This window comes from Rhipicephalus microplus, chromosome 5 (assembly GCF_043290135.1).
Source record: "Rhipicephalus microplus isolate Deutch F79 chromosome 5, USDA_Rmic, whole genome shotgun sequence".
NCBI classification, from domain to species: Eukaryota; Metazoa; Arthropoda; class Arachnida; order Ixodida; family Ixodidae; genus Rhipicephalus; species Rhipicephalus microplus.
The window spans coordinates 96,250,248-96,322,336 of record NC_134704.1 but is presented as its reverse complement, the minus strand read 5'-3'; the positions used below and the strand labels follow the sequence as shown (position 1 = coordinate 96,322,336).

The following is a 72,089-nucleotide window of genomic DNA, read 5'->3' as shown; positions in this document are numbered from 1 at the left end:
TGGGAAAAGAAGGAAACAGAAGATATTGATGATAATGATGAGAAAGGTGGCGATGAAGCAAAACCAGCGGAGTTCAAATCAATTTAGAGTCTTTTAATGAGTTCTGTTTCGCCCAAAAAGGGGGTACGAAAAAACTGATGGAATAACAGGACCAATAAATCCAATCGGTTCATTTCTTCCCTGTAGACTTCTCTACGCAGAAAACAAAAAAAGTCTAATTCAGACCACATCCCTTTTCATTCGCTGGCAGGTGCAGTCAATGCGTCTCAAACCCAGGCGTGTTCTCGCACAGAAAGCTTTGCAGGCACGCACCCTTTCTCACCGGCCTCTACACAGACTCCCAAATGGTCGCCAAACGTGCGTGCGGGTACCCAGGTAAATCAACGCGCAAACGTACAATGACCGGCACGAGTTGTTTCGATTATACTTTTTTATTATACGTTTATACGTTTGGAGAAAAGTTACGCTCTACCACCCTGTCTGTATTGGCATTCGCAAACAACGTTATGACCACCCACAGAACTTGCGCAAAACTTCCGAGTTAGAGCACCGCACTCCGGAAGCGCTGCCAAATGTGCCTGTTATTACTATTACGAGGGGCGGGCAGGAAATGTTTTCATGAGCGCCGTCTGTGAGGGCCATAACCTTGCTTCAATAGAGAAGGCCACAAGGGGCGTTTGGCGCATTACCGCTAGCCTGGTCTTGTTATGACGAACTCGACGAAACGAGTGCTAGGTGTTTTTTTTATACTTCGCAGAACATGGAAAGGTAGGCTACGTTAGAGCCGGCTTTCTCAACATCATAACATTAATGTACAATATAAACACAAAAAAGAAAAATTAGCAATAAAATAAGACATATAATATTTTATGTTATTATTAATATCATTATTATTATTGTTGTTGTTGTTGTTGTTGTTGTGGTTGTTGGTGTTGTTGTTGTTGTTGTTGTTGTTGTTGTTGTTGTTGTTGTTGTTGTTGTTGTTGTTGTTGTTGTTGTTGTTGTTGTTGTTGTTGTTGTTGTTGTTGTTGTTGTTGTTGTTGTTGTTGTTTCGACTTTGCTACTCCTAATCTCTCGTCTATTAGTACCAGACGAACGAGCTTAGCTTCATCATGTGGAAAACACCGAAAGATAATACACATCATGAAGTAATGATTTCGACATCCACACTTTGTATTAACCTCCCCGAAAATGATTTTTGTATCCGCGAAGGAATACCACCGCCTAACACATTTTTTTCTATTTTTCTTGTTCCACGCACGAACTGATGTAAAAGCACCGAAAAATCGGTTTGTTGTTACTGATAAGCATGGGCGTTCCAATACGTGGAACCAACAATCAACAGGGCGACGTCTGCAGAGAAGAACATAAACTCTGAGCCAAAATTCATCCACGGTCAATTTTTTTTTTTATCTATCACATCAGAAGCTGTGCAAGCGCCGTGTCAACAAATAGTAATAAAGAAAAAAATGCCAGGCCTGCGCGCGAAGCGCACAACAATCTCAGCGAAAACTCGAAGCGCATCATTTCTAAAACTCGTTGCAAACTCTCTTGGGGCTGCTAACACAAGTACACTTGCAAGGTACCCACTGCTCCCATTATTGATTTGGTGGCAGATGAAAATAAAGAACTGTACGAAGACAAAGTGGAGAATCGAGATCACTGGGTGTGAGCTTCCTTGCGCTGCTGTTTTTCGCCATTTTTCTAGGCTTTCTTACTCGTCTTTCCTATCTTCCTGCCACAATTAGGCCCCCACCTTCACGGTGCACCAGGTGCCACGTCTCCTAGGCGCGGAAGCCTCATGTTAGGCTGCCACGACGTCCGAAAGCTTCGGCTACTGGTGGCGGCCATTCTTCTCAGCACGCATCAGATGAAGACGAAGTGATGAATACGTCCGAACAGCAAAATAATCCCGTGTTTCGCAGAGCCTAGGTGGACTGTGACGGCCCCTCGACGGCACCTAACGCCAACGATGAGTGTGTTACTTCGAAGAAGGCGCGAACTGATAAACAAGAGGATTACAGCGATGCAACGAACATCTACTCCACTGAAATTAACTGCGATATCGAAGCAGAAGACAGGCCTTTTACAACAGTCACGTACAAGGAAGCCCGACCAGCGGAGATACCCGTAATTTTCAAGCTGACGGATGCTAGCGCCTCGTTCTGGAAAGTCAATCTAAACAAACTGGCGAGTGAAGTAGTATCTGCTGCTAAAGAGGAAGTGCAGCCGTTCCGTGTCAACAGAGATGGCAACTTCTCCGTAAGTGTCTCTACATTTACTGCATCCTCCAGACTTCTTGTGTTAACACATGTTGCTGGTCTTAAAGTGGCACCTTATATACCGCAGTAATATGTGAAAACCTAGGAAAGGTTAGACAAGTACCAGTACAATAAAATGAAGATCAACTGCTTAAATATTTAAGAGACGGCGGTGTAATCTAAGTCAGGAGACAGACTAAATTGCTTCGTCGTGAAGATGGTTCAGCGGAGCCACATTTACTAGGCAGTGTACTTCTTGAGTTCTCCCCCGACAAGCCACTGCCACCTCGTATTCTCCTCGGCTTCACAAGTCATTCGGTGGAAGAGTACCCCCATCCCGCTACACAATGTTACAACTGTCAACGATATGGTCATGTTGCCAAATGACGCCATGGACAACTTCGTTTTAACATCTGTGCCGGAGCACATGATTACAAAGACTGCACATCGAGGAACCATCCCAAGTGTGCCGATTGCAATGGAAACCACGTAGCGTCGTATGCTGGTTGTACAAAACACCAGGCGGCTACTCGACTAAAGCGACAAGAAATTTTGCTTTGAAGAGCTCCAAAAAAAGGGATCGCCTTGTCGGAATCTCGAAACAATACATCCACTCCCTATGAGTTCAATGTCACAGAAGTGTACATCACCACTATCTTATGCGAGAGTAGCCAAGCGTGCTTCAGCTCAAAAAAGAAAGGACAACCAAAACGAGCCGTAGAGGACGATCACCAAACGTTCAAAAGCAGACAAGTGATAGCAGGACACCGAAACCGTCAGCAACTCAGAATAACCAAAAATCTACACCTTTCATTACGTCAAACCAAAGGCACAAGAGCAAATGCCAATAGTTTTAGGTCCAAAAGCGCAGACTTTAGGAAGCTGGTTGCTCGGTATGGCCTCCCCGTTCTGTGTCTAAATGAAAACAACGTTGGCCCTGACTTTAGGCTTTCTAATTGTGTCACATATGCATCAAGAAGGAATCCAGGCTTGAGCAGGGCACTGTTATGCGTACGGCGCAACATACCCTCTTTTCTTTTATACTCGTTGGACTTGGACGTGCCAGAATTCGTAGGGTGCAAAATTTAATTCCAGAAACTTACCATCACCGTAATTTGTGTTTAATTGCAACAATCGACACGCATCTTCGAATCATCTTTGGTTCATTTATTATGTAAAGCCCAGGGACCTGCCCTCATCTGTGGAGACTTGAATGCGCATAATACCACGTGGGGCAGTACTCATACCGATTCACGTGGGAGAACAGTTGAAAAAGCAATTGATAGATGTGGTCTTGTTGTACTGAATGATGGATCAGTAACAATTTCAAGAGTTTATAATTATGCCAGCTCTTTAGAATTGGCTATAGCCTCCCCTAGTATTACACGAGATATGAACTGGTGTACAGACCTCGAAACACGAGGGAGTGACCATTACTCAGTTCTCATGCAACACCCAAGAATGCAAGTGCAAACGACAACATTGATTTCAAAGCTGACTGGAAACTATTTCGTGAACATACTGGACGTAACTTGATGGGAGGTAATGAACTGGATGCGTTTATGTCCTACTTTAAAAGCAGTTACTCCCGTGCGAAAAGGTTTACAGCTGTCCCAGCAGGCCACTCCAGTGTAGATGCAGACTATGAGCGCCTACGAGCAATTAGAATACGAGGAGAACGTCGCTATCGCCGCACTGGGAGGCTAGAACATTAAAAGAAGAGACAGGCCACACACATCCAATCTAACCGACACATCCAAAAGCTAGGTAAAAAAATGGCACGATTTGTGCAATTCATTGACCCGATTTGCTCCACTTCTGGAAATCTGGCAAACAACCACTGATTTAAGTCTTCCAGTATCCCAGCGAAACCTATTCAGAGCATTGGCCATATCTATTGGATTATCCGAACGGGATGTTTCTAATAAGTTTTGCACAATGCTGACTGTAACAGGGCAATTTGTTCACAACACTACTGCTCTGCCTAATTCTGAAGAACGGCAAATCCAAGATGCACACGATTTATCACATGCTCAACTAGATAACACGTATTCTGTACTAGTGTTGCGTACTGCTCTATCACTAACCCGCGTAATAACGGCAACCAGTTCTGACAACGTACCGTACAGTGTTCTGAAAAATCTAGGACTCAACGGCATGCCAGTTCTTCTACGGATATATAACGACATGTGGATGAAGGCGTACTTTCCAGTGTGTTGAAAGGTCACGAGAATCGTTCCACTGCTAAAGCCCGGTAAATCACCGCTTTCTCTTGACTTCCGATTAGTCAGCCTCACTAGCTTTGTAACTGAAGTCATGGAAAAATAGTTGACAGAAGAATACAGTGGTGGATTGAAGCTATCAACTCTCTTCCAGAACAGATGGCTGGCTTCAGACGACGGCGATGCACCATGGACTGCGTCTTCGACCTCGTAACATTTGTAGAACATGAGACAAGCTGTGGAAACATGGCTGATGTGGCGTTCATAAATATTGAGAAGGCGTTCGACTCGGTGAACCACCTTTCTGTGCTGTACGGGCTTACCTCACTAGGCTCTCTTGGTCGTATCCTTCAATAGATCGCTAACTTCCTGCGTAACAGACAAATATGCATTTACACCAATAACGGAGACAGTGATCGCTTCAACATGAGCAGAGGTGTACCCCAAGGAAGCATTCTAAGTCTGCTTCTTTTCAATGCTGCAATGGCAGGTCTTACAAAAGTGCTGCCCGAAGCCTTGAATATATCCATGTATGCAGACGACATATGCATATGGGTGTCCCACAAATCACTGGAAGTACTCGAACATCGGCTTCAACAATGACTAAATGCAATAAGTCATTGTGATTACCTCAAAGAGCGAGGCATGCAGATTTCTCACGCCAAATTGGTAGTTCTGCCGTTCACGAGAAAGACAGTGAAAAACTTTAAGCTCTTTGTGGAGTGCCAGAGAATCTACATCACTTGAAAGCGTCGTTTTCTTGGTGTTACCTTAGATAGCCAACTCAAATGGAGTCGGCATATTGCTGATCTAGAAAATCAAGTGAACTGCACCATAAATGTCATACGTCGCATCACGGGAACAAAACGGCGCGGTTCATCAGCATCTCTACTCGACATTCATTGTGCACTAATCTGACAGAAAATTGCCTATAGTCTGTGGCAGTTCTCCACAACATCTCTCAGACGTCTCTACACCGACTTCAGCTGTTACAAGCACGAAGCTTACGCATATGTCTGGGGGTTCCACAGGCAACATCAAGTTCTTTGACTCTGGCAGAGGCAGGAGAACCCAACTTCATAGTAATTAGAAATGTGGAGACATGTCGGCACCTCTTTCAACTAGTCACGCAACACCCTTCACATCCACTCATATCCAACATAGTCAGCCGTGCCGGAGCGCAAATACACCATGTGTACCAACAGTATACTTCCCGGCTTCCTGTGTCGACACATTGACCACTAGACCAAAACTGTATATTCTGCCATGGCTGCTTGAGCTACCAATTATTGAAGCTCCAATAGAAGGACTTAGGAGCAAACATGAAGTGCCAATCGTTGCCGCACAACAGTTGGCATCACATCATCTGTTTGACAGGTACCAAGGATACACTCACGTGTACACTGATGGCTCTGTCACCAAAGAGACAGCGACATCAGCATTTATAATTCTGGAATTCCACGAAGAATATGCATGTCGGTTAGGCCAATTCTCCTCTTCAACAACGTTGGAGCTCGTAGCGATTTTGCTGGCCATAAGCTTTATTAAACTGTTAACGACACAAAAACATTTGGTGGTAATTACAGACTCCCTGCTGGCACTTGCATGTGTGGAAAAAGCCACTTCAAGACACATTGATGTTCGTATAGTATGCGCTATACTAAAAGTGCTTTCGGAAGCTGCGAAGCCGAATCATCGAGTGGCATTTCAGTGGGTCCCCAGTCACTGCGGAATTAAGGGAAATGAAATGGCGGATGAGTTGGCGAAAACCGTTCATATTTCTACGCAAACGTGCCTCATTCCGGTATCTCAATATGATGTAAATTGAACTCTGAGAACAACAAAACGAGAATTATGCTTGTCTACCTGGTTTTCAGACAAAACAAATGAATCGATTCTATATTCTGTTGATCCTATTCTTGAATACCAATTAGACCATGACCTCCCAAGACGTATCAACACACTCATATATTGCCTACGGCTCGGAACTGCTAACACAAAACACTTTCTACTTCATATTCATCGTGCAACATCGTCAGCATGTTCATGCGGCTACGAGGACGAGAATATCTGTCACATTTTGCTCGTCTGTCCAAACACGACACACACCGAAGGTGACTAGAACAGGAACTCCGTAAGTTAGATTCATCGTGCAACATTGTCAGCATGTTCATGCGGCTACGAGGACGAGGATATCTGTCACATTTTGCTCGTCTGTCCAAACACGACACACACCGAAGGTGACTAGAACAGGAACTCCGTAAGTTAGATTCATCGTGCAACATTGTCAGCATGTTCATGCGGCTACGGGGACGAGGATATCTGTCACCTTTTGCTCGACTGTCCAAACACGACACACACCGACGGTGACTAGAACAGGAACTCCGTAAGTTAGATTCATCGTGCAACATTGTCAGCATGTTCATGCGGCTACGGGGACGAGGATATCTGTCACCTTTTGCTCGACTGTCCAAACACGACACACACCGAAGGTGACTAGAACAGGAACTCCGTAAGTTAGATTCATCGTGCAACATTGTCAGCATGTTCATGCGGCTACGGGGACGAGGATATCTGTCACCTTTTGCTCGACTGTCCAAACACGACACACACCGAAGGTGACTAGAACAGGAACTCCGTAAGTTAGATTCATCGTGCAACATTGTCAGCATGTTCATGCGGCTACGGGGACGAGGATATCTGTCACCTTTTGCTCGACTGTCCAAACACGACAGACACCGAAGGTGACTAGAACAGGAACTCCGTAAGTTAGATTCATCGTGCAACATTGTCAGCATGTTCATGCGGCTACGGGGACGAGGATAATATCTGTCACCTTTTGCTCGACTGTCCAAACACGACACACACCGAAGGTGACTAGAACAGGAACTCCGTAAGTTAGATTCATCGTGCAACATTGTCAGCATGTTCATGCGGCTACGGGGACGAGGATATCTGTCACCTTTTGCTCGACTGTCCAAACACGACACACACCGAAGGTGACTAGAACAGGAACTCCGTAAGTTAGATTCATCGTGCAACATTGTCAGCATGTTCATGCGGCTACGGGGACGAGGATATCTGTCACCTTTTGCTCGACTGTCCAAACACGACACACACCGAAGGTGACTAGAACAGGAACTCCGTAAGTTAGATTCATCGTGCAACATTGTCAGCATGTTCATGCGGCTACGGGTACGAGGATATCTGTCACCTTTTGCTCGACTGTCCAAACACGACACACACCGACGGTGACTAGAACAGGAACTCCGTAAGTTAGATTCATCGTGCAACATTGTCAGCATGTTCATGCGGCTACGGGGACGAGGATATCTGTCACCATTTGCTCGACTGTCCAAACACGACACACACCGAAGGTGACTAGAACAGGAACTCCGTAAGTTAGATTCATCGTGCAACATTGTCAGCATGTTCATGCGGCTACGGGGACGAGGATATCTGTCACCTTTTGCTCGACTGTCCAAACACGACACACACCGAAGGTGACTAGAACAGGAACTCCGTAAGTTAGATTCATCGTGCAACATTGTCAGCATGTTCATGCGGCTACGGGGACGAGGATATCTGTCACCTTTTGCTCGACTGTCCAAACACGACAAACACCGAAGGTGACTAGAACAGGAACTCCGTAAGTTAGATTCATCGTGCAACATTGTCAGCATGTTCATGCGGCTACGGGGACGAGGATATCTGTCACCTTTTGCTCGACTGTCCAAACACGACACACACCGAAGGTGACTAGAACAGGAACTCCGTAAGTTAGATTCATCGTGCAACATTGTCAGCATGTTCATGCGGCTACGGGGACGAGGATATCTGTCACCTTTTGCTCGACTGTCCAAACACGACACACACCGAAGGTGACTAGAACAGGAACTCCGTAAGTTAGATTCATCGTGCAACATTGTCAGCATGTTCATGCGGCTACGGGGACGAGGATATCTGTCACCTTTTGCTCGACTGTCCAAACACGACACACACCGAAGGTGACTAGAACAGGAACTCCGTAAGTTAGATTCATCGTGCAACATTGTCAGCATGTTCATGCGGCTACGGGGACGAGGATATCTGTCACCTTTTGCTCGACTGTCCAAACACGACACACACCGAAGGTGACTAGAACAGGAACTCCGTGAGTTAGGTCCCGAGCGGCCATTTGCGTTGAATAAAATACTATAGGTCCATGGCCATCCAAAACAAATGGCAAATCAATGAAGGTGCTGCAACACTTCGTCGAAGAAACGAAGATTTGTGACGACTACTGAGCGGAGAAAAGTTAAAAGTGAGCGTGACGTCTACGTGTTTGTTCTGTCCATATAGAAGAACTTTCGCTGTCACCCATGTAGGACTGTATATATGTGTATATGCTATTGTTTTTTAAATTATTTTTCTTTATTTGTACCAATCAAGTAAAAAGGGGTAGCCGTCACTAAGTAACGGCGACAAAAACTACTTCGTTTATTTTTTATTTCAATAAAAAAAACAACTACGGCTGAGCTAATTATGTGTGTGAAGCACTCAATTCCCTCGTAAGGCAATTCATATTGTGTAGCATCTGGTTGGACAATTAGCATTGCCACACATCTAGCGGTTATTTCACTCGTCTAGCACGCAAGATGACGTATTTTAACGCGGTTCCTCCATGACACAATGCTTGTGTAGGATCTTCTAGCGAAAAGGTTTGTGCGCTGCACTGGCTCTGTGGTAGAATAATCAGGACAACCGCAGTGGCGTCATACCCTACCAAACAAGGCACATCAACGCAGAGAGAACAGATCGTAAAAGTTCTTGCCTCACCTCCAGGGAATTTCAGTGTTGTTGCTCAATTTCATGCGTAATGTGGCAAATGACCTTACCCGCGCACTTACGCAAGACTCATTCATGTGCTGTTGCACAACTATCGTGACGACGGCACGGCCTTATTGCGCAAACCCCAAATTTCAAAGCCGTGCCGGTGTGGCGCTGTTACTTCGGACAAAAACGCAGATTTATTTTGTTTGCTTATTTGCACTGCAAGCCAAATAAATTAGAATGCCTCAGCCATTGAGGACTCTTTCATTGATTTTACGACATCACCCTTTTGTGGCGAACTCAATCTGAACGACTGCCATTACACGGTGGAGGACCAGCGAAATACTTCTTTTTTCTAGTTCTCCCCTTACACAATAGATATTTGACTCCACTTTCTTGTTTCGCCTCACTTTTTTTCTCTCTTTTTTATTTATTGAAATTATATATATGTATTAAGTACTAAACTAATTTAAATCACGAAGTGTGAGTGCAACCAATGTACAGTCGAAATATTTTCACGCTAAGAAAAAAACGTGAGTGGAAGCGATTTTGTGCACTCTTGATCTAAGCGTGCAATATGTTCTAAACGCACTCTTCATACTCAGAAATTTTACAGCAATACTGATAGCTGGGTGACATGGTATAAATTTGTTTCATGACACGTTTTAAATGCTTAAGAATGTTCGTGGAAACATATATATTGCATTAACAGGTCGGGGCATTAACACACGTCTAAAAAGCATGAACGATCTGTGGAGAGAAGTCTTTTTAACACTTGTCCAGTCATTGCAAATAGTATCAATCTAATGTTTTTTTTTTCTGTCATGAAGACATTGCTTTCTCATAATGATATACGTACAAGTGAAGTGATGAAAGCGTTTTATATAAGTAGGTGTGGAAACAAGGGTATCAGTGAACCATCGGTAACGCTTACTGATAAAAAAATATCTTTTTTTTTTTCATTTTGTTCAACTTGTTGCATTCTTACCATATGCCTCACGACTTGATTCGTGGATGTTTTGCGATTATTGTTCGTGGTAATATATTTGATTGGTTGATACACGTATGTGTGTTTTAGAATCCGAAAACCACCGTATGATTATAAAAGAGCGTCGTTGTGGAGGGCTACGGAAATTGCGACCACCTGGGGTTCTTTAACGTGTACCCAAATATGAGCACACGGACCACGTCAATTTCGCCTCCATCGATAATGCAGCCACCGCAGCCGGGATTTAATCCCACGACCTGCGCGTCAGCAGCCGAATAGCTTAGCCACTAGACCACAGCCGCTGGGCGTGGTGATATGCTCAGTCTCTTTTTTTTTAATATAAAATTGTCCCGACTTAGCATCCAATTGTACTTTCTTTGTGAATGCCCCCGTCTTTACGAAACGCTACAAAAAAAATTAACGCAGATTTTAGCGAGAAGAAGAATTATTCAGATTCCAGCAAATGCACTGAAACCTTGATGCGAATATACTGCATGCCTGCGTATAATTAATGCGGGAAATATATTAGCGTGGTGTTTTATTGCATTAATTTATGGCTCCTGATTGCACCATCAACTTTTATTTCTTTTGGCGCAACCAACCTTTCTGCCGTGAGCCTTACCAAAGCAAACTACTGTCCAGTATAAAACATTACTCAATTAACTGGCTACGTACATTACTTACCCTTAAATTAGAAAAACGCAATCATGTCGACGTCATGAGCACAGCACGTGTGCAAACAGGTAACCGTCTGAAGTAATAGTGCTGGTATATTTCGTGGTGCTGTCACGAACCGATTTGTCATCCACTGCAGAGTAGACTGCGTAGTATTTCTCTATCAGTATCTTTTTTTGTTTAATGTATCCACCTAAATGTGGCGAAAGCTATGACATGACAGATCAGTGGCAGCGACAGTTCATTTGACGGCTCACAAGCCCGTAAATAAATTCTTTTTCTCCTGCATTAGACCTTAGTAGTCCTGTTAGCGGCTGCTCCATACCTTCCGGAACTCCTTCACGTGTTGCGATGACACGCCGTTGAATCTTGGCAGGTAAAAGGTTGTTAAGATAGAAGACGCGGGTGTGGTTTCCAATTTTTTCGCCGCGTATCGATTGGCGCGAAATGTGTGAACACCCATATTCATTTTTAGGTTCACGCTGAAGAAGCCCATGTGACTGAAGCTGTCGTCTTTCGGAGAGCTACAACGGGATCGGGCACGTGAAATCGAGATGTGGATAGCCGTTGGCCGTCGGTGAACGTGGACAGAGGTTAGGTTCTGGTTGGTAAAGTGTTTGGCATTTGGTTAGACAAGTAGTTAAAACTGGAATAGTTTACTTTTCAAGGTTTAATGAGCTTCACGCGCTCCTTCCTTCCCTGTAGGGCAGAAATCAGTCCTTTTTTTTTGTTCTCTTATTTATAGATGCTTAATATCGTTTCGTTCGAGATTCCGTCGGCAGTGGCTCCTGTATACCTTTTTGTTGGCTGTTGTGCAATATCAACAAGTTACAAGTAAAGCACCCTTGCAGGCATTCTGAATTGTAGTGGTTTTATATCTAAATGACTGTATGACCCATGGTTTATTTAGAACTCTAATAAATGACCTACTTTGTTTTCAAGTTGTAAGGAAAGGTGCTTTGTTGAATATATTTGAAGCTTTCTGGGGTTGTGCAGACTACAGTCTCCACAATGCTCGCTATGGGTCTTTCGGTCGGCTTTCTGCGTTTTTTAACTCGTTAAAAAGAGAGAGCCTCTTATAGGTATTCTAAATTTTCGGCAGTTTGGTGTGAAGCTGACGGTGTACTCATGATTGGCAGTAAACATTTAGTTAGGTTCTTTTCAATATTCAGAGATGCAAACGGTGATAATATACAGCATCTTGACCTCAATCTCGCAATAAGCCCAACTCACTCCAAAGCTTTATTTTGAGCAGCAAAACAACTTGATTTCTGATCAACAAAATAACTCAAATAGATTCCATAAGACCACTTCGTCTTAATACACGTCACTTGCATTTTTTTGTTATTGTGTGTTCGTTTTGTACCTATGGTAACGGCAACATTGCGAAGTAACCGAGATATAATTTACGGTCGTTTCAAAAAGCCTTGCCGTAAAACAAAGTGAAAGCAAACTCCGTGTCCTTCACACGACCAATGAAGCGTCTGAACTCGTACAGCAGTGCAATCGCAATCCGCTTTTCTCCGCAAAAACTTTCTGCCATTTTTTAACATATTCATAATGTCCCGTGATTCGATGTTCTTTCCCAACCATATGAATATCTCAACTGCATGATATAACACAAACAGAAAAAGGTAGCACCATTAAATGGGCAGAAAACGCTGCTGATAGGTCTTTGAGGCTCTCTCAGAACACGGGAGCCAAAATTGTGTGTGTGTTTGTGTACGTGTGTGTGTGTGGGGGGGGGGGGGGGGGGGTATGCACGCGTATATTGCAGCAATGCAGGAAGTTTCCTTATAAAAGAAAGATTTCTTACATATGCCACAGAGCATTTCATTTGTGTCGCATCGTCTTAATATACATGGCTGCTCTACAGTCAACGAAGCCTCCAAGGAACTACTTGCATAGCACCGGATATGACAATATTTCAGGGAAATCACCATGTTACGCTGTCAGTGCGTTTGCACTAAACTCTTCCTCCTTTCCACATCGTTGTTTCCCGTTACTTCTCATTCCATTTCAGCCTTTCTTTCTTCATAGTACCAGCTGATAACGTACAAGCCAGGCGGACCTCTGTGCCCTTACATCAATAAGTTTGCCTTCCCCCTTTCTAGCACAATACGCTAAGGCAGCGCCTGTTTTGGTCGCCTCAATTCCACAAATCCAGGTAACAAAAAGCCTGCAATATTTTCGCTGTGATGTAGCGCTGACGTGCCATTGTTCTTCCTGAATAGTGTGCCGGAACTGAAAACAAATGGACTATTTAAATGGTATTTTTTCACAGATACCGCAGTTTGAACACAAATAAACGTGTGCGTACACAGCTCGCGTGGTTTCCGTCCCTGCCACCTTTCTTTAAGTCATGAATAATGGCAGGGTAATGCACATAATTAGATCAAACAAGGAATGCTATTGAGTAAGATCGCTTTCTGCATTTGGCCCTTCATTTTAATGTAAATGCCACGATTTCACAGTGTCTCTACAAAGGGACTCATTCTCACCCACTCCAAACAATTTAGGTACGTCGTTTTTTGTACAGATATAAGAACAAAAAAGCTGAAAAGTTACACTGTGTTGGGCGCGGCTATCCCATAATCGATATGCAAAACACGCACGTAAAAATAACGATAAATAAAAAATAATTAAGAAAGGAGAAAGTAACCAGAAGCACTATGTTGTCGTTCGATCTCTAGAGTGAAAAAAACGTTTAGAAGGACAGAGACCAATGCTTACAGGGTGGTGAGACTGGTGACACAGTGTCACGGATAAATATTGTCCAGATAGTTTGCATGCACTTACATGACTATTAGGTACGATAATTAACAACATAGTACGAAGAATAGCAGCAATAATGTCCATTACAAAACGTTCATAAAACGTACGCCCGTTTACACATTGCAAAGAGCATCCACTGTGCGTCTTTAGGGGTGTAGCCATGGTTCAAGAACGTATACCTAACGGTGATATAGTGAAAGTTGAAATAGTGTGTTTATATCTGAATGCATTTCACCAGTGACGACCAGCATGTGGATGAAGAAAGATTCACACATGACGTACCTTCTTCGTCTGAATACGTGCGTCACCCTTGTCTGTTTTTTTTAGTTTTCTCGCGCAGTTCTTCGTTCTCTGTATAAAAACCGCGTAGACCTTTAGCAAGCTTTAGATGTATGGCGTAATCCATTTGAATTCTTATAGTGGATGACATTTCCGCGAACGTGCTTCTTCTGAATATCACAGCTGGCATATATGCACCAAATGGGTCAGCTCTGATGGCGCTCGTCGTTTGTATTGTTTACATAGTTCAGCATGTAATACACATCACTGGAGGCACACACTCTGTGACTACTTGTACAGCAAAAGCTGTTTCTGGATCACACGAATCAATTTTGGCTCCGTAATTGTGCGCCCACCAGTGTCCGCGACCGCTATCACGTAAAATAAAAATAAATAAATAAAGAAACAGTATTAAAGAGAGATGCGAGTCGAGCCCGGGCCCTCAGTGTAACAGCCCACTATTCTACCACAGAGCCTACCCAGTGCTTGAAACTCCGTTGCAAAGTGACCCTAATCAGGCTTCATGTCGTCGAAATAATCTGGTTAACATGTGTGATAGAGCGTTTGAGATGGGTAAGGTGCAACCACGTGTCACAGAACGCGAATCGCGTAGCGAGTTGGTCGCTGAATGTTCCCAACCAATTACAAATGGCTGAGTTATATTTCTTCGTTGTCGTCAGCAAACTGCACATAATACCTTACAGCTGTGTAGCGGGTCCCAGCACGCTTTTCCGATGAATAGTGCACGTTTCCATACTTTACAAAAACTATGTTGATGCTTTGCATAGTGGTTACCATGCAAGTATGCGTCTTGTAGTAGTTGACCTAAAAGTGCCTAAAGAGGTAGGGAGAACAGATTTAGTAAAAATAAACCTATACCATAGTCCGAGTTCAATAATCCATCAGACGGACTTCGAAAGTTCAAATGGTAATTTCTAGGAAAGAGTCCGCCAGCCACTCCTCCAGGATCACAGGTCTTAGATTGGAAGGTATATCTCTGTTTGAGGCTCTCGTCCATAGCTGCACGGCCATCCGGACAATCCCGCAGAACTTGAGGAGGTTCTATAAAGGCCGTTCTTTCAGTTTTCGTTGTGACTTAGCTGCGCCTTCCACGCAGGCCTGGTGGTTCTTTTTTGTTTGTTTGTTTGTTTGTCTGTTTGTTTGTTTGTTTGTTTGTTTGTCTGTTTGTTTGTTTGTTTGTTTGTTTGTTTGTTTGTTATCCAGCAAAATGATCAATGGTCGTAACGGTGCAAAAGTATGCTTGAGAGCGACGGCAACGGTAAAGCAATTATCGCTTTCAGCGTTACTTGTCTCACTAAACTACACGTGTATACGCTTGCGTATATGCCAGAGGTACGAAACACCTGCAGTGAATGAAACAGCAACGCTGGGCCATAATTCTCTACAATGTTTTTCTCTCTCCTTACTGTACATCGCTTTCATCCTATATCGCAAGGTCATGGTACCACGTCAAATTACACGAGCAACGTAAGAGGATTACCGGCAAATTGCTTTTTGAAGAAGATCGACTAATCCTCTGTAATCATCGCACTGCTTAGAGACTGTTCACATCACAGCCCTACCAATGCCCCGCCAACGGTCTCTCCCTCCCGAGTTGTGCGAGAGGATTACCGGCACACTGCTTTTTGGCGAAGATCGACTAATCCTCGCTAATCATCACACTGCTCAGAGACTGTTGACATTACAGCCCTACCAATACCCCGCCAACGATCTCTCCGTCCCCCTCGCCTACATTTTCTCTTCCCACGGGAACCTTTAAGTTGCCATTATATTAAATATCCAGTATTTAAGCATGTGTGCATTGAAATCAATTCATGATTGATTGATTGATTGATTGATTGATTGATTTCATTTCACACATGCCTAAATACCTGATTTGATTGTCTGTACTTTATAGTCAATCTGGGAGACAATTTCAAGTGTCCGAAAGCCTCAGGGTGATTTTTATAAACCTGTCTGTTTATTCCTACAGCCTCAAAAATAGTGCTTTTTACGAACATTTTTCCAAGATCGGTCGCTACAAATGGCCGGCAGACTATCCGCGCAGGGATATTACGTTTTGCCCTAAACAGCATAACATACATACATACATACATACATACATACATACATACATACATACATACATACATACATACATACATACATACATACATACATACATACATACATACATACATACATACATACATACATACATACATACATACATACATACATACATACATACATACATACATACATACATACATACATACATACATACATACATACATACATACATACATACATACATACATACATACATACATACATACATACATACATACATACATACATACATACATACATACATACATACATACATACATACATACATACATACATACATACATACATACATACATACAACAGAAAAACCGCACACAACGACTAGTCCCGTCGTTATGTTTGCTGGCTCCAAACCTGAATATGCGGCGTATGTAAAAACTCACCCAAATGGCAGCTCTTGTACAGTTTCCGTATAGTCGGCGTGTCGTATACCGACAGTTACATGATGGTTCCTCAGCAGCAGCGAACTATAGAGTACTTTAGTGCATGTAGCCTTGCTTGTCTGTGCAGGCAGCAGCGGCAGAACAACTTTTCTCTCGTTTGGCACCACGCCACAATACACTAGAGAATTGTGCGATGAGTTTGATCGGCATGCTAAGACTTTGCACTTCCATAATGTAATGTACCGTATGTTCCACTGTTCCAATACTTTATTGTTCCACCTACTCAATACCAAAGAAGCTTGTGCACCAACATAAGATGACTTTACTTTTTTTAACTTTTTAACTTTCTTTTGATTTATATCATTCGTCTGCACACAAAACAGCTTTTCCTACGGTGACGTTCCTCATTTTAATAATGAAGAGAGAGCAAGCTTGGTCACGCAACTCGTTGCTCATGCTCGACCGCGTTGATCACTTCAATTTATTTTTATCAACTTTCAGTGGTCGCATTCGGTGAGGCCGCAATGTAAGGGCGTGTGCTTTTGTTTAGGTGCACATTATGCAAAATTCAAGAGGTGGCAAATAACGTTCTGCCTTTCGTCACCACTTCCGTCATATTAAATTACTGAGAGCTCACGACATAAGTCCCCATGATTAAATTTTCCACCCGTGTACAAGGTAAGTTGGAAAATGAATTCGGCAAGTAGGATTTGGTCGTCTTCACCGAAAGCGAAACCAATAAAAAAAAGAGGACCTAAAGAGATTTAAACTCCAAAACGATTTTTCACGTATTAGTAAAGCGCAATATCAGAACCCCGAAAATGCCATTCTTACCGCTACAGGACGCGAGGAAATACGCGAAAAGAAAATGTGGGTGGAGGCGCCACCTAGAGATTCCCGCACTAAACACCACTACGTCATGAATTTAGAAGGTGTCTACTTGGATCTGCGTAGCTTCTAATCGATAAATATGACGTATACGTTGACATCTGTGGGTTCCACAAACCAAGCATATGCAGTTTTGAAAATTTTATACTAGCCATTGTCGCGAAAGTACAAAAAGTACGTTTTGAAAACTTTGGCGCCGCAAGAAAAATATCGGCACAGGACTTGTTAACAAAACTTCAACCTTCACTTTATCCGCTAAATATGAACTTAGGATTATGAAACATACGGCATTAGAGTTATCAGAGTGCATTTTGTCAATCTAAACCATTGTTTCTTTTCAGTGTACCTTTAAATGCGAAGCTTGAGAGATGGGAGGAGAACGGCGTTGTTTGGCGCAATGTGCGGCTTCGTCTGTGACCGGCTCATATGTGAAAATCACAGTGTAAGAAATACACCGTGGTGAAAATGTATGGGACCGAGAGAACTGTCATCGTTTGCTACGGCAGGAGCCACAATGGGAATGCCACGCGTGAGCGCACGTGGCGTCTCACTTCCAATGCATCCCGTGGACAAAGTAGATACAGAGCGCGTGCGAGTGCTCTAACCAACTGGCGAGTGACAGACACGGGCGACAGCCAACGGCGTTCCTCTTTCGTGTGTCGTGCTTCAGTTCACAATCTTCTGGTCATCTGTTGTCATTATACCGGGCCTGGTGGCCTTCAGCACTGCAAGGTCAGTTACTTGTTTCTTTCACATAGAACCTAACGTTGCTGGTGTCGACAATCAGGCTCGCTATCCCGCGAATGTGTGACAACGGAGAGAAATGGCCTAGCGTTGCTTGTATGTTTTCTGTCCAACTCAGTGGGCCAGTGACCTGGCCCTAGGCAGTGGACCCAAAGGTCACGCGTTTGATTCCGGCCGTGACGATCGCATTTCAGTAAGGCGAAATGGTGTAGAGGCCCGTATAGTTTGCGATGTCAGTGCACATTAAAGAACACCAGGTGGTCCAATTTTTACCACCACCACCAATACGGCGTCTCTCACAATCCTGTCTTGGTTTTGGGATGTACCGCGCATATTAGTGTTCTATATTCTATTTTATACACCGAGGGCAATGAGGCACCGTTCAGTGGAGTTTTCCAGTCTGACTGCAGCGCCAGAATACATAGTCTAGCGGATGACAGAAGCACCCTTAAGACGGCGTCGGTGAAAATGGAACGCGAAGCGCGCGTCTCGCGCCCTGCATCTGTCGGCGGATTGTAGCCGGGATACATAAAGGACGCGCACACGCGTCTATTTTCAGCATGCTCCTAACGGCGAATGTCAAAGACTTTGAGACAGCGCAGAGTGAGCAAAGCTGCTCCCTCTGGTCAGTGCATTCATACCAACGAATAGTTCAAGCTTTTCACCTCTTCGACAGGGATCTGGTTTTCTTTCTTTAGGCCGAGTAATGCATGAATTGCATGAATATGTCCTTATACTTTCGAAATAAATACCGTGTTAAGGCTTTCAACTTGTTATTCTATGTGGCGTAGTTCTTTACAGCCGGTTGCCACTCCCCACGCGCGGGCTTGTGCTTGGCTCGCACGAGAATTTACAACAACAAAGGCCGGTCATGAGACTTGCAGTTACACATTTTGTTGACCGAACTCCTGCTAAGCTCGACTCTGTTGCGCCTGGTCTGTGAGACAGAACATATAGCATAAAGCACCATCTTTGCCACGTGTAACCCATCATTTAGTACGTAAATGATTCGTGCGCCGTAGTACAGTTATTGATTGATTGATATGTGGGGTTTAACGTCCCGAAACCACTATATGATTATGAGAGACGCCGTAGTGGAGGGCTCCGGAAATTTCGACCACCTGGGGTTCTTTAACGTGCACCCCGTAGTACAGTTATTCCCCTTGCTTACAGAATGCTGTTGACGTTCTCTCGAGCATGACGGAGACGCCGGATGTGACATTTCGGTGCGCCACCACGTATTTGTTTGAAACAGTTGCCACGTTTAACCGAGCGTGTCATTTGGAAACTTTAGAATAGCGTTTTCGGGCGTTGCGTTTGCGTATGATCGCCATATTTGATTTAGAATAGCTTTGGCCCCCCTCCGCCTCAAACCTAAACGCGCGATCGCAGATACCCCATAGCCTCGACCAGCACTTTGCGGGCCTTGCGACGGCAGGCACCGTTCACTGACCAGAGCGAGCTGCATTGCTCACACTGCCCCGTCTCAAAGTTTCTGACATTCGCCGTTAGGGGCACGCTGAGAATATACGTGTGCACGCGTTTCCCGTGTGTCCCGGCGACAATCCAACCCTTCATGCAGAGAGTGCGACGCGCGCACCGCGTTTCTATTTGACCAACCCCGTCTTAATGTTGCTTCATTCATCTGCTATTTTATGTATTCTGGCGCGGCAGTCATATTGGAAAACTCGACAGCACGGCGAGCATGAACGGGGGCTCACGTTACAACGCATGCGTAATAGCAGTGACCGCACCGCAAGGGCTTGCGGTGCGCTGCTCTAAATCTCCCTAGCGATAATAGTTGGTGCGCGTTGTCGAACGCTACATAGCTTGCTTAAACACTCAGTTGTTGCGAGCATTTTAACCCGAAAGTGTTTTAAGTGTGAATACACTTTATAGGCGACCCCAAACCATCCACCGCCGTCGGCGGCGTCCGCAGTCTTCTCTCTATCTTTAAAAGAAAGAGGACTTGGCGGGCCGCAGCGCGACGCTCTACCGAATAAGCCACGGACGCGACGCTGATATCGGTGTCAGTAACGCGCCTTATACCCCCTCCCCCTTCGCTCGCTCCTCCGCTCTCCTCGCTCGCTGCAGCTGCGCGCGCACCCCTCTCTCTCGCGCACCCGCCTTCTCTCTCAGTCTCCCGTCGAGAGCGGGTCGTGCGATGATGGATGTCCCGTAGGCAACGCTACCATCAACAACGAATGCAGTACAACCGAATGCCAGCACTGCACCCGTCGTTGGAGGTGACGGTACCGCGGTGGTTTCGCCGACGTTGGAAGACAAGGCGGCGCTGCGAAGGGCTCGTGAGACCGAACGTAAGCGGGCGAAGCGTGCAGCGGATGCCGAACTGCGTGCTCGCGAGGCCGAGTGCAAGCGGGCGAAGCGTGCAGCGGATGCCGAACTGCGTGCTCGCGAGGCCGAGGACAAGCGGGCGAAGCGTGCAGAGGATGCCGAACTTCGCCCTCGCGAGCCCGAGTGCAAGCGGGCAAAGCGTGCAGCGGATGCCGAACTGCGCGCTCGCGAGGCCGAGGACAAGCAGGCGAAGCGTGCAGCGGATGGTGAACTGCGCGCTCGCGAGGCCGAGATGAGGCGTCAGCATCGAGCCGCGAACGCGGCCCAAGAAGCGGAACGACAACGCAAGCGTCAGGCGGAGAAGGGCGATGAAGGCCGGCGTCAAGACGCCGCTCGCAATCGTCAACGGCGAGTGGACGTTCCCGAAGCCGTTCGAGCCAGTGAACGTGCTGCGCGGGAGAGGGTGCGAGCCCTGGACTTTGCTCGTCCGGACGCGTCCTGAAGTGTAAATAAATAATACTTGGTATATAATGTATCTGTGTACAAATTCTTCATGACAAACAACACTTAAATTCATTAATTACACTTTAATCATCATCACCAGTAATAAAACTCCCAAGCATTTCCCCGAGGGTGAACATGGTTAAGTGCGAATGCACGGGGTGATGCTATGAGGGGGAGTAAAGTTAAAATCCGTTGGCATTCGCCAGTGAGTTAACGTAAACTCCCCCGTGTGATCAAATTGCTATTCCCAGGAACCATTACACCATAAAGGCACCATAGTGTGAATAATAAATATAATAGTGCGAATTAATAAATACCCCTCATAGCATCACCCCGTGCATTCGCACTTAACCATGTTCACCCTCGGGGAAATGCTTGGGAATTTTTATGCCGGGTTTCGCAATAGCTCCGCTACGTAATTTTTTCGCGGATATGACGTAAAATATTTGCTAAACCATTGCAAAGAAAAGAAAACGAGAAGAAAATTTTCATGTGCGGGGCGTCGAACAAGTGACTTCGCGCTCCTCAACACGCGACGCTAACGACTATGCCACAAGCGTCTGAATGCGCTTTGCGTATCGCTCAAACGCTATCCTCGTACCATTGCTCATAAAGCCGACTGATCCTCCTGCATGAGGGGAGACGCGGGCGCTTCGCGAAGTGATCGGACGCGACGCTCATCGCCTCCGTCGATTTTCGGCTGGAACCGTGCTCTTTTCAGTGTGGCTGCTCTAAAACTTGTGTGACTGCATCTGCCAAGTTAGCAAGATTCTGGAGACACCGATCTTACCCAGGTACGCCCAATTTTCGGCCACTCCGAGCAACTTTGCATCACAACGTAGCGAACGAGCTAAGCCTCATGGCGGTGGCTCCGCCGCTGCTGGATGCGGAGACGCCGCTAAGTCAACTCCTCAACATGGCGCTGCCTGAACAACGTGGCTACGACCCTACGACTCTGTCGTGGTCGTATATCCCGACAAATCCATCAGACGACGGCCCATCCACCATTTCGGCAGAGCAAGCTCACATTTTTCAACTCGTCGAGGGTCGGCGTCGCCGCTAAAGAAACGCGGAAGGAGCGTCTGCACTGAAAACTCCTCTCAACAATTCAGCCACTGGAGACGCTCGCGCTCCATCTCCTAAAGCTCCACAAAAGACTTCACCAGTCTCCAAGTGGACGCCGAAACCAACGGTCAGGATGAATCCTGGCGACTACGTGATCGTGCTCAAGCCACGCATCACAGTAGCCCTCAAGGCAGCGTTTCAACAAGGTGAGCTCGGCGCTGCCATTTCCCAACTCATCGGAAGGCAGCACATGAATGACATCACCATTTCTCCCAATTGGGAGCAAAACATCATCATCTGTGCCACGCAGAATAACGAGGTGGTTCAGAAACTGCTGTCGGACTTTCAAATCAACACCAGCAAAGGACCACTGCCGCTTCGCGGTCACCTCAAGCTCACCGGTGATGTGTGTCGCGGCGTGATTTCTGTGCACAACCTCGAAACCAGTGCGTCTCTGAAACATAGTGTGCAGTGGCGTGGCGGTGAACTAGTCTATGCGCGCAAGCTGGGGAACTCCAACGTAGCTGTGTTGACTTTCGCGGGAAGGAACGTTCCGCTTTTCGTCCACTATAACGCAGAACTGACTCCCGTCAAGGAGTACAAGAAGAAAGTTCCAGCGTGCTACCGCTGTGGTGCACTGGGGCACCGGGCGGATATCTGTCCCAACCCGGTCACCGAAAGATGCAGCCTTTGTGGCCAAAACGTGGGCGCTGGTTCTGAGGGGATGGCCCCCCACGAATGCAACTCAACGTGCATAGTTTGCGGGGGTCCGCACCTCACCAGCTCCCGAAAATGCAATGAAAAATTCATCAGGCTTCAGCAACCAGGGTCCAGGACATCGGGGACCCCAACAAAACCAAAGCGCCAGTCAACTGGCAAAGCGCCAATTCCTGGCAAAGCAGCAACAGCAACGCTACCACCTGGCGCGGTGGAATCTCCAGCTTTCGGCGCTCCATCTGGCAACGCTGCACGCAACCAACCCAAGGTAGGCAGTTGGGTGGAGGTCGCCTCCTCTCCCTCCTCTCTCTCCTCTCCACCTTCTTCTGCCACAAGCACTACCGAAACACAAAAACTCAGGCATGAGCTCGCCCTTTTGCGATCTCAGAATAAAAAACTAGCCAGCGAACTTGACTCGCTCAGAACCAATCTCAGTACTAAGCCCTCGTTGAGCGACGAAGAGGAAAATATAACAGACAGGGAGATTCCTACTACTGTAGAGAGTCGCGTCGCGGCCCTGGAGACCCAGGTGAATGCAATAGAAACACAATTGGCCGACCTACCCAAAATTATCCACGACACCATCGCGCGTCATATGGAGACTGTCATCGCACAGGTGACACAAACAGTAACTCACATTATCCAAAAGTGGATACAAGACAATCCACGCGTCCTCAAGCGCGTAGGGCCAATTGGGGACGTTAATCGCCCCTCAAAATTTAACAGAGTGACTCCAGATGAGTCGGACTTTTCTAAAGACTCCAGTACGTCAGCACAGGGTGCTAGTGAACTGAGTAATCTTAACAACACAACCCCACCCTCTATCTCCGAACATGGCCTCCAACCCTAGGTCACGAGCCAGAGCAACTCAGCCGTTGTTACTAACACAGTGGAACTGCAGAGGTCTGAAGAACCACAAGAAGCGGGCTCATTTCCGCTTCTATCTTGAGACCTTTGAGTTCCTCGTTGCCGTGGTTGCCCTTTAGGAACCCGGCACGGACGTCAAACTCACAAATTACACTACATTTCAACACAACCCGGAGACATGTATACTTGTTCACAAGCAATATACTGCCCAGGAAGTCACACTCCCCACAACACCGCCTTTCCCATACACGATGGTGTCGGTGCTGCCTATAAGGCGATCTGACCCACCTGTTCATATTTTAAACATTTACTGTCCCCCAAAGCTTAAGAACGTCACGTTCAGCGCAACTTTCACACAAGCTATGCAGGTGGCAGGACGGGACCCCCTCCTGATCGTCGGCTACTTCAATGCCCCAAACAGGTTATGGGGTTACCCACGAGAGGACACGCGTGGAAGGAAGCTTGCGGAACTTCTTTCTACATTTGGACTCACCCTCCACACTGATCCCGCCAGCCCAACACGTGTAGGCAACTCTGTTCAACGAGATACTTGCCCGGATCTCACAATTACACGCAACATACGCCATGCCGACTGGCTGAACACACAGGACACTCTCGGTAGTGATCATTGTGTATTAAACACAACCCTGTACATGCGTCCCTTAAAACGCCCACTTACACAAGCTCGTATCCCAGACTGGACAACTTTCCGCACCACTCTACCTATTGTAGACCCTCTCCAGTCGGGATACGACACCTGGTCTAAATCACTGACGTCTACACTGAAACAACATGAAGAGCTGATACAGCTCACGGAAACTCAAACGGACGAGGACAACCACCTCCTCCATCTTTGGCAGGCCCGCCGCAGACTCACCAAACGATGGAAAAAACAGAAACATAACAGACGCCTCAAGAAACGCATCCTAGAACTCACGCAGCAAGCTGCGGAATATGCTGCTCAGCTAGCCGACACTAACTGGGTGGACAGGTGCAACACGGCTGCACGCCAGATGTCTGGTCGCAACACGTGGCGCCTGTTTCGCGCTCTCATCGATCCAACACAAACACGCACGGAAACTCAACGTCACTTACATAAGGTCATGCACAACTTTACAGGAACGACAACACAGCTGGCAAACACGCTCAGGGACCGATACCTGTGCACCACCAAGGACCCCCGGACGGCCGCATACTCATACGCAGGCAAAAAGAACACGCAGTTGGACACCCCGTTCCAGCTCCACGACCTCCAGGCGGCCTTACGCAAGATGAAGCGTGGCACTGCACCAGGGCGTGACCAGGTTACGGTCAAACTGTTGGCCAATCTTCCCGACGCAGCCTACGCCACGCTCCTCAAATACATCAATAGCATTTGGGACGGAGAAACTCCTCTCCCTCTTGAATGGAAATCAGCTCTCGTGACCTTCATCCCGAAGGCAGGTAAACCTATTGACGTGGAGAACCTTCGCCCCATCTCCCTCACGTCTTGTGTCGGCAAGCTTATGGAAACGATGGTGCGCGACAGACTCTCCGAGTTTCTAGAAACACAGCACACTTTTGCGGACACCATGTTTGGATTCCGCCGTCAGAAGTCAGCCCAGGATATACTTCTACAGCTCCACCATGACATATTAGATCCTCTTGAATACCCCCACAATGACAAGGTAGTCCTGGCCTTGGATCTTAAAGCGGCATTCGACAACGTGAAGCATGAGGTAATCCTTGACCACCTCAGTCAGACCAACTGTGGTTATAAAACATTCAATTATGTTAGACAGTTTCTTACAGACCGTCAAGCCTACATACGCATACAAGATGAGCAACATGGGCCTTACGTCATCGGCTCGAGGGGAACTCCTCAAGGCGCGGTCCTCTCTCCCCTCCTATTTAATATAGCCATGCTTCATCTTCCCCCCAAATTGGCTTCTTTACCAGGGATACTTCACGCTCTTTACGCGGATGATATCACGATCTGGGCCACGCAAGGTAACCTGGGTGTCACAGAACGAGCGCTAAAAAAGAGAGCGCGCCGCCAAATCCTTGCGATAACGGGCGGTAGAAACGCCGCGAGGTAAAAAGAAAAAAAAAGAAAGCAAACATCCAAGGCTCCCGGGCGCGCGCTCTCCCCGCAGAAGCACGGCTTCGCAGACGAACCTCCTCACCCCACAGCGGCGGCCGGGCAAGCGCTAGAAATTTCCAGAACGAGGGAGGCGTGGCTACGCCGAGCTGAGTCACCCGACGCGGAGGGCTGACAAACCGTCTCGCCTCTCTCCAGCCTTCGCTGCGTATCGCGCCGACGAAAGGACGAGAAAATTCTGGAAAGTGGCGCGGAAGGTATTTAATCGAGCGGCCGAGACGAGAAAGCAGGAGGTGACGGAAGTTAACGCCAGAGCGCGTAGGAATTCCGCCGTGTAGTCGGCGAAGGTTCTGCCCGTAGTGACAGAACAGGAGGTGACGGAAGTTAACGCCAGAGCGCGTAGGGATTCCGCCGTGTAGTCGGCGAAGTTTTGGTCCGTAGGGACGGCTCGAGCTACAGGCAAGAGCGTGAGTTTACCGCTATCGAGCGAAGACGCGGGCAACAGCTGCGTGTGTGAAGCCGACGGATTTCCGGCGAAGAAGTTGAAGTTTGAAGAGTGGCCAATTGAAGACGGGAGGTTTCCTGGAAGAGAAACTTCAGGGCTGCGGAACGACAACAACGCTGGACCTTGAGTGAGTGATTCTCGGAAGAGTATCATTCAGACTTTTGTTCCAAGGACTTTGGACTGAATAGGTTTACTATCTCTTTAGTCCTTAAGTGTCTTGGTTGTTCAATGCATGTGACTGCATTGTAGTGCGTATTGTTGTCTGTGTCCGTTGTTTCAAGTGTGGTTGATTGTACTGTGTAGTACATTGTCTGTTTGGTGACGTATTGTATGTAACTATTGTGGAGTGTGCATACGTGTGTATTGTTTTTGATCTGCCGTTAATGAGAATATAATCTTGTTTGTTTATCAACTCTCGGCTCTGTCTTGTTCTTTGGGCCACAGCCGGCGTCCGCTGGCGCACCAATAAGGACCACTTCTAAATTGTCCACGCTTTCGTGGTGCGGTTCGGGGGGCCGATACTTCGGCTCTTGGAATTAGCCCGGCGATCGCCTCCCTAATAAACGGGACAGGTGTGACAATTAATCTGGCGTCCGCGAAACAGGACCTTTTGGTGCACGGTGTGTCCAAAGTAGTGAGAAAGAGCCTCGAGTTGTTGATAGTGCTATCGGAACGATTTTGTGTGTTGTTCAGTGTTCTCGTTAACGAGTGCAGGGGAGTGTTCCGATAGACTGATTTAGGCAGATACTTTTTGCACGCGGCAAGGTTTTAGTTGCGAGTTGCGAGACACAATGGATCTCGAAAAGTTAGTTGCTCTTGGTGAAAAGATGGGTCTTTCTGGCGTCGAACTACGGAAGTGGGTCACCCAGAAGGAAAAAGAAGAAAAAGAGAGAGCCAAAGAAGAAAAAGCAGCCGAGCTGGAAAAAGAGAGGTTGGCGGTCGAAAGAGCCAAAGCGGAAAAAGAAGCTGAGGTGGAGAGAGAGAGGTTGGCGGCAGAGAGGGCCAAGGAAGAAAAGGCAGCTGAGTTGGAGAGAGAAAGGCTGGCCGCTGAAAGGGCGAAAGAAGAAAGAGAGGCAAAAGAGCGACAGCTGAAGGAAGAACGAGAGCAGCAATTGAAGTTGGAGCTGGAGCGAGAAAAGTTGGCAGCCGAAAGGGCGAGAGAAGAAAGAGAGGCAAAAGAGCGCCAGCTGAAAGAAGAAAGAGAGGAAAGGGAGCGGCAGCGGCAGCACGAGATGGAACTCGAGCGGCTCCGTTTGCAACAGCGAAGCGAAACTCCCGTCCAAGCTAGAGTTGAAAGCAGCGAACGGGAAGACCACGGCTTCCGCTTGAACCCAAGCAAGCTGCTCGTAGCGTTTGATGAAAGGAAGGACGACCTAGACGCGTACCTCCACAGATTTGAGACGATTGCGAGGAGCCAGAATTGGCCGGAACAGCAATGGGCAACTGCTTTGAGTACTTGCTTGAGTGGTGAAGCGCTCAGTGTGTACGGTAGGCTGACGCCGACCGATGCAGCCAACTACGCAAAGGTGAAAGCGGCTTTGTTGAAGCGATTTAGATTCACTGTGGAAGGGTTCCGGGACAGATTTCGGACAGGAAAGCCAGCTGATGGTGAGACGGCTACGCAGTATGCCGCCCGACTTTGCCATTATTTCGACAGATGGATTGAACTTTCAGGGACAGCACAGGAGTACGATGAGCTTAGAGAGCTGTTAATTAAAGAACAATTTCTTACTAGTTGCCACCCAAGCCTGTCGCTGTATTTGAAAGAGAGGAAGGCGGAGTCATTTGAAGGAATGCTTGAATTGGCTGATCAATTCTTAGAAGCGCAAGGAGGAACTAATTTGGCCAAGGTCAAGAAGGATTGTCCCGAGGATTCGAAGAAATTGGCTACTGAAGAAAAGAAGCGTGCACCAGAGAGCATGCAGCGATGTTTTCTGTGCAACCGAGTGGGTCATCGCGCGAAAAACTGTCGAACGATCTTTACGAGCCCTACGGTTGTAAAATGTTTTAAGTGTGGTCAGACTGGGCACAAAGCAGACGCTTGTCGGAACGGAGTGAGTCAAACTCACCAGGTATCTTGTGTGCAAGCGGCACCGAAATCTGATAATAATGCCGTCACCGATGGATTCGTAGAGTTGAAGAATGGGGAGAAAATTCCTATTGTGGGGGCTGTAATGTCAAAACAGCCAACCGGTGTTACGAAGGGAATGCCAACGCTTCCTGGAAAGATTGCAGGCAAGAAGATTACGGTTCTAAGAGACACCGGTAGCTCCACGGTTATCGTGAGAAGAAATTTGGTACGGGAAAGAGAGTTGACAGGCAGAACGAAACCGGTTTGCCTAATTGACCGTACGGTTCGGATGCTTCCCGAAGCAGAAATTGAGGTTGAAACCCCGTACTTCAGCGGGAAGGTTACTGCGTTATGCATGACGACCCCCCTGTATGACCTTGTCATCGGAAACATCGACGGGGCGCGAGGGCCAAGTGATCCAGAATGTTTGGGAGAAGACCCGAAAATAGAGCCCTCGCCAACACAGCGGCCGCGAGATACAGTGGAGGAACATCCCGTGACGGGTCTCACTAGAGCCCAAGGTGAAGCTGCGGCGCAAGAGACAGCGAAGGAGAAGACGATCGTGTCGAATCAGTTCACGGGCCGAGCAACCGGACTTACGTCGGCACGCCCTCAACCGACCGACAGTGTAAAGGAGACGGAGTTGGCCAGTCGGGAAAAATGTAGAAGTATGATCAAGCGGGTAAATAAACAGACAGGACCCGTCGAATGGAATGACGCGTTAACGGTGTCGGAAGAGACAACGATGGCTGAGACGACGCCTCAGATATCGTCGTTGGAAAGGGCTCGCCGAAAGGGAACGTGGAAAAACAAGAAGTCGAGCGAGCACCGCAAGAAAGGGCGCAAGCGCTGTTCGAAGTACTCAAGATAGGTGCTGAGGTGGAATCAGAATGTGTTCGGCAGGGCTGAGTGACATATGTTGTGTTAATATTCTTGTTATCCTGTGTCTCAAGTGTATGTCGAGTGAGTCAGTGTTCTGTGCGATGGTGTGATGTATAGTGTTATATAATTGTTGGATAGACAGAACTTTGTACGGTTGTATTGTTTAGAATGTGTGATGAAGTGTTGTCGGCATGTACCTGTGGCTATATTTCATGTGTTGTGGAATTGAACTACAATGTACGATTGTATTGAGTGATATATTGTGAATGTGAAGTGTCATGAGCGACGGATTGTGTTACAGTCTGTGAGAATGTGTGGTGACTGTTCGCGCTCGTTTGTGTGGTTTTGAATATTATGAGATAATATTCTTAAAGTGGGGGGCAGTGTCACAGAACGAGCGCTAAAAAAGAGAGCGCGCCGCCAAATCCTTGCGATAACGGGCGGTAGAAACGCCGCGAGGTAAAAAGAAAAAAAAAGAAAGCAAACATCCAAGGCTCCCGGGCGCGCGCTCTCCCCGCAGAAGCACGGCTTCGCAGACGAACCTCCTCACCCCACAGCGGCGGCCGGGCAAGCGCTAGAAATTTCCAGAACGAGGGAGGCGTGGCTACGCCGAGCTGAGTCACCCGACGCGGAGGGCTGACAAACCGTCTCGCCTCTCTCCAGCCTTCGCTGCGTATCGCGCCGACGAAAGGACGAGAAAATTCTGGAAAGTGGCGCGGAAGGTATTTAATCGAGCGGCCGAGACGAGAAAGCAGGAGGTGACGGAAGTTAACGCCAGAGCGCGTAGGAATTCCGCCGTGTAGTCGGCGAAGGTTCTGCCCGTAGTGACAGAACAGGAGGTGACGGAAGTTAACGCCAGAGCGCGTAGGGATTCCGCCGTGTAGTCGGCGAAGTTTTGGTCCGTAGGGACGGCTCGAGCTACAGGCAAGAGCGTGAGTTTACCGCTATCGAGCGAAGACGCGGGCAACAGCTGCGTGTGTGAAGCCGACGGATTTCCGGCGAAGAAGTTGAAGTTTGAAGAGTGGCCAATTGAAGACGGGAGGTTTCCTGGAAGAGAAACTTCAGGGCTGCGGAACGACAACAACGCTGGACCTTGAGTGAGTGATTCTCGGAAGAGTATCATTCAGACTTTTGTTCCAAGGACTTTGGACTGAATAGGTTTACTATCTCTTTAGTCCTTAAGTGTCTTGGTTGTTCAATGCATGTGACTGCATTGTAGTGCGTATTGTTGTCTGTGTCCGTTGTTTCAAGTGTGGTTGATTGTACTGTGTAGTACATTGTCTGTTTGGTGACGTATTGTATGTAACTATTGTGGAGTGTGCATACGTGTGTATTGTTTTTGATCTGCCGTTAATGAGAATATAATCTTGTTTGTTTATCAACTCTCGGCTCTGTCTTGTTCTTTGGGCCACAGCCGGCGTCCGCTGGCGCACCAATAAGGACCACTTCTAAATTGTCCACGCTTTCGTGGTGCGGTTCGGGGGGCCGATACTTCGGCTCTTGGAATTAGCCCGGCGATCGCCTCCCTAATAAACGGGACAGGTGTGACACTGGGTCACATGGAGTCATGCCTGCAAGCAGCAGCGACTGTAGTCGACGACTACGCAACCTACTGCGGACTCCAGTGTGCCCCGGCTAAGTCAGAATTTGTGCACGTACGTCCCTCCCCTCAGGCCACAACTCAGCTCCATATCAGTCTTCCCTCGGGAACGATCCGTGAGGCCAAGGAGATCCGCGTCCTTGGCCTCTTCATACACCACCAACGCAAGGCCGACACCACAATAGCCAAACTTCGCACGGTGGGAGACCAAGTGGGCTGTATGGTCCGCCGGGTCTCCAACAAGCGGGGCGGATTACGAAGTAGGGATGCAATGCGGCTTGCCCATGCTTTCGGAACGAGTAGAATACTCTACTCGACTCCCTACTTGCACCTACGCAAACACGAGGATGATCAACTCGAGGTCATCCACCGTAAAGTTATCAAGCGGGCTCTCGACCTCCCTATCACCACGTCCAACTAGAGACTTCTGGCCCTAGGCGTGGTGAATACCTACCGGGAACTTCGAGAAGCCCACCTCGTTAACCAATACACGCGCCTTGCGCAGACCCATTCCGGTCGCCACCTCTTGGACCGAATACACATCAAACATGATTACTATATTGAGGGAAGGGTGAGAGTGCCAGAACCTTGGAGACGCGCCCTCCGGGTCCGACCCCTTCCACGCAACATGTCCAAAGAAAACCACAGTGGTCGCCGCCAGGCGCGCACGGAAGCGTTGCAGCGACACTTTGGTCAAGAGGAACACGTGTGCTACGTGGACGTTGCCGGCCCGCACCATGGGGGGTGGTATACGGCCGCAGTCATACACAACACAAACACCGTAAACGGGCTCACTTTCAAAGCCTACAGCGCAACACATGCGGAGGAGATTGCCATCGCTCTGGCTCTCATCTATCCATCTTCTAAACATATCATCACCGACTCACGAGGGGGGGCCTGTCGGAACTATCAGCTAGGGTGGGCTTCACCGCTTGCTCAGCGCATACTGGAACCTAGCTGCCGATACGTTAATCCAACTCCGCGAAATCTGGTTTGGGCACCCGGTCACCAAGGACTCAGGGGTAACGAACAGGCCGATCAGGCCGCCCGCGCACTCTCTTCCCGGGCTATCTCCCTGTCTTTGGAAGCCTACTCGCAATCAGACAATTCGGCCCTTTCATTCAAAGATATTACCAATTACTACAAGGAGGAGCACCGGCGCTATCCAGACCCTTGTAAGGGACTGCATCGCGCTGACGAGCGCCTCCTTTTAAAGCTGTTTACCGATACTGTACTGTGCCCGGCGGTGCTAAAACATTTCAATTCATCCTTTGATGGCACGTGCCAGTTCTGTGGTGAGGTGGCTGACACCTTTCACATCGTCTGGGCGTGCCAGTCTAATCCATCTATCCCCCCCAACCCCAATCCACGAGAGAGGACTGGGAGGCGGCCCTGCTCGGCTGTCAAGACCTGAAGGCCCAAGAGGCTCTGGTTCAACGGGCGCGGGCGGCGTTGCTTGCCAATGGAGCCCCGGAATAGGGGTCCACCTAGTGCTGTGAGGGTAGGAGGCCAATAAGGCCCCAACGCAATCACCTCTCTGTAACCATTTAATGGTTATTAAATGTTTTCACCACCACCTGCATGAGGAGTAGACGCTAAAGCTGGCACCATGCCAAGGGACCGGATGAGATTTTGTCTTAAAAACTAGTGGTCCGGGTGTTGGTGTGATGTCAGTGCACGCAAAAAATGCCAGATGGTTAAAATTTCTGGAGCCCTCTATCTCAGGGCCTGATTGATTGATTGGTTTGTGTGGTTTAACGTTCCAAAACCCCGATCTGATTATGAGAGACGCCGTAGTGTAGGGCTCCGGAAATTTCGACCACCTGGGGTCCTTTAACGTTCACTCAAATCTGAGCACACGGGCCTACAACTTTTCCGGCTCCATCGGAAATGCAGACACCACAGCCGGGATTTGATCCCGCTACCTGCGGGTCAGCAGTTGAGTACCTTAGACACTAGACCACCACGGCGGGGCAATCTCAGGGCCTGGACTGTCACAGATGTTACCATAGTTGTTCTGGAATAGGGACCCTCTCCGTTTTCTTTGAATTTTCATAATAAAATGTTTTCATCATCATCAACTGCATTGGGTCTCGTTAACATGCCGTAGTATTGGCATGCATAAAACCTCATATATTGTCACGACCAGTGTTAAAATTTTACCATGATAATTGCGTGAAGCAACTGTAAATTTTATTTCGCTGTTACTAGGAAAGTGCCACAAGAGACTTGATTCATGACGACAATTAGGTTGTCACAGTTTTGACGGGGTATAACGCGTTCCACTTCATATTAGTACGCAGTACACGTTAGACATCCATACTGTTATGATTTGTTTTGCAACAAAATAAGCGCCGTTCATTGCTGGTATTTTTTGTCTTTCCATTAAAAGATATAACTTTTACACAAGTGGCACTTATATGCCTGCCCACTCAGCCCGGTAATCACGCTCACAATCCTCCAGTTATTTTTAACTCGTGTCTCCCCGTTTCAAGCGTGTTTGAGACGTTGAATTTACCATTTCCATGCAACCAAAAATGATCGACCATGCCGGCAGACAGTGCCTCGCGGCGTTTAGCAAACCGCACGAGCTTCTGTGTATCTTGGTAAGAAATGACGTAACAGGTAACGTCGCAAAAATGTTTCAGAGGCCACGGCCACAAATATATACTAGACGGTTTCATGTAGTCACAACTCCCATGTTGTATCTAAAAAAGTGCAATGCCTTAATCATCTTACTAAAAAGTTTCGGAAAAAATGTATTATATACGTGGTGAATTATTCCATAAAAAATAACGGATGACCAATAACTGCATTAGCGGGCCCCTAAGTACATGACTACATAGGTCTTAGCCACCATCCGTGCTTAGCTCAGCCACCTAGTTTGTAAAGCGACATTGTGACTAAGACGCTGTGATGTGTTTCACGCTGTCACATTTGACCATGTCGTCAGGATTCTAGAATAATCGCGTTTTCTCTAGATTAGAAAGATACCTTATAGCCATTCCTTCTGTCCGAACTGACAAACATGAAATTTTGGCAGTGATGCGGAATTCGACCCTTCTCGGAATTGCACGCTCGTTAATTTCACTCATATGTGGCACAATTCACACCGATAGAGCTTCAAATTCAATCACCAATCTTTTTTTTTTTTCTTGAGCGTGGAATTCATAGTTGCATGTGAACTCTGCACGCTTTTTGTGAAGCCCTTACTGAGAGAATGCTAATTGCTGAAAACCTGAATAGGATACTCACTGCTCCAGTTATGTCTGCATATTGCGTATATTAAGAGACATCTGTAAAGGTGTTTTCAGCACTACGGCAAACAAAACTATCGCATGACTGGCGCAGGTTTTCGTCTGCACGAAGAATGATGGCGACGGGATGTGGACGGCGACTCAATTTCTACTACCGCTTGCTGCAGCGCACTGTTATCCAGTACCAGGACCCCGTGACGGGGTTGGTACCGTTGCAGAAGTACGAGCACCACGCCTGGGTCCGCGACAACGTCTACTGCGCTCTCGGCATCTGGTCCCTCTCTCTCGCCTACCGCAAAAACACCGAGTTGGACGAAGATCGAGCACGCACCTACGAGCTGGAGCGATGCTGCGTCAAGCTCATGCGAGGTCTGCTCGTGGCGATGATGCAGCAGGTGGACAAAGTGGAGCGCTTCGTGGAAACGCGGAGCCCGCACGACTGTCTGCACGCCAAGTACAACTCGACCTCGGGGCTTACCTGCGTAGGCGACGAAGACTGGGGACACTTGCAGCTGGATGCGACGTCGCTGTTCTTGCTAGCCCTCGCCCAGATCACGGCGTCGGGCCTGAACATCGTGTACAACCTCGACGAGGTGGCCTTCGTGCAGAACCTGGTCTTCTACGTCGAGGACGCCTTCTGCACGCCTGATTACGGCATGTGGGAGCGAGGAGACAAGACAAACCGTGGCATACGCGAGCTCAACTCCAGCTCGGTGGGTCTCGCCAAAGCAGCGCTCGAGGCGCTCAACGAACTCGACCTGTTCGGCGGCCTCGGTGGTCAGCCGTCGGTGGTGCACGTTCTGCCAGACGAGGCGCAGGAGTGCGACGCCGTGCTCACGTCCATGCTGCCGCGCGAGTCCAGCTCCAAAGAAGTGGACGCGGCGCTTCTGTCTACCATAAGTTTCCCAGCATTTGCTGTCACGGACATCGAGCTTATTGAGCTCACGCGCAACACGATCGTCGAAAAGCTGAACGGCCAGTACGGCATGAAGCGGTTCCTGCGCGACGGCTACAAGACCGCGCGGGAGGACAGGAACCGACTTTACTACGAACCGTGGGAGCTGCAGGGCTTCGAGAACATCGAATGCGAGTGGCCGCTCTTTTACTGTTACATGATGATCGACGCCTCATACAGGGGAGACCGTAACGCGATGGATGAGTACAGCAATATGCTGGAGCGAATCTGCATTCGTACCGATGAAGGCCTGCGTCTGGTGCCGGAGATGTACGCCGTGCAAGCGGACAAGGTCAACAAGGAGGCACAGACGCCGCACAGCCAGCATCGTCTGCCCATTGGAGAGATTCCGTTTCTGTGGGCGCAGTCGCTGTACGTCCTGGCGCACCTTCTACACGACGAGTTCATCAGTCCGGGGGAGTTGGATCCGCTCAACCGACGCCTGGGCTTGATCAAGAGTCCCGACGTCGTTGTTCAGGTGTGGTTTTTTATGCATACTGGAGCATAATATTGTCATCGTCTTTCTTGAGAAATCACGTGACAATACCTCGTATGGAGATAGTCATCACTGAAGGTTGAGGGGCGTAGCAATGACGAATTAAGAAACATATGCAACGTGCCACTACGTTAACATGTACAAGTGTGAAAAAAGCAACGGTCACGCGTGCAGCTGTTGATCGAGTTGCTTAACTTATTGTGCTACTGAAGTAACTACTCAGATACAACCTGGGGCTATTACAAAATGTCTAGCTAAACTTGTTTCGTGTCGCGGGCCTCATCTACATCTCTTTGTGATGTCATTATAAATTGAACGTTTGACTTGACTGATAATCCGCGAGCACGGCGAAAGTGTTCTGCTGACTTGGAAGACGCGCTTCTGGAAAAAGCTAACAGATCCCTTAAGCTACAGTATAGCCTCATTATGAGTCATAATTCACTAATTACTCTTTCTGGCAACAAAAAACTTAATAAATAAATGAGTCTGTCTATTAATTGCCACAGTTTAAAAATGTGGTGACCTGTTCATCGAACCAGAAACGAATGGACGCTTCTCGGAGGGCAATCTAACGAAGGAAATATTTGGCGTGACGTGTTAAAACCGGGATATGATTATCAACTATGCCGTAAGGGGAGTACTCTGAGTTAGTTTCTAACTCAGAGGGTCTCTGGTTTGCCCCTACGTTCAGGCACCAGCAAATGTTGTGACTTCATCTTGTAATACGCTGCCAGGTAGAAGAAAGACCAGAGGGAACAAAAGGGGACAAAGGTTATCTTCTTTCCTTGGCCTACAATGCAGCGCATCACAAAATAAATTCTTGTTAACTAGCCCCCGTTTCAATCTCAATAAGTGTTGCGAAAGGACTTCTTCTCCAGGTGTTAAAAAGAGACGTCCATTTATGGCTGATAGGAAGGCGAACTGCGAAACCGCCATCTTTAGTGTAACGCCTATGTTCTCGATCCCGCCTCCACGCCTCCTTTTTGAGGGTGGGATCAAATTCCCGGCCGTGACGGCTGCTTTTTCTATGGAGGTAAAGGTGTTTGAGGTCAGTACTTAGGCGTACGTTAAACAACCCCAGGTGGTCGATATTTCTGGAGCCCTGGACTACGGCATTCCTCATTACCATATCGTCGTTTTGGGACATTAGACCCCGGGGTTTAACGTCCCAAACTATATTATCCTTTTCGAGGACACGCTGTAAACAGCTCCGTTCCGCCTACTTTACAAATTGGTATCTGATTACAAAGGTGTTTTTGCATTTCAGTCTCACTGAAGCGCAACTAAAATGCTGTACGAGACAGAAGACCAGCAAAGGATCCTAGGACAAAGAGAGCAGCATTGATCAATTCAGCACGTTCTAGCTTAACGGCACGAACAAACTAACGAAGGATACAGCCGTAACAACTCATTGTCAAATCGTATAGCAATTGATGTAATTTTATAGAAGTGGTGTAATACATTGCTAGACAATACCCCTAGAAAAAAAATCATTTCATGATGTTAAGGAGGGAGGCAGAGGCTCCTATTTCTTTTTCCTAGACTAGTCCACAGTACCATTACAAATGCAGCTCGTGATCACCAAGTAGCTTAGATCAATGTTTCTTGCAATGTTTGTTTTTTTTAACATTTTAAGTTGTGAGGAATGTCGCGCGTTGTCAGAGCGTTCTTTGATAAACTTCAGTTTTCCCAAGCTGCTGCGTGAGATGTAATGATAATCGTTCTGTATGATACTACTGGATGCACATATTATTCCGTTTATTGGTCTTCCTCTTTCATAGCCTGGTTACCTTGCGTGGTGACCAGATAATAACTGGTACTTTATAGTTATGTCTGCTCCTAACCCAGGTTGTACTGCTGGTCGAAAATTCTCAGTTGTGGGAGAAGTACCGCAACATATGTCCCGACATACAAATGCTGAGCGACGTGAACTTGGTCGAGATACATCCTGCCCGGGTATTGGGCAAACTGTACACTTACCTGGGCCGCAATAGAAAGTTGGGCCTCTCTGGACGACAGAGCAGAGACGTAGGCCTGCTGGCTACGAGTAAGCTTTACAGCCTCCAGGACCAACTGTTCTTGTTCGCGCCCCAGAACCTGGACAGCGAGGAGTTCCACCTCGTCAATGACGTCGACCTGTTTGTTGCCACGCTGCGCTCAAACATCGCGGTGCTTCGCTCACACTGGCAGTTGCTGGGCCGACCTATCATGGTCGTAATCCTCAGGCAGCGACAGCTGGTCCGCAACGAGCCGCCACCTATGCTGAGGCAAACCATCAAGAAGCTGCACAGCGGCTACATCAACGGCACGCGCGTCGTCTTGGGAAAGCTCGTCGACTTCCTGAGTACCTCGTGCATCGCCAGCCTCGACTTCCTGGGCAACGCCGAGGACGGGGAACCGGACGTACTGCCGGCCCCCGTCCAGCACTACTTGGACAACGACGTGCGTCAACCGGCCGCCATGCGCACCGACTACGTTCGAAGCTACATATTCCTGCGTGGCTCACCGGGCAGCGGTTCACCACGCCGCAGATCTGTGTTCGCGGGTAGCATTCGGCGTAGCCGTTCCCTCGGCGGTACGGAGCATCCGAAACCCGAAAGCGAACATGCCGGTGTGGCAACACCGGCGGCGGCTGACGAAGACAACGTGCCGACACTGATGTCTCGGTGCGGCTCGATTGCGGAATCACTGCCGCCGCTTCCGCCGTACAAGAGCACCTCCGAGCTGCATCTGGACCAGGTAGCTGAGCAGGAACTTCTGATTACGCTGAGTCAAACTGACTCGCTCGAGGAACAGGGAGACATCCTCCACTACCTGGCTATGCGAAAGGGTCTGTCCTGGGACACGGGCCTCGGCAAGCCGCACTCGGATATCACCGTCCGCGACCTTTTCCACGAGTTCTACGAGCACGCGGTGAACGAGCGCAAGTGGGCGCTTGTGCGTCACTTTGCCAGCGCTCTCGGCAAGCGAGTTGCAGACCTAGCCAAATCCGTCACGGACCTACTCGTTCGTCAGAAACAGGTCACGGTGGGCATGCCTCCGCACAGCGAAGAGGTGATCACGCGGCCCCTGACCACCAAGGAACTGCGCAAGATCATTGCGCGCGCCCACGAGGGCGATCAGAGTACTGCCATGCTAACGCAGGAGCTGCTCGCCTACCTGGCCATGTTCGTCCGTGCAAGCCCACACCTGTTTCGCGGGATGCAGCGCCTGCGTGTTGGCCTCATCATACAGGTACGTGCTGCCGTTGTATACCGGCATCTAATGGAAAATTCTTGAACAGGGCTGTCGATGGAGCCAAAGTTTTCGTATGCGGTTTAGTCTTCTCCAAGGCAGTAACCCGATGATTTGAAGGAGTCAAGGCCATTTTCTCCAAACGTTGGCTTCAGCGACACCATGGATTGCAAGGGCGCAAAACTTTGGGTGCTCGGCTTGTCGGTCATCTACTTTCTCATGCCGCGTGGTCACGAAAAACAGCATCAGTGCCAGATTTAGTGTGGGATTTGTATCAACACCAGTGTCCATCGAAGAATGATATTTGATCAGGACTTAATGTGAGATTTTGAACTATACACCAAGACATACACGAGAACTATATTAGCGTTACGTTAACTGCACACTTAGCACTGTATTAGAGCAGAATCAGAGCTACAGTAAGCACTAAATTTAGAATCGAGTTCATCTATTCGAGCCGTATTATCCTGCTGAACCAGCAGCCTTTTTTTGGGATTAACCGTCAGCTATGACCTTTGTGAAGTAATGTCGACGCAATCACAGGCGTGCACATGGTCTCTTTCAGGGGAGGGGGCGAAGGCGTGTGACAGCGCCCCAACTCTCTATTAGGTCAATGTGTGGGGCTAACTATGTGCCCCACCCCTCCTAAGTCACCAAGGGAGCAGCCGCCCCCAACACCACCCCCCGAGTGCAGGTATATGGACGCAAAAGTTTGGGCACTGTCGGAAGGGTACCTTTTGACACATCAGAATGAAAGCTTAAGGACAACCTTGGACCTAGTAGCACTCGGTAATCTCGATCAGTAATAAAACCATGACTATTCTAACAGTTATATTCTCTTCTTTGTCTGTCTCGCGAATTTTCAAGGGTCTGAGTGACCTGCAGCGTACGTTATCCCCAAGACAGATCACATCCTATCAGTGTATATGGAAGAAAATCATTTGAACCGACTGAATGGTCCTCACAATACATGCGAGCTCAGCCGCAATTTCAGCTTGCTTGACGAAGACGCTAGAGCTGGAGGGAGTGAGAGAGAAATAATTTCTTTCATATCACAGACTTTTGGGAATATATGTACTCCGTCGCACTCACCAAGTGTAGCGCCTAGCAAGACTTCTTGCAGTACATGAGTTTGCATTAAGACATATCTTAGTGGTTTTATCCTACCGAGTAGAGTTTTCTTTTCCTTCTTAAGCTGCGTAATAAACGAACATGTTTAGTGTTTTATGAAAGAAAAACGTAATATTGCTAGGGGGCTGGCTCAGCGCTTTGTTGTTTACGTTTTTAAGTATTTCATTTACAGGCTTGCACTCGGCATCCCGTGCAGGCTCGTGCATGCGTTCGTGACGATGAAAACTGAGCACGACACGTGCAGAATTACACATTTTTCTGACCGAACTTCTTCCATATAGCTTCCACCGCAGTGCGTATGACCTATCACACGCAGGAATGCATCAACTCATTCGCACATGTTGCGAGTGCTGCTGCATGTCATCATTGTTCGTGTCGCGCATAAAAAGGTCGCTATGCTAATCCATTGCTTTAATCCCTCTGTCTCTCTCTTCATAACAAAAATGTGTTTGGTGTTAGCTATGGCGCGGATAACAAGAGAAACCTCTTCATTAAAATGAGGTGGCTTGGCTGCTGGTATACCATGTAAGCAGAGGAGATTCCAGTCCACGCCCCCACTAGCCATTGTGACTTTCCGGACGTGGTCAGGGGTCACAGATTGCCCTGTACGTTGTATGTTATCAGCGTTGGGTGTAATAACAGGAGGAATATTTGTCGATTTGTTGTTCGGGAAAAGTTTTGTTTCTTTTCTTTGCGGTAAGCCTAAAACCTGAATCAAAATTTACCACTGTTGTTGTTGTTTTCGTTGTTGTTGTTGTTGTTGTTGTTGTTGTTGTTGTTGTTGTTGTTGTTTAGGACAACGACGGCTCTGCGTAGGTAATGGTGGGCGAGATAGCCCGTACGTCCCATCTTCCCGTTGACGACGCAGCCGACACCCTCCTGGGCCTGAGTCCTTTCCATATGCAGTCACTACTCCTGGACATACTCAGCGGCAAGGAGCTCGAAGAAGATGAGGGCACGCACGCCGCCTCCTTTAGCAGCCCCGGCATGGTCTCGCCCAAGCGCTCAATGGCCGACGCGTTCGTGCACAGCGACGTGGAAGAGTCGTCTCTCCTTTCGGAAACACAGGTGAGCTATGCGAAAGGCCGCACGCTTTCGGACCACAACCACCCGTGTGCAACGTGAGCGTCGATCGCGAAGAAGCGCCACTGAGCAAACTTTCTGCAATGGTGACATTCACACAGAGTGATTGTTGGCGTGCGAGTTCGTCAGCAAAGCTTTATATATATATAGTATTCGTTTCGCGGGAATTTCAGTATCGGCGTCGGTATCGGCGTCGGTGGTTGTGAGCGAAAATCATCACCTTGTAAGTGATCGAAAAATAGCGATGCAAATAAAATAATAGAAAAATTCGGATTCCATTGACGATGAAATCCGGCTCGTTTGCGTGGCAAGCGGATGTTCTACCACAAAGTTACGCCACTGTTGTGAATGCAGTGAAAAGAACTTTCTCTGCTTGGAAATGTGGTGAAAGTGACTCTCGCGCATTGCTAACACAGGCTTATACTGTGCACATGCTTCACAATACAACGTGAAATTTGCAGCAACAATGCGTGGTACAAGCCCCCATTGCCAGCGAGCGTCAGAACATGTGATTCATAATGACTTCGTGGTTTAACGCCGGTCACCCACTACAAAAGGCACACATGTCACTGCGCCCATTCCCTCCTGCCACGTATAGTGGGGGATTAGCAAGTTCGAAAAGACTTAACTTGCGTTAACTTGCGAGCGTTAACGCGGGCTTGATAAGGCAGAGAAGGAGACAGTGGGCTAAATTAGTTTCTCTCTATTCACTCTAACAGAGCAAGAGAAGTCGTTTGTTTTCTCTCGTTCTAACCTGTCATCAAAGACTACTAGATTACTAAAAGAACCCCTAATAATGTTCAATTTGAATTTATCAGTTCCAGTGATTCTTTCATCCGATGCAACCGTATTAGTTTTAGCCACAGGAGCGTTCTCGACGCTGCGTGTAACTTCTTTACGAGAATCTAAAGGTATTGAGTGTTAAGGGTTAAGTATAATTCAGTTATCTTAGTTACAGTAGTGTATATTTCTTTTTCGTAATACTTATGTTATTTATCTAAAGGCTATTTCGCTTTTAATCTTAAGAGTAGGAAAAAGCAATAAAAGGGAGAAGGCAGGGAAATTAACCAGAAAGACATCTGGTTGGCTACCCTACACTGGGGAATTAGGAAAGGGGACAAGAAAGATGAGAAAGAGGGAAGAGATGGAAAAGAAAACAAGGGGGGGGGGAGACTGACAGTAATTTCACTGCAGCATGTAGAACTCTACCGCATGTCAGAGGCGTTCACACAAGCCTGTCTTTCTCAGGAAACACAGCAGGGCTTTCACTGCCTTGTGGGCTGTCGAGGCATGCGGACGTTGCTGGAATTGCACCTGCACAGAAAGAGGCCGATCATCCAGTCGCCGCATTGCGTTGGCAAGTACTTGTCTATCTGAGGCAAATCGAGGACAGTGGCACAGCAGGTGTTCAATATTTTCGTCGGTGCCGCAAATATCGCACGCCGCACTGTCAGTGATTCCGATTAACGTGGTATAAGCTTTCGTGAAAGCAACTCCCAGCCAAAGACGATAGAGAAGTGAAGCTTCACGTCAATGTAGGCCGGGTGGAGGCCGGAGTTGTAGTGAAGGGTCGAGCTCGTGCATTCTTGTACGTCGTATGCTTGGTGTGTTCCACTCAGTCAGTGTGAGACTGCGGGCCAGTTGACCAATCTGCCTCGCCGCATCCGCTCTTGAAAAACGGAATCGGAACGCTGTTTGCTTCTTTATGTGACGTGCGAGCAGCATGATCTGCAGAACCATTGGCGCTTATACCACAATGCCCAGGTAACCACTGAAAGACGATGTCGTGGCCTTTTTCTATTAAAGGCGGTGAAGTTTCATGGTATGGTAGGTCAACTGGTCGTGGCATCCGCGTCGGAGAACTGATACCAGGCACTGTAACGCTGGTTTTGAGTCAGAAAACACAGCCCATTTACGTGGTCTTTCTTCCGAATCGACGACTTCCAATGCATTGCGCAGAGCCTCGAGTTATGCCGTCGTTAACGTTGTCACATGTGAAGTCTTAAAACACAGAGTTACCCCTTGTGATGGTATAACCACTGCTCCACCTGAACTAGACGGCGTAGTAGAGCCATCCGTGTAAATGTGCACGTGGTTACTGTAGTTTTGTTCCAGTAGGAACAGGCTCAGTTGTTTCAGGGAGTGTGTCGGTAAGTCCGATTTTCTCCTCATTCCTGGAATCATTAAGTGAACTCGCGGCCGGCTCAAGCTCCAAGGAGGGAGCAGTAGCTTTGATGCAGGTGCGTACGTCTCAGTAAACAATGAATGATGCTTGTAGACAGTAGCACCGTATGCCGTGCGGGGCCCTTCAGCAGCTAGGCTCGCCAGGTGGTGAGAAGGGGTTCTGGCATAATGCCTGAGGTGCATGCGCATTGTCTCGGTAATAGTATGCGTCTGTATTGAGTGATCTTGAGCGATGGCAAAGGTTTCAGCCATTGAAGCACGGCGGGGTAATCCAAGGCATATCTTAAGTGCTTGGGCTTGAATGCTCTGAACTGCGCGCAGGTTGGTCTTGCCGGTGTTAGATATTGCAGGTAAGCTGTACCGTAAGAATCCGATAAACAGCACTCTGTACAGTTGTAGCATGGATGGTAGGGTCACTCCCCAATTCTTTCCTGCAAGGAACTTGAACATGTGGCATGTTGCGATCAGCCGCTTCTTCACATAGTTCACGTATGCAGTCCACGACAGGTTTCTGTCTATTATGACTCCCAAGAACTTGTGGCTTCTGCTGAACGATATGTATTCTTCATTAATCGATATGCTGTAAGCAGACATTGGTTTCCGCGTGAACGCTACCACTGCACATTTTCCGCAGGACACCTCGAGGCCTTGTTTATGAAGGTAGCATGACGTCGTTGTAGCAGCCTTCTGAAGGCGGGCGCGGAGTTGAGCCCTTGTCACACCTGATGTCCAAATGCAGATGTCATCAGCGTAGACAGAAAGTTCTAGAGTGCTAGGTAGCTGCTCGACTAGACCAATGAGAGTTAGATTGAAAAGTGTAGGGCTTTGCACTCCTCCCTGAGGAACTCCTCGACTGCTGTAATAATCAGGTGTTGGGTAATTCGCTGTCATCACGTAAAATGATCTCAGCTGTAAGTAGCAGCACGCCCACATATATATCTTGCCACCAAGACCTACTCTTTCCAAAGCATTAAGGATGTATGCATGGGCGACATTGTCGTAAGCTTCCTTAACATCTAGAAACAGGGTGGCGCACAGTCTCTTAGAGGCTTCCTGGTGTTGAACATATGTCACCATATCAACAACGTTGTCGATTGACGAATGGCCATGCCTGAATCCGGTCATGGATACTGGATAGATTTCGTAGTGCTCTAAATACCACTCCATTCATGTTAGAATCCTTCGTTCCATTGTTTTTCCACACAACTGGCAAGTGCGATAGGACGGTATGAGGCAATATCCAAAGGATATTTACTAGCCTTTAGAAGTGGAATGAGGCGACTTGACTTTCATGCCTAGGGAGCTGTACCAGTCTGCCAGGAGTCGTTGTATAGGCGTAAGAGTGCCTTCCGAGCTTCGTCTCCAAGATTACAAAGGGCACGATAGGTAATGCCGTCAGGTCCGGGCGCTGAAGAACGTCTGCACAGTGCCAGTGCCGCCTCTAGCTCATCCACAGAAAACTGGCATTCCATATGGGGATCACGTGAGGGCGGTGGGTTGTCAAAGGTTTCCATTCTTGATACTGTGAAATTGAAATCACCGGCAACCCTTCTACAGAAGAATTCTGCAACGTCAATCTCTCTGCATTGAAGGTGAAATGCCAGAGATGTAAACAGGTGTCGCTAACCCAAGGTTGTGCTAAGACTCCGGACAGTTCGCCATATCAGTGATAGGGGCTTTCGTGGATCCAACGACTCGCAGAAGGATGTCCAACGTCGCCTAGCCAGTTTATTCATGTGCCACTGCATTTGCTTTTGAATGCGTCTAGCCAGCCTCAAATCATCCATGCACTTTGTCCGTCGGTACCTTCGTTCTACACGACGGCGTATTGCGCGAAGTTTCTCAAGCTCGATGTCAAAATCGGTGCGCTTGTGACTAGTTAAAAGTGAATGCGTGGTATTCTGCAGGACATTCTTTATCGAGTCCTCTAGGTTATATGAGTAGCCGTCAGTACAGCAGTCTTCCATTAACATTTTAAATTTCGGCCAATCGGTGTACTTCAGGCCTCTTGAGGACTTGGAGCTGGTGAAACCTTGTATCCGCAAGTAAGTTGGTATATGGTCGCTGCCCCGCGTTTCCAGATCCGAAAACCAGGGCACTTTCCTGGTAAGTGAGCGAAAAACCAATGTAAGGTCCAGGCAGCTGCTATTGGCTGACCCGCGTAGATATGTAGGGCTTCCATCATTTCAAACGCAGAGTTCGTACTCCAAGGCTAAGGAAACCAGTTTTCTTCCTCTAGAGTTGACGCTGGAGCTTCCCCATAGGAAATGGTAGGCATTAGAGTCGCCAGTGATCACCCATGGCCTTGGAGTCGATGTCAGGATACCGCGTAAGCGCTCGCAGTCAAGGCGGCTTGATGGAGATAAGTAAGCTCCGGTAATCGTGAAAGCAACCATATCCTTCTTCACAGTAAGGCACACATACTGATTCCCTTCATCAGGCGAGACTTTGTGGTGAACGTAAGTGAGGTCATGGCACATGAATACAATAACTTTGCTGCAGTCTCTGTGAGTGGAGGACATAAAGCACTCATATCCTGACAGCTTGATTGAAGCAGACAGTTTGGGTTCACAAATCACGATAATGGGGAAGCGGTTCACAAATACAAACTGTCTAAAGTCAGACATGCGCGACTTCAGTCCTCTGGCGTTTCACTGAAAGACAGATGCATTCTTGACTTCCGCTCCAAACGACGGTGTCTCGCTGGCCATGGTTTTACCTTAGAGCTGCAAGCACCGGACTCAGGGTGTCCAGCACATGCAGTGCGGTCTGCGCAGCCGAAGTCTTCATATTACTCAGTAGGACACGCAGGTGCTCATCAGCGATTGCAGCAAGCTTATCACTTGATATTCATTCATCGCATCACTGGTTTGAGGGGTCGTCGGAGGCGGCGGGATCCGATGCGGCTCCGAAGTAGGTTGACTTCGTGGAAGTGAGGGCCACTGTTCGGAAGGTGCAACTGCTGTCCCTTTTTTCTGTTTGGCAGTATCCGTCTTCAATGAGCTCGGTGTTTGTGGGTCAGCCTCTTTGATAGAGGATAACATCTCTCTATCGGTAGAACAGTTTTTCCGTGATGGTCTTCGCCCATAACGCCGTTGTCGTAGTAGTGTAGCGGCAGCTCCCCTGTGCGTTGAATTGTCCCGCACCATACGTCTGAGTACCGCGTGCTCATTTCGCACCCGCGGGCAATCTTTGGATGAGGCCTCATGAGCGCCGTGGAAGTTTGGACATCGTAACAAGGTGGCACCGCAGGCGTCTTTTGGGTGAGATTCAGCGCACCGCGGACACACAACTTTGTTCTCACTGACACCATTTACGTGTCCCATCTTGAAACACTTGTAGCATTGCAGTGGCTTCGGTACATATGGACGCACTGAGTGGCGAACATGGCCAACTTTGACATACGAGGAAAAGCTGTCTCCCTCGAACACAAGCCTCAAGCAGCGTGAGTTGCCGAGTCTGGTAATGTACGTTATGCGGGTGCCTTCTGTCGCTGGCTTTATTAGTATTGGCAGATCATTAGCTGGGATGGAAAGATCCACATCATAAATGACACCTACAGTGTCATTACAACCTGTAGCGACCATTGGCCGAACTTTCACGTTGCCGATTTCTGTTATGTGCCGTAGGCTTTGCAGCACGTTACGGTGCATAACGTCTACAGCAAGGACATTCTTCCATGCATTGATCCTCACGTCTTTGATCTCATTCGACGCGGTTTCCTCAAGAAGCACAGAAAGGACTTGCCTGTTGAGGAGTCGCAAGTTAGATGCAGGGTCTTCGGGCATGAACAGCATGGTGTGCGGCCACCGCTGTGGTGCAGTCTTAACGGTGGAAACAATTGCCGACGATGCCGTACGCAGCAGTCTTCGTTTTGTAGTTCGATTCATGACGACCCTGAAGTCATCATCCGATGACTTAAAGTGGTTCGAGTACAAATCGGTTGGCTCGCTGTCCGTGTCACTCGACGTGTTGCCACGCTTCCTGGACGACTAAGCCCAGCGCGACGGTTGCACGCCTGAAACATTCTCAGGTGTGTCCTGAAGCATCACCGCAAGGGAGGGAGCGGCAGCTCCCAGGATTTCCAGCAAAACAAATTGAAAATACTGAGACACGGGCACAAGCGTTCTGTGAGAATGCTTGTGCCCGTGTCTCAGTATTAAGAGTAAACGTGTGCTTTAAGAGTAATCGTGCACGTTGAAGAACCCCGGGTGGTCGAAATTTCTGGAGCCCTCCACTACGGCGTCTGTCATAATCACATGGTGGTTTTGGGAGGTTAAACTCCACATATCAATCAATCAATCAAGCAATCAATCAATCAACCAAATCTTAGAAGCATAATGTATTCATCTGAAGTTACTAAAGAATTTGGTTTCAATCCGTTCCCTCGATGAGTCTTCTAAGGAACGCAACATATGAATAATGGCCTAGCCCTTCTGTGGCCTATTCCTTCCGGGGGTTTTCGACCAGATGTTCAGGAAGAAACAAACCAACCAACCAACCAACCACCGAAGGCCGTGTAAGACCGTCTTTAAAGAGCATGTTACTTCTTTGGAGGCCATTAACCATGTTCAGTTTGCTTTGGGTGAAGACACTGCTACGGGAGTATAGTTGTCCCAAACTTCTGTTGGTGCGGCGTATCATTACAGTGGACCACGTGGTAAACTATAGCCGTTGACACATGCCGGGCTCATTCTCAAATTGTTCGCAGGGCCTGTGGATTCGCCGTCGCAGGCTGGACGGCGCTCTGAACCGCGTGCCCGTTGGCTTCTACACGCACGTCTGGTGCATCCTGGAGCGCTGCCCCAGCGTCTGGGTTCGCGGGTACTGCCTGTCCCAGGCCCTGACTAAGGAGATGACCAACGGAGAGCTCAAGTTTGCGCTGCGCGTCGAGGAGATGCTCAACATGGTTGGTTGATTGTACACTTCCCGAAACTAAGCCATGACTGCTCTGTGTATACTCAATGACAAGTCGTTGAAACGCGGTTATACGGTGGATCCAACGATTTGAAAAAGCGGGCTTGTTTTCTTCAAGGCTGCAACTTCAGGACAATTCCGTTTGTCCAAACGTTGGTTTTAAAGGCATCCCGTGTTCCAAGAGAGAGAATAAATGGTACTTAAAAAAAGGTAGGGAAGGTAACCAGCTTGGATAACCGCTTTGCTACCCTACACGTGGAAACAGCATGGGGAGATTGAAAGAGGAAGAGGAAAGGTATTCTAAGAAATATTCACCGACCGCCGTCGTAATAAAGTGGTTACGGTGTTCTGATACTGCCTCGAAGGTCGTGGGTTCGATTCTGGCAGTGGTATTCTGATTTCGTTAGAGGTGAAAGGCTAAAGGTTCGTGTTCTGTGCGATGTCAGGGGGTTTCAAAGGCCACCAGATGGTCAAATTCTCCAGAACCCTTCACCTCGCATGCCTCACAGCGGTGGTTTTGGAACGTGAAACGCCACATATTAGGGATTTTTTTATCGTCTCAACATTTACCGCTATGCGAGCGACTTGCCGCATTATTCGCGTGCAAGCTGTGGCAAGGAAAATGAGAGTTGTAAGCTTAAGAGACAAGTTGAAGGGAAAAGAAAATGGTTATGAGCCGGACACGTAGCGCGAATACAGGATAACCGCTCGTCGTTAAGGGTGACCGACTGGATTCTCAGAGAATGCAGACGGGTGAGCGGTATACAGAAAACTTAGGTGGGCAGATGATATTCAACGTTTGCAGATACAACTTCCGGTACTTTGCCTTCCAATGACGAAGCTACCGTCTACATTCCATTCATGACCGCGAAGCTACTGGTTTCACTCAAAGATATAGTATTGCGACGAAACTCCACCCCCTTCCCCTGAAGGGGAAACCTGCCCACGCCTATGGTCGTACAAATACTGGGGTACCGAAAATTCTGGGAAGAAGTAGGGTATTGTTTCTTGGAATCCGTGGCGCACCCGGTGCTCGTGCCGTGGCCGTTTGGAGCTGTTATGACGACATTCTGGACTCGCTCTACAGTATATACTGTTTTAGGAGCGTGGAACCTCAGGATGTGGGTCGTTCCCTCCTCTGCTTAACGGATGGTGTTGTGTGTACATGTCTTTGTAAGTAATATCACTAGATGGCGTTAGTAGTTTTTGTATAGTTTACGATTTTGCATAGTTGACAGACGGATGGACGGACACCAAGACGGACGCACAGGCAGATGGAAGGACAGACGGGCGAACACCCGGACGGATACTTCACCCCACTCACCATCACTCACTCCGTGGATATGCTGTGAATTTGTGTGTGTGTGTGTGTGTGTGCGTGTGTGCGTGCGTGTGTGTGCGTGTGTGTGTGTGTGTGTCGATGGCGTTTTAAGGGCCCTTTGAAGTTTGCCGCACATTTAGAAACCAGGGCGGTCAAAAGTATTACCCAGTTGCTTATACTGCAGGTGGCCTAATAATCTAGCTAGGGTGGAATCATGCCAGTTGGTTCATGCTTATGAAAAAGAAAAAAAAAAGGTGCGAAATTCTGACAGGACATAAGTCGAAGAAGGCACGGCAGTAGCGCTGTTGTCGTTCCCTTTTAGTCTCGGGTCCTGTCAGAATTTTGAGCTGTTTTTTTTTTCTTGTTATAAGCCTGAGAATCGAACCGAGGTGTATGCATTCGAATTCCCCGGAGATCAAGTTCTACATGTCCTATCCTTTCTGCTTGAAGTGTCCTGCTCAACAATTTTTGGTGAAAAGCCAAATGACAGTTTACCGTTTCCTCTAACCTCTTTTTAGGTGCCGGAGCCCGAGTACAGGCAGCTACTGGTTGAGGCCCTCATGGTCCTCAGTCTAGCGGTCGAGAACGACACGGTGGCCAAGTTCAACATGCCTATTGACATCGAGTCCATCGTGCAGCGTGCCAACTGGCTCTTCCTGGAGGACCAGCGCGCCTGCCAGGGCAACGCGACGCTGTGCTGCACGACAGACACGCGAGTCGGCATGCCCTGCCAGAGCTCCCGGGGCATCTGTGAGCACTTCTATGACTCGGCGCCCAGCGGCATGTACGGCACCATGACGTACCTGATGCGATCGGTGGCCTACACGCTGCCCGACGTTAGCATCTCCCTGGACTGTACGCCCTCGTGAACTGCCATTTATATTGATTATATTAAGAGTTTGCGCCTCACGTTTGCGAATTTACGAACGTGCCCGAAGACTAAGGATTAGGGGGAGGGGGGATGTCACCGATATGATGGCCTTTGCAAAATATTCATACTCGCACATTATTTTCCGATTAAATTGTATATCGCATAAACACATGGTTTAATTATGCATGATGTCATACGTATACCAATGTGCTAAGGAACCCAGTGACAGTCTTTGTACAGCCTGCTTGCGGCGTCAATTGTCGGCCATGAATAGCTCCTGTAGTGAACGACAAAAGGTGCGCGTTTCGGTCTAACCTTTGTGTGCCGATGGAGGACAACACTCAGAGAAAGGAAGTCGGGTCGTCACGTGGCAACAGCACTGCGGCACGCAGTTTTCCCAAGTATATATATGCATCGCTTCCAACTCGCCCACCTCTTTATGACAGCGTTTGAGTTCGACAAAGATTTCTGAATAAAATACGGTCCTGCGAACAAAATGGTGCCCAGCGAAACATTGCGCGAATGTGCACCACTATCCCGTTGCACTAGATAACCGCTTCATTGTAAGGAGTGAGGCATGTATGTCATAATTTCCTTAAGCTTCTTTTTTAAGCGTTACTCTTACACGTAGAATTACAGCAGCTTCACGTTGGGAGTGTCAAGCCTGAACGAATAGTCGAGCTGGGCGGCCAGCCTTGTTCTCTTGGTTTTAGGGACGAAGCACGTTAGGGTCTAGCGTTGTCCCTCCGATGTCCGTTGTCCTGGCTTGCACGCGCTGGTAGCGCCGGCCTCGAGTGCGTTGATCGTAGGTAGAAAAGGAGAACGATGATCGTGGGTGCGCTCGTGGCACTTTGTTTTATTCGCTGCGGCTCGCCAATAGCTAAAGCACGCGCTCGCTGCGTTTTATAGATAGAAATAGAGATAGAAAGAAAGAAAAAAAGAAAAAAGAGAGAAAGAAGAAAAGGAAACAGAAAAAAAGAAACGAAGAAAGAAAGAGAGAGAAAGAAAGAAAGAAACATAGAAAGGGTGTTAACGATCCCCCTGGGCTTCAGCCACTCGCCATCATTCACTTCGTGAATATGCTGCGCTTTTTTTTCTCGTTCCTTCTTGCTTCATTTTCTTCTTCTTTTTTCTTTGTTTTTTTCTTTCGACCTTTGTCTATGTTTTTTTAGTTTTTCTTTCTCTCTCTCTACTACTTCCTCGCTCTTTGTATCTTTTTCTTTTTCTTGCTTCTATTTCCACCTCTCTCTATTTATCACTTCCTTTTTCTATCTCTTTCTCCTTTTTCATCTTGCGCTTCTTTTTTATTTCTGGTTTTTGTCTGTTTATTACTGTCTTTCTCTCTTTCTATCTGTCCTTCTTGCCTTAGTTTATATCTCTCCCTCTTTCTGTATGCACGTGTTCTCTCACCCATCAGGCTTGTTTCATCCTCCCCCCTCTTTAGACCGATTGGCGCACGTGTTGTGGGAACGAAGCCGGTGGAGCGAACGAAGAGAGCTCGTGCTTGTTCGTTATGATGATGATAGTTTTCTGTCGTCTCAGCATGGTGTAACGAAAAGCTTCAACACTCGACGGCCTTGGTGATGACAGCGACAGCCTTGCTGATGGACCGGGCTAGCTGTCATCACCAAGGCCATTCAGAGGTATCTATCTGTCCTGCATCTGTGATCCTGCAGAAACCACAGCACAATTAAAAAAATGGCAGCGTATCCACGGGGTGAATGATATGGAGTGTGGGGCGAAGCATCCGTCGGTCCATTCGTTCTTGCTTCCGTCCGTCCATGCGTCCGTCTGTGTGACCGTCCGTGCGTCCGTCTGCCCGTCCGTGCGCGCGTGTGTTCATGCATCCACACGTCCATCCACGCGTCCGTCCCTGCGTTCATCCATGCATCCGCCTTTGTGTCCGTCCATGCATCTGTGTGTTCGTTCGTCCACTTAGTCAGCACTCCAAGTACCACCACCTTGCATCTTTTTATCATATATTCCGCATATAGAAGCACCGCCATCCAGTGGACATTCCAAGAACTAAACGAGAGGTGGCACACGCACACTTTCGTACGGCTCGCGCTTCGTGTCTGCTTCCCACCTTTAACCACCTCGAGTTCATGGTATATACTAGTTCACTGTGCATTCATGGCACTGCGGCCCAACGCTCGCTAAACCTTTCTAAAACTAAGGAGGTTATGCCCAGCGAGTATAACGTAGCAACCCTTTCTCGTCAGATAGTGCTCGATGTACATGCCAATGGCTGGTAATGAAGAATGAGAGACCGGAGAGTTCGGCTTGAGTTAACGCGTACGCTGCGAATTTTTCATTGTTCAACAACGCATAGGAGCAATCTCCAACCGGCACCAGCTTGCAGGTCAAAGCGTAAGACATGTTACGCACTACTACGAGGGACGAACGGGTGCCACTTTAAGGAGCTTCGCCCCTAATAATCGTGGCACTGTGGTGCAATGGGGAAGACATCTGCTTCACGTGCGTGAGGTCCCAAATTAGATTCCCATGCTGGTGTGGTCTGCCGATGTAGGTCATTCTAATATTAATGGTCTTCTAATTACCTATGGTCATAATATCTACGGCATATCCACGGAGTGAATGATGAAGACTGGAACGAAGCTTTGAAGGTTCTATCGGCAAACCGTGTATCATCCGCTTGCCATGTCCGTCCATTTGTCCGTCTTTCCGTCCGTGAATCTGTCTGTCTGTCCGTCTGCCCATCCGTCTATCCCTCTAGTGAATACTCCATGCACCACCATTTCACATCTTTTCATCATATATTGAAAACATATACAAGTACCACCATCTAGCAGATATTCCAAAACAGAAACGGGACGTGGCTACTACATACAGGACACGCACGACCCACGCTTTTAGGAGCTTCGCCCCTAAAAGCTTGTAGAGAAAACCATTGAATCGAAAGAAATGATTCATTGTTTTGAGCAATCAAAATCAAACCATGGATCAAGTGCAGTGTGGGTATCAGGATTAACTGTGACCGCTTGAGGTTCTCCAATGCGCACATATACCTTGGTTAACGGGTATTTGTATTTCGCCCCCATAGAAGTGCGGCTGCCGTGTTCGGCAATCTCCCCGCGCCCTCAAGCTTATAGCAGCGCGACACCACACGGGCTATGCTGTCACGGTTACTTGATTGCTTGATCAACGTACCCGTGCATACACACCGCGGACAGGGCGTACACATGCATGATGTCTGAAAAAAAATGACGCAGCTAACACTTCCTCTGATTTTGTATTGTTTGGCTTTGTTTTACCTTAGATGTGTGCAGCATGTTATTGTCGCAGAACGGACTTATCAACGGAAAATGCTGGCGTGCACTAGCTTGAGACAAAACCCAGCACGGTACCAGAAAGTTAGGACGACGGAGTTGCCATCACGATACAGCACTGTCCATTCAATGCCATATGCATAGGCGCGGTACGCTTTGCGGGGCTTCTCTCCGGTTTTTAGTGACCTTCTAAATGCATTTTTTTAGCGAACTTCGGTGACATTGAGCGCATCTATATATCTATTTAGCCACTTACGTTTGGCTGCTCTCGTGGTCAGCCCCTTAACTTGGCGTGAACCAAAATTAGCATGGGAGGATAAGATGGCTTGACGAATATGACGCACTGGTAAAGACATGAATAATGTCACAATCCCGTCGCGTACGTCGTCAAACACTACCCGCCAGACAGTGGCACATACCCACAGGCGGGTATGTACCGCGGGTATGCGGGTATGTGCCACAGGTGATTGACACTTGGTATCTTCCCAGAAACGACGAGAACACACATGGGCAATTTTAACGCGCAATTGTTAAAAAATATCCGACATCGGTAGCGTCGACCCGTCAAATGCGAAGAATAAATGTCAAGGTCCCAGCTGGAATCAAACCCAAGCATTCTGCGTGGCAACAAAGCATTTTACCACAGAGCTACGCCAGATCTAGGAACTACTTTTGAAATAGATGCTAATATTCTTGAAACTTCAATAGTGGTTGCAGTGCTGCCTACCCAATTTTATACACATTGCATATGTACTCCTTTGATACAGGCGTCACGTCGGGTTAATGCCAATTATGGTTAGGTACCATTCGCTGATGTTGATTTATGTAGCAGTGTCCAGGACCAGCATGCTTGCGAGCTTCAGCGCTTCACATCAGCATCTGGTGTTGCTAATACGCATGTTCCATTTGGCATCGTTGCGCAAGTGCAAACAACTGGTTATATAAACATCTGCAAATCTTCAACATATGTCTGTGCATGCAACGTTTGTACATATATTTAGCGTCATTTCATGACGTGTCGCTCTCTAAAAAATCGCACTACGGTCACCTTCCCTCCGCATGCTTCGCATACCGTCGATTCACAGGTAAGTGGGATCTACCGAATTTTTTAAGTGAGAGTGGTTTTCGGACAAAGTTTTCTAAACCACAGAGCAGTATTATTGGCGCAATGGTTGTTTGAGTTGTTCGTTTCAAAATGAAGCACTGCAGCGGCGCATGCGCGTGCTCTCACCGCAATACACTCAAGGAGGATTTCTTGGGTACACTGCGGCTGGGCGTCTGAGCCCGAGCGGTTGAGTTTTGTCACGACTCTCCACCAGGAGTTCTCTTTTTTTTTTGTTTTTGGCGCGCCACCTGGTCGCCAATTGGTCCTCTGTCAAGCTAAGTGTGAGGCCTGTAGCTTTGTACATCTACCGCTTCTCCCAACGGTTAAAGAAGGCGGCAGCAAAATGTGGTGTGCCGGTGGTATTATCTGCTCCAGAGAACCTGGCCCGTATGTGCCCAGTGGCGAATGGTTGCAAAGACAAACTTGCGTGCACCAAAAAAGCACGCGATCCAGTTCGTGCCTTGCCAGATGGGTGTCGTGGACAAGATACATAAACCGGAATTCTTAATGACAGATATCGAGAGCACTGTTCGGCAGTTGACGCATAGGCAGCGGGGGGGGACATTTGGCGGATCATTGTGTCATGTGTGGTTGTGCTCCAGAAACTACCACTAAACATGTGCTTAGAAAGGCAAAAAATGGCAGTATATCTACGGAGTAAATGATGGAGAGTGGGGCGAAGCATCCGTCCGTCCATTCGTTCTTGCTTCCGTCCGTCCATGCATCCGTCTGTGTGACCGTCCGTGCGTCCATTCGCTCCTCTATGCGTGCGTCTATTCGTGCGTCCGCATGTCCATCTGTGCATCCGCCCCTGCGTTCGTCCATGCGCCCATCCGTCCGTGCAGCCATCCGTGCGTCCGTTGGTGCATCTGTGTGTGTGTCCGTTCGTCCGTCTAGTCAACACTCCAAGTACCACCATCTCACATCTTTTCATCATGTATTCCGCATATAGAAGCACCGCCATCCAGCGGACATTCCAAGGACTAAACGAGAGGTGGCACACGCACACTTTCTTACGGCTTGCACTTCGTGTCTACTTCCCACCTTTAACCACCTCGAGTTCATGGTATATACTAGTTCACTGTGTTTATGGCACTGCGGCCCAACGCTTGCTAAACCTTTCTAAAACCAAGGAGGTTACGCCCAGCGAGTATAACGTAGCAACCCTTTCTTGTCAGATAGTGCTCAATGTACATGCCAATGGCTGTTAATGGGGAATGAGAGAGAGGAGAATTCAGCTTTTAGTTAACGCGCACGCAACGAATTTTTTATTGCTCAACAACGCACAGGAGAAATCTTCCACCGGCACCACCTCACAAGTCAAAAAGTTAGACCGGTTACACACTATCCCTTTCCTGCCCGACAAAAAGATAAAAGACTAATGGGTAACTTTCTCGAATAATATTACTTAATGCTATATACTAATAGCGTTTTGAAAAGTAAGAACACAAAAATCGGCACATTTGACATAGAACACATACCCGCACATATGTGTGGGCTGGGCGTTTATTCATGTGAACCGCGCAGTTAAGAATGCATCTAAAACTGCTGGACTTAGAGCAGAAAGTACGTTGTTAGTGCCGTCTGTGGAACATTTTAAAACCGTTTTTGTCACTTGAAAGGCACAAGTAGACGTTGCAACGCGTCCGAGTGCGCAAAGTGCACCCTGCAAGCCTGCAGCAACGTGCAGAGGACAAGCTGTCCACTGATGGCCAGTGGTAATACGAGTCCAAACGTTTGTCCACGCCGGGAATCTTCGCAGCTCCAGGGGATCTCTCTGTAGAATGATTTGGCTGCACATTTTCGTTGTTGCTTTCGAGTCTCTTGCGTTTGTGTGACGCGCAAAGCGCCTCAGTGACAGCAAGACGAAAGTCCAAGAAGCTCATTGTGTTGCGTCTGAGCACCGCATCTTTTCGACAGGCGTCCCTGTATTCAAGCAAGCAGTTGGCAATTGCAAGATCCACTATGTGCAAACTGACCTTCAAGGTCCACTTTTTAGTTTTCACTGCCACTCTGTAATATTCAATTAGTTGATCACAGGTATCAACACCTCCCATGCTCGCATTGTAGCGCCTGACCACTTCCGGTGGGGGCACATCGATGCACTTCTCCTTTTTGGACCACCGCTTCACAGGTTCGGCATTTGTGGCCCTGGCACAAGTAGAAGCCAGTAGCACCATCCTGCTGTCTTTCCACTTCACAATAGCTACTTTCTCATCGTTTCGAGTGAGTTCGTCAAGATCACCTTGCTTCATTTCTGAGTCGCTTCTGAAGCGGACACTACGGATTCGGTTCGCCATGATAGTACCCGTACCATCAATGCCTTTCTTCAGCAGTTTGTCCAGAAGAGGCATGGTGGTAAAGTACCAGTCAAAAAATATCGAGGATTTCTCTGGCAATGTGCGTACTAGTCACAGCACAGCGTTTGGACCCAAGCCAAGTGACGTTTCAGCAAAGGGCGTGGACTTTCCTTGACAGATCTCGAAGTCCATTACTAAACCCTCAGATGTGGTTACAACAAAATTTTTGAGCCCGAGTGGTCTGGACTTTTTTTTCACGTATTGGCGGAGAGGACACCTACCAGTAAATGGTATCATTTGCTCATCAACTGAGTAGCAACGGGGAGCTCTCTCAAGTTGCGTGCATTGGTTCCTAACCGCATCAATTATTGACTGAACTTTCCAAAGCCTGTTCACATCGTCTGCTTCTCGCGGTTTTTTCGTGTCAACAAAGTGCAGACTTGACCGTAACTTCTTGAATTCTTCACGTGTCATTACGCTGCTGATGAGATCAAAATGATACCCTCTTTTCCAATACATGTGTAATTGCGGAAATCGAATGCAGCCCATGACTAAATGCATACCGAACAGCTGCTTTACCTTTTGCGCGGTCGCTTGCAGAGCTTTTCCATGCTTTGACACGTGGTACATATTGGTCTTTTCAGCGGCATTTTCAAAAAACTGCTCGCTAAAATACTCTGAAAAGTAGCTCAATGGACTTTTGACATCTACCAAAACATCGGCCCTTTCAATGGCTCCAGGCGGGTCAGGCTTTTTGGGGAAGGGCTTTTTCATCCAAAAGGTGCGACCTCTAATGTTGCTGGCAGGGGTTGTTGACTGGTCACCTGAGGCAGAAGGTGCGGGAACAGAGCGATCAATATCTTCATCATTGTCACTGTTGCTTTCACCGCCGGGTTGATTTGGTTCACGATTTTGAATTTCTGCTAGCTCGTCGTCGTCACTGAATTCGATGTCGGAGGAATCCAGGAGCTGCAAAATTTCTTCCATATCATTTTAGTCCTCGGGATGGAAAATTCCTGCAGGTGAAAACAGTGCAAAATTTATGCATTACAACAACCCAAAGTTCGTTGCCGAGGTTAAATGACAGCTATGGCGTTGAAATATTGCACCAGAAACCTGACCAAAACAATTCTGTTCCTCACTGTGATTCATGAAAGGTAATAAACGAATCACATGTGACAACTGTACACCTATGCGACGCTAAATGTAGTTCCTCACTGTTTCAGATACAGCTGTACAGCTGTTGTTTCATGCAATCACGGAATCCATAATTTGTCCACTAATTGTACTCATAATTCACGCAACGTCACATTGTGACGCTAACTTGACGCATGAGTAAACTGTAAAACACGAATAGGGGACCCACCAATACGATTCGCAAAAACTTTGCGGAATATAAAGATATACCGCGCTGTCACAACAGCGCACGAGTTCGCCAACTTGCACTGTGCCGCGACGCATTTCACGACAACAAACGCCCAGCCCGCACAAACGTGCGTGTGGCTTTTTGGCGCGTGACCACAAAACGCCCGCAATCAGAACGAGTAAATTGTTTAGTGCTACATGTTTCCCGACGTCTTAAAATTGCTATGCTATAAAAGATTTTCGGAAAAAATACGAATATTGTGAGCGCGGTTCCTCACAATATCAAGAAAAAACGCTGACTTACGTTTCAGAGGGAGTCGGCGTGGACGCACATGGTGAGGCGCCATGTTTATTTGAGAAATTCCTCGCCCTCTGGTGGTCAAATTGATGAACTACTGAAAATGAGATATTCTCCGGGACATTGACATTGCTGACAGCGGTCTCTGAAACCGAAACTGAAATAGGTACCGTTCAGTGACTGCTTTCGCTTACCCACACGTTTGTGCGGGCTGGGTCGTAATGGGCTATGACTATGACTACGAGGGACGAACGGGTGCCGCTGTAAGGAGCTTCGCCCCTAAAATCAGGCAACGCGAGAAATCATAGAAGAGTTTGCTGACAGCAAGAATGAAAGAAAATGTGGCAGTGTTGCGTTGGTCGCTTTGTCCAATGAAGAGCGTGAGTATCAGAGCATATCTTGCGCATTTAAGGTGGTAACGCGTGAAGCTGCAGATATAAGAGAGCACCTCGGAGTGTGATGGTGCGCAAGTGCTCGTGTTCCTCGGTTTTTGGCCTTAGCTGTTGTCTTTCAGTGAAAAACGAGTTGGCGCCTACCGCCCGTCCTGTGAATTTGTGTCTGCGTCTGGTTTTTGCACTACGAAAGTGACTACAAATCACTTAAACTAACTAATCCGCATTACAGCCTCGGCTGATCCGAAAACCGTGCCGAAAACTACCGAAACCGAAAACCACTCATTCGGTCAAATCAGTACGGCAGAAAGCCTAGCCTAGCCCGGCCATTCAAGTCAGCTGGTCGAGCCGATCCGCTCGTCGCTTTGTCTCTCCGCGCGTGTCATGGTAGTGATTTGGGCGGACATGACTATGGAGCTTGCCGTGTTTGCTTACAGCACGTCCTGCACGATACGTGACAGCTCCTCGAACTGCAGTTTATGTCAAGCGTACAACTTGCCCCATGATTACAAGTAGTCAAAGGTAAGCTGGCTTCACGCTGAGAGGTGTGTACTTTCGCTCAACTACAGGCTTTGAATGCCGCTCACTGTTCAAACATATCGTGGTTAAGTGCCGTGGAAATAGCTGCGTAGATACAAGCCTCATTATAGACGTTTCAATGTACTTGAGGCCGTCGCCAGAAAGTGCGTTTATTCGTGCGCTGCATATCGAGCTGCTGCCGAGACTATGCGTCGCCAGTCCTCTCCTGATTGAGCAATCATAGAGACGGTTTCCGCAGATAGCTGAGCATGAAGGGTTCGTTGACATGCGCTTTGTGCCTGTCAAGTTGGGCTACCGAAATCCTGATTTTCACCCCAGCATTATTTTTGTTACCGGTTGCTTTGTTGAACTGTCCGTTGGAAATGCCCGCATGTAGGCGCACTTCATGCTGTTTTTACGCGCATGCGACCACTCGATAAGGCATCAAGGTTCACACCGCGACCGCTTCTTTCCCGCCAGAATTCTTCTCGTTTATTACCTAATACCATCTAAACGGAAGTCGGATGACTCTATCACGTGGTGTTTTCTAGTTTCACAAGCTTGTTTCCTGAATATTTGTACGGATACTGCAGCATGTTTGTTTCTGTTCATTTATGTGGCGTTGTAGAAGTGAATGTCACTTTGCCGTTGGCAGTGGGTATGTCTAAACACCTTTTATGCACTCTGGTAGTTAGTGTAGATAAGATATGCGCATCGGTACGTCGGAACAACCCGAGCATGCTCCGGGAAAAAATGCAACTGTAATAAAATGTATGCTGTGTCTAAAGGCACGTTGTACGTACCCGAATCGGAGAGTCTAAAGATACGTTGGAGGTACCCGTAACCGGGAGTCTCAAGATACGCCGGGCGTCGCGCTTTCTCGTGAGCCAGCCCGTCCGTCGTTTGCTCGCACGATTGACCGCGTGGACCCGCGGAAGCACGGAGCAGGGAGTCTAAGTACTTATCGGACATTGCACTTTCAAGACTGCTTAAGCTTTATTATGTATAGCTATTCAGTTGATTAGAAAAATAGAAAGCGAGCTCCTGCGCGGTGGTTAGTTTGAGAGACGGTCGCTGTTGCGGTCTCAAAGAGCATCCAATGAGGTGCGACACCTTGGCACCCAGAATGGCTTTCATGCAAACTCGGCTGGCTACATGGTCACACAAAACACACGAGTACCGCTTACGCAATTTCTTGCACTGAGGCTTTAAGTGCTGCTATGACCCCCTCCCCCCCCCCCCCCCCCCCCAAAAATGCACTGCCCACACAGCGTAAAATGAAAGATCGGTTATTTGTAACATATAGCGCAAATACTGAGAAATGTGTACTAGTGTTTTCTTTGAACATTTTGACCTGAGTTGGCGTGTCAACTTTGTCTTAGCATCTCACTAACTAGAAACGATGTTGACTCATGTATTAACGCAGGGTAGAAGAGTTTAAAGAAACTGGGCCCTACATAGCTTCTAATCGATAAAGATGAAGTGTATTGTCGTATGTGGGTACCATAGACCTAGAATACGAAGTTTAAGAAAATTTCATCAAGCGAATGTCTAGAAAATACCAAAAATACGTTTTGAAATTTCCGATGGCTTGTGCAGAAGTTTTGGTGTGAAATTTAGAAATGAGACTTCAGCCTTGATTTTGTCCTCTAATAACATACTTATGGTAGTGAAACATATGGCATTCAAGTTCTCAGAGTGCAGTTTGGCAATCTAAACTAAGTCATTGTTTCTTCTTAGTGTCCTTTTAATGTTAAGCACAGCATCCCCATTAAAAGTTCAATACAGGTGCAGTGAGGACAGAAGATGCTAGTCTTGCATGCGTTCCTAGGGCTTTAAAAAGAAATAAGGGAATAAACTTGAGAAGATGAAAAAAATCGCAGCATGTTCACGAAGTAAATGATGATGAGTGGGGCGAAGCGTCCGTCTGCACTTCCGCCCATGGGTGGACCGTCCGTCCATGCGTCAAACAGACAGACAAATGACGGATGGGCGCGGCTGGCGGATGATTCAAGGTTTGCCGATAAAACCCTCCGAAGCTTTGCCCCACTCATTATCATTCACTTCGTGGCTATGCTGTGGGGTGGTTAATACATACATGCATACATACAAGTGACAATTGACTTACGCCTTAAGGAGCTTCGCCCCTGAATGAAAAGAGATAGCAAACTGGTTTATTCATTTTTTACTTATGATCCTTTTTCTTTTTCTCTTCTATAAATGCATGAAAGAAATATATTTCAGTGGTCAGCTCTGTGCTGGCATGGATGTAAGTGTTGCTGTTATGGCCTGTTTCTATATTTCATGCCTGTGAATTTACTGTGGGGAATCAGAGAAAAGGAAGGCCGGGAGGTTAACCAGATATTTGCATCTAGTTTGCTACCCAGCACTGGCGATGGAGAATAGGGGCAAGAAAGAGAGTGTAGAGAGAGAGGGGGGAAAAGAGGAGAAAAAAATGCACATGCATTCGGAAGATTTTTTGAACAGTTGTAGCCAGAATGCCGTTCCTGTGTGCGTTTTTACTGTGGAGAGTACATAAATCAGCAGAAGTGCTAGCGACTCAGCATGCAGGCCTATTGGTATAAGCTATATCTATAGAAAGCACAAGCGGCTACTTCATAACTAGGTGTAAAATAGCATTCTAGATCGCCAACTTGCTTTATATTTCCAGGCCTGAACTATAAACATGAGGAGCAGGAGCAACTCTGGCGTCCGCCTGGACTATTACCATCGCCTGCTGTACCGCACCATCCTGAACTATCAGGATCCCGTCACTGGGCTGATTCCGTCGCAGAAATACGAGAACCATGCATGGGTGCGTGACAACGTCTACTGCGTGGTCTCAGTTTGGGGGCTGTCCATGGCCTACAAGAAGAATGCGGAGCTCGACGAAGATCGTGCCAAGGGGTATGAGCTGGAGCAAAGCTGCGTCAAGCTTATGCGCGGTCTGCTCATGGCCATGATGAAGCAGAAAGACAAGGTTGAACGCTTCAAGGAGAGCCAAAGCCCCGCAGACAGCCTTCATGCCAAGTACAGCTCTGTGACAGGTAGCACCTGTGTCAGCGATGGAGAGTGGGGTCACTTACAGTTAGATGCTACATCTGTGTACCTTCTGGTGCTGGCGCAAATGACAGCATCTGGACTCCAGATTGTGTTCAGCCTCGACGAGGTGGCATTTGTACAGAACTTGGTGTTTTACATAGAGAACGCTTATTGCATTCCGGACTATGGCATATGGGAACGGGGTGATAAGACAAACCACGGACTTCCAGAGCTCAATGCCAGCTCGGTGGGGGCTGCCAAGGCTGCCTTGGAGGCCTTGAATGAACTAGACTTGTTCGGCGGAAGAGGGGGACCACCTTCGGTCATCCACGTGCTTCCAGATGAGGCCCAGAAGTGCGACGCAGTTCTTAACTCAATGTTGCCACGAGAGTCAAGTTCTAAAGAAGTGGGTGCAGCGTTGCTAACTGTGATTGGTTTTCCAGCATTTTCCATCACTGACCCAGAACTAATTGAGACGACACGCCTGGCTATTATCGAAAAATTGCAGGGCCACTATGGCTGCAAGAGGTTTCTTCGGGATGGCTACAAGACTGCGAGAGAAGATTCTCGGAGGTTGCACTACGAACCCTGGGAACTGAAAGCATTTGACAACATCGAGTGCGAATGGCCTCTTTTTTTCTGCTACATGATCATAGATGCCTGCTTTCGGGGTGATAGTGGTATGGTGGATGAGTATGCTGGAAAGTTGGAACAGCTTATGATAAGGACCGAGGAAGGTCTCAGGCACATACCCGAGATGTACGGTGTACCAGCAGACAAAGTGCATCTAGAGTCTGAGACTCCCCACAGCCAGGCCAGGGTGCCAGTTGGGCAGGTCCCATACATGTGGTCTCAGTCTCTGTTCATACTGGGTCGTCTTTTGCAGGAAAGGTTTCTTGCACCTGGTGAATTGGACCCATTGAATCGTCGCCTGTGCTCCTTGAAACGGCCAGAAGTGGTAGTTCAGGTCGTTTTGCTGGCCGAAGATCCTAGCCTTCAAGAAAAGCTCTCAGCTATCTGTGAAGACATTCAAACTGTGAGTGAAGTGTGCCCTTTTGAAGTGCAGCCTGCTCGTGTGTTGGGGGAACTTTATTCTTATCTAGGCCGAAACCAAAAGCTTGGTCTCAAGGGTCGTCCAACCAAAGATGTGGGCCTGCTGGCCACTAGCAAGGTCTACTTGCTCCAGGATCGACTGTTTGTCTTCTCACCGCAGAACTTAGACAGTGAGGAATTCCACTTAGTAAATGATGTGGACCTTTTTGCAGACACCATTTGTTCAAACATTTCTGTGCTGCGATCGCACTGGAACATCCTTGGACGACCAACGATGGTTGTGACACTTCAGCAAAGACAGCTGGTGAATGGAAAGGTCCCACTTAGCCTGCGCCAGACAATAAAAAAATTGTCTAGCGGCTACCTAAATGGCACGAGAGTCTGTTTAGGCAAGCTCGGTGATTTTATCAGCACCTCCTGCATTGCTAGTCTTGACTTCTTGAGGGACTATGAAAATGGCAATCCTGACAGCTTGCCAACAGAAGTGCGAGACTACCTTGACCGTGAAATGCGGCGCACTTGGCTCAATCGTCCCGGGGCCATCATGCACGATCCTTTGCGAATGGGCATTCCAAGTGCTCGATCCCGAAAATCTGGAATCGCAGGTCTTCTGAAGCGCTCGCGCTCAATCACCAGTCGAGATGGTTTCGACCCGGAGTTCAACACGTTCATGCCATCATACCCCACCACAACTTCCATCACACCTCACCGTACGTCTCTCGAAGAGCAAGTTCCACTCCGAGCAATGTCAGAGTTGCATCTCGACCACGTTGCAGAGTGGGAGTTGCTGACAACCCTACGCGAGACTGATTCGCTCGAGGAGCAAGGGGACATTCTCCACTATCTCTCTGTTCACAAGGGCCTCAACTGGGACACAGGACTTGGCCAGCCTCACTCGGTAGTGACAGTCAAGGACCTCTTTCAGGACTTCTACGAACGGACCTGCCGGGAACACAAGTGGGGGCTGGTACGACACTTTGCGAGCTGCCTCGGAAAGCGAGTCGAAGATCTGGCCAAGTCTGTGACCGATCTGCTGGTGCGCCAGAAGCAGGTTACGGTCGGCATGCCTCCGCACCACGAGGAGGTCATCAATCGGCCGTTGTCAACCAAGGAGCTGCGAATCATCATCGCGCGTGCCCACAGGAACGACCAAAGCACGGCCATGCTAACGCAGGAGCTGCTTGCCTATTTGGCCATGTTCATACGCACCGACCCGCACCTGTTCACCGAGATGCTGAGCCTGCGCGTTGGCCTCATCATTCAGGTCATGGCTGCAGAGCTGGCACGTGCCTCAAAGTGCTCGGCACACGACACGGCCGACCTGCTCCTCAACCTCAGCCCCTTTGAGATGAAGTCACTTCTGCAGAATATCCTGAGTGGCCGAGAGCTGGCTGCTGTGAAGAGCATAACGGCAGTGAGTCCAGGAAGCTTCGCCGCCAAGTGCAGTGTTGTAGATACCTTTGTTCATGGAGACGATGAAGACGATTCACAGGTAACAATAAACACCACTATCATGTTAAACATTGTTTCTCTGTTGTAAGTTCAGAAGTGCACTTGAGAGAAGAGCCTACATTACTGTAATATAGGAGAAAGCAGCACAAACAACAGGAGAAAAATTGAGAGTAGCAAAACACAGGGCTAACAGCTGCTTTTGTTGTACGCTTGTTCAGCAGGTAGCATAGCTGTGCTTTAAGAATACGAATGCTGTATTGAGATATTTGCGAGTTGATGCTCGTCACTATATTATGCAGGTTAATAACAAGACTGTTCAGCATTTATCATTCTAAAATCTTATTATGAATATGAGATGATTATGACAGACACACTATGATTGAGAAATTTGATCGTCTAGTGTTCCTTGAGGTGCAACTAAATCTAAATATAAGGGCTTCAGGTTTTCCCCCTTCGTAGGTAATGTGGTGGCTGCGGCCGAAATCCAATCACGCAACCTTAGTCAGCATTCAAGCCCCATAACCACTGTAGTACCAATGTGGTGGTTTATGCAGGGTTGAGATGCTTTTCACTAGAGCTGTGCAAACAACAAAATTTTGAGTGAGAGGCAAACTCAAGTTTCGGAAGTGTGAGTGCGGATGGAATCAAACATTTTCTAAATATTTCTAGAATATCTTTGTAATACTTCTATGCAGAACTGCAGAAAAAGGTTGGGTGGAGAGGATTCTTAAAAATATTCTTATGAGGTAGTAACATGAAAGTGTTTTTTTTTTTGGCTAAGTTGACCAAGTGCTGGTGGTGTGGTGTTTGACAGTTGCCTTGAAGGTTTTGCGCAAGCAATGTGACCAAGATGAAAAATGCACGGACGGGAAATTGTTGTCTGACGGTTGCTGGATAAAAAACATTCTTGGCCGCTGGATAAAAAACAACCTTGTTTTTTATCCAGCGGCCGTGGTTGTCTTATCAAGAATGAGGTTGTGGAGAGGCCGAATTGTATTTATGTACCTGACCGAGTGCGACTAAGTGTAGTAGACAATACTTTACACATGAAAGGCATATAGATGCTATTTCCTCAGCCTCTCCTCTTTCACCTTCTGTTGAAGGCCGACCGGTGTGGCGGACAATAGTGCTAAAAATCTTGGGCGTTTGATTTTTCAGACTTCCTGCCCGAATTTCACGTCCAAAACAACATTAATTTACCCCCACTTCTGCCAGATGTATCATCTCCATGTTGTAACCAGCATTTTCTCGGGTCGATAATTCTTTAAAACTGTAGCAGAGCCTGAAAAACAGCTTTGCCGCATTACATATGTGTTGTCGGGTGAAGCATAACAAAAATTTGAAAGGGCCACTGTAAATCGAACGTAGAGTGTACTTGTCATCGGGAAGTTTCAATAGTTCAAATAGTGAAAATTCCAGTGTGAATCGAATGGAATAGCATAAGTTATTTAAAAAATATTCACTCATTCGTACAGCTCTTGTTTACATCTTAATGGGCCCCTTACCAGGCGACGACAAATTTTTCTTTCACACTGGAAGATGTTGCGCAACAAATAGACAGAAATATGCCACAAGAATTTTTCTACTCACACCACTAGAAGTTCAAAAAATTGATGTTTTGCAGGGGTGCAAAACCATGATGCTCAGAGGCAAGCTTGAAACCCTTGTCGCTCGTTTCGTGAAGCCTTTGCATACAGATCCCTTCCCAGCCCTCGTTGACACTCGAGCGTGAGGATCACGTGACACATATGCATAAACATGTCATGCGCACACAAGGTCACGAGCACAGGACGTGCCCGAACCAGCCCAAGCCCCCGAGATGCAAGTAGTGTTGTGATGTCGTTCTTTGCCCTTCATCTCTGCAAGCTATGTTGATTGCACTCTCACCGATCACGATGGTTTTCAACCTATTACTGAACATGGAAGCTGTGCTAATTGTACGAACATGAGACTAGCGGTATACCGCATGATCATATAGTCAGATGTGGGAGCATGAATGAGTCTAATGAGCGCTGGAACACACTAGAAGATTAGTTTTGTTTCAAGGGGTGGCGTCTGCACAATGCACAAAGTGCGAGAACGCAAACACATGTGAAACAGAGGTAGAATAGCCTCGCATCTCACTGAGATTCATAGAAAAATTTATAAAAAGCATACTATTTCTATTTGTGTACCTTATTATTGCTCTCAAGTTTTATTTATCTGCTCAAGCAGCAAATTACAAATCATGTCAAATAATTATTGCAGTGTCACGTGCTTCAGTTAGCGACGTCGGAGCACGGTCGTATATGTATAGAAACGACGTCGCAGCACTACCATCTACGTACGTCATTGCCTCATTCTCTGAGCACGATCCCACGAGAAGGGCAGGCAGTGTTCAACTTGAAATTGACCCATTTCTGCAGAGTGTAGCATTGTGAATTTTGGCAGACGTGATCGTGAATGCTCAGTGTCCACATTTCACTCGTCAGCTCAAAATTGTCAAACCTTGTGAGGGACCCTTTGAAGCTGGGGTCTCAAACACGCAGCCCACCGGTCTCTCGCTAGCGTTCTATGGCCTGTACATAACTCTCTTCGTCCCACATTTTTTAAAATAAGTATGGTCATGAGCTATACAAGCATGACTGGGGATCAGAATTTTTCACGTGGCCCCTTGTGAGTCACGATACGTTGATACACAACCATTAAACTAAGCTCAAAATCTGCGTCCAGATCATAGTCATTTGAGAGATCAGTACCAAGATGTTGGAATTCTGGCGCCAATCTTCTTGAGAAGTGACCCATATGAGAGAGATGGCAAAGGCCTTTGAAATGGCAACATGAGCTTATGTCTGTACAGGTTTCTTGCTTGAAAAAAACCGACTCCTCGCTTTAGACAACCGTTCACTGGCCACGCCATATATATATAGGTTCTGTATCTTGACCTCCAAGGTAGGGCCGGTGGGAGATTTCTCCTGTGTGTGGTTAAACAATAAAAATCAGCAGCATGCACATTAACTGAAAGCGGACTGTTGGTCTGTGTGTTCGACCCAAGTCTTCTTTCATTGCCCATTAGCAGCGATTGGCATGTTTCAGTTGGAAACACTGGTCCATCACTGCATGCTTTGCACCTTCCCAGGTTTCTCTCATGCGCAACGCTGCGATGAGTGCCAGCGTCAACACTGCCGCCAGTATAAGCGTTAGCGCTGGCTCTTTCGCATCTACACATGGTCCCCTATAGTGGGAGATGGCGTAATTTTCACTGTCCTGGCCTTTGCAGGAGTTGACTTTAGTCACTTCAGACTGCCAGCTGAGGTGAGTTTGATACCCCAGCTTTAAAGGGGTCCTGCGACATCTTTGCGACAGCCTTATTTAGCACCGAAACAGCTGTAGCAACGATTTCTGACACGAATGCAACAATAATGATGGAAATCAGTGCATCAAAAGTGAAGTTACGGCTCCTCAAAATTCAAAACTCGAGCAGACGACGAGAAACGTTGTCTTTCCCTTTTCACTTGCCTGCTGATGTCAAAGACCACTTCGAATCGCAGTGCAAGTCTCGTAAATACATACAGGAAATGTCACCTCGTGGTGGCTGTCACACAATACCTCGCTGCTGCTCTTTTTGATGGCATCGTTAGCATGGTTACTAGCATATGGAGTAGCAGGTGCTCCTATGGTCACACAATGTGAAATAAATACATACGCTTTGAGTGGCGTCACTTCTCGGCTTGCATGTAAGATGTTCTATCGCAACGTTGCCGTAAAAACGCGGCATGTGTTTCCCCCTTTTAACCTTTAGTTGCTGGCGTACCATATTCTCATACGCAGATTAAGTGTCGTGAAACTACATCATATTTTGAAACACTAAGGATTTCTTTCTAAGCAAGTATTAAAATGGTTTTTGCTTTTTTAGCATTTACTCATATAGCCTCTACCACCATATGAATATTCCACGCTACTTGTCGCATTAAGCCAATCAAAAGCAAACGGTCTTTGTTGTCGCGTCGCGTGACATAACGTCACTTCCCATAACAAAAATAACCGATGTGTGTCGCTGTAGTCCGAAATCAAGGTAGTTTGTTCTGTGAACTGATATTATAACCGCTTCGATTTTGGCGTTGCCATTGCCACTTGTGTAAGGATATCGGCGCATTCCACAGCATGATAAGCACCAAAGAAAAGTACATGTTCAAATTTTGTCGTAGGGCCCCTTTAAAAGGTCACTAAACTTAAACAATAAATAAATTTAGACCAAAATTAAATAATTTTTGGCAGCAGTGGTTGCGGCTGTGTACAAGCATTGACCCTTGTGTTCGCTCCGTCCAGGTGGTGAATCTTATCTGCACGGCTCACTGGACAGCACTGCTTAGCTGCTGCTGCTGTATCCTCGGCACGTGCAACTACGTCACTGAACTTCAGCCGCTACGTTCGCCATCTACCGGACAAGGAGCCCTAAATAGACCATCGTTCGCCATTGCTCGTCATTTTGGCAGCAGTGGTTGCGGCTGTGTACAAGCATTGACCCTTGTGTTCGCTCCGTCCAGGTGGTGAATCTTATCTGCACGGCTCACTGGACAGCACTGCTTAGCTGCTGCTGCTGCTGTATCCTTGGCACGTGCAACTACGTCACTGAACTTCAGCCGCGATGTTCGCCATCTACCGGACAAGGAGGTTTACAAATAGACCATCGTTTGCCATTGCTCGTCATTTTGGCAGTAGTGGTTGCGGCTGTGTACAAGCATTGACCCTTGTGTTCGCTCCGTCCAGGTTCATTGCTTCTCGGTGCACTCCTTTCTGTTTTACGTTTTTTCTCGTTTCCACTGTTACCTTTAATATAGTTTAATATAGTTTATTTTCTTTATTTATTTTGTGTCTTGTGTTTCGTATTTTGAGTTTACTTATCTTTATTACTTATCTTGAGAATGCCGACTTGCGCGGAACTAGCAAAGGAATTACAGGCTCTTCGTCAGGAGGTCGCAGAGAGAAAAACAAGTCTTGTGATGTTCAATGACCTCTATGAACGTGTAAAGAATGACAATGAGGCACTAACTAAAGAAAACAAGGTCCTGAGGGATGAGTATGAGAAGCTCAGTAAACAAATGTGTGATCTCGAACAATACTCGCGACTTAATAATGTTGAACTGAAGGGAATCCCTGAGACAAAGGGTGAAGACTGCTTGGCAGTCGTCCAGGTTATCGGTGAGAAAATTGGTTGTCCAATTTCCGATACAGACATAGACACCGCGCACCGGGTGCCCGCAAAGAATGGAAGCAACATTATTGCGCGATTCTGTTCGAGCAACAAGAAGGCTGAATTCGCTAAGAAGGCAAGAAAGGCCACAGATATAGGGTTTTCTCAGAGCACAGGCCCTAAACTTGTGTATGTAAATGACCATCTCACACCAGAGCGAAAGCGCCTTTTTGCACAGGCACTTGCGCTTAAGAAAGCCAACCAGTGGAAGCATCTCTGGACTGACAATTGTACAATCAAAGCCAGAAAGGCGGATGACATTCGCGTGTTTCGAATTGCATGCGCAGAAGATCTCCGAGTATTCTCTTAGATATCCTATCAGTCCCCATTTTAAACCACCTTTTATGAACAAGGCTGCGTTCACGTGCCAGCAAACATCAGAATTGCTACTCGAGAAGTCACCAGCCCTATCACTACTTCACTTAAACATTCGCAGTCTTAGAAAGCACCGGGATGATCTTGTTACGTTGATTTCCTTGCTTAAACATTCATTCTCTATCATATGTTTATCTGAAACTTGATTGTCTGGTAATGAGGGTAACTTGTACGGATTGCCAGGCAATTATTCTGAATACTGTAATTGGGAGCTCTGTCATGGTGGCGGTAGTGCCATACTTGTCAACTCATCCTTAACCTACACACGCCGTAAAGACATAACCTTCAACAATATTTGATGTGAATCTGTTTGGCTTGAATTCAACCATAGTGTTACACCATTTAATAGCCGCAGTACTATTATAGCTTCCATTTATCGGTCACCTTCATCATCGTATTCCGATTTTTGTAATCAGCTAAGCATCATTCTTAATAACCTAGTGAGGGAAAATAAAAACGTTGTTATGTGGTGATATTAATATAAACATTATTGATCCTGATAGTGCATCGTGCTTATAATATATGAACTGTTTATACTGCTTTGGCTTTACGTCGCATATTTTACCACCAACTAAAAACGATTTACTAGGTTCGAATACGCTAATAGATCATATCATCTCCAATATTTCCACTGAACACGTTGCAGGTGTAATAGATCATAGCATTACAGACCATAATCCCGTGTTTTTCATTCTGGGCTCCGAAAATACCAAGGCCAGTAACATCATTACGAAACGCCCATTCGATGCGGACAAGTTTGTGCATATAATTAGCACAGTAGACTGGACATCGGTGGCTAATCAAGACTGCGCAGAAAAGGCTTTTGAGTCTTTCTCAGAAGTAATAGCTTCAGGTATAGAAGCATGCGTCACTTTCACTACTGTCACGAAGGGGTATCGTTCCCCTAGAAATCCATGAATAAGCAACTCGTTGTTGAAGTCCATTAATAAAAAGAATAACCTTCATAAAAAACTAAAGTCGCAGCCTTATAACCTCGCATTAAAATCCCGCTTTCACAAATACTCGGCAACAATATCTTCCTTACTTAGGCGTGCTAAGCGCAATTACTACCGGAATCTCATTGTAAAAAACACAGGCAACACGAGACGCTGCTGGCAAATCATTAAATAATTTTTGAACATGAATAACTGCTCAGAGTCCACAATAAAAATAAAGCAAGGGGACGAAATGTATACCGACCCTGTAAGAGTGGCCGCCACGCTCAGTGAGCATTTCTGCGCATCTGCGGATACGCAGCAATCACCAGGTCATTCACGTGATATACCACGGTGTACTCATTCTTTTTATCTTCATTCATCGTCTGCAGATGAAGTCCTTCAGGTCATCACATCACTAAAGACCACAAGTGCTGGTCTAGATCATATTGATCCTTTTAAAGTAAAGCTAGTTTCAAACTTAATATCACCACCTTTGGGAGCAATTATTAACAAGCTGTTTTCAGCGGGTGTG

General features: G+C 47.4%; 2 protein-coding genes and 1 long non-coding RNA gene across 5 annotated transcripts in view; 2 read left to right on the top strand and 1 right to left on the bottom strand.

The window, feature by feature from the left end:
• Positions 1–34,101: 34,101 nt before the first annotated feature.
• On the top strand, positions 34,102–50,574 carry LOC142817878 (putative phosphorylase b kinase regulatory subunit alpha). The gene is made up of 5 exons (XM_075895805.1): positions 34,102–35,436; positions 37,303–38,688; positions 40,636–40,887; positions 47,798–47,995; positions 49,843–50,574. The coding sequence occupies exons 1-5, from the start codon at positions 34,117–34,119 to the stop codon at positions 50,191–50,193; spliced, it is 3,507 nt and encodes a 1,168-aa protein (XP_075751920.1). The 5' UTR covers positions 34,102–34,116; the 3' UTR covers positions 50,194–50,574.
• Positions 50,575–56,052: 5,478 nt separating this feature from the next.
• LOC142817877 (uncharacterized) lies at positions 56,053–58,601 on the bottom strand. Its single transcript, XR_012895401.1, has 2 exons — positions 58,560–58,601; positions 56,053–57,906 (listed from the first exon to the last, which is right to left on the bottom strand). It is a non-coding gene; the product is annotated as an uncharacterized LOC142817877 (long non-coding RNA).
• Positions 58,602–59,285: 684 nt separating this feature from the next.
• LOC119174300 (putative phosphorylase b kinase regulatory subunit alpha) overlaps positions 59,286–72,089 on the top strand; it is an 18,878-nt gene continuing 6,074 nt past the window's right edge. The window contains exons 1-2 of one of the 3 annotated variants that reach the window (XM_037425149.2): positions 59,286–59,467; positions 62,136–65,051. In XM_037425149.2, coding sequence (XP_037281046.1) covers positions 62,151–65,051 — 2,901 coding nt within the window. In that variant the 5' untranslated portion in view covers positions 59,286–59,467; positions 62,136–62,150. Of the gene's footprint in view, positions 59,468–59,512; positions 59,858–59,944; positions 60,123–62,135; positions 65,052–72,089 lie in introns of those variants that run through there. The other 2 variants (XM_075895800.1, XM_037425150.2) reach the window with 2 other exon arrangements.

What these genes read in the sequence shown, in the direction of transcription:
- LOC142817878 (XM_075895805.1), top strand. Translation starts at nt 34,117, where the DNA reads ATGATGGCGACGGGATGTGGACGGCGACTCAATTTCTACTACCGCTTG. An exon ending in CTCTCCTTTCGGAAACACAG is followed by an intron (nt 40,888 to 47,797) that starts GTGAGCTATGCG and finishes AATTGTTCGCAG; the next exon opens with GGCCTGTGGATTCGCCGTCG. An exon ending in TCGAGGAGATGCTCAACATG is followed by an intron (nt 47,996 to 49,842) that starts GTTGGTTGATTG and finishes ACCTCTTTTTAG; the next exon opens with GTGCCGGAGCCCGAGTACAG.